This window comes from Brachypodium distachyon, chromosome 5 (genome assembly GCF_000005505.3).
Source record: "Brachypodium distachyon strain Bd21 chromosome 5, Brachypodium_distachyon_v3.0, whole genome shotgun sequence".
NCBI lineage: Eukaryota > Viridiplantae > Streptophyta > Magnoliopsida > Poales > Poaceae > Brachypodium > Brachypodium distachyon.
Genome location: NC_016135.3, coordinates 27,549,491 through 27,610,258, shown reverse-complemented (window position 1 = coordinate 27,610,258; position 60,768 = coordinate 27,549,491). Strand labels below are relative to the sequence as shown.

Sequence of the window (60,768 nt, the reverse complement as noted above, 5' to 3'; positions counted from 1 at the left end):
GGGACGGATCGGGCGTTTTGTGGGGTAGCAGGCGCAGCACGTTTCTTTGACCGAATGAATAAATCAAAGATTCAGGAGCTGTCATGCACCTTTCCTCGCTGTTTATATATAGTCTAGTTGTACGTGTAAACATGTTCTAAATAAAATTTAGTGAACTTTGACTTGGTTTTATGTACTATCAAAATGCGATATGAACATACATATTCATACATGAGGGATATAGCGAAACTTATTTGGTGCCGTAAATCTGTATTTCCATTTCTTATTTTATTTGAAACCTTCTCGGTAACTTGGTTCAGCTAATTTCGCATACACTACAGTCATCAAGACGTCTTCCAGTTCTTAAGAGTACACAATGCCACATCCTGACTTTATTTACCAAATTCACTCGTACATTTCCACGCTTTCAATCTTATAAATTTAATTAAAATTCCATAGCGGTCGTTCTTCCAAACCAGTGTATTTATCTCCCTGCCTTTCTGAACCAAAAAAAAGAGTACACGTTACACAGAAAAAAAAACTTCCTACTCCGTATTGGCCAAAACTCAATGCCGCCATTAATCCTCCTCCATGGGTACTTCAGGAACATCCCATCTGTCTTCCTCAATTGGCTTGGTGATCACAGAAACAGGCGAGCGTAATAACAAAGTTAAGGACACAACAGTGTTGTGCGCAGTAGAAAAAATTGATTGCATCAACATACGAAGCAAAAATATGCTTGCAAAAGAACAAGAGAAGAATAAAAGGTATGCACAGTAAGGATATAAATCGACATGTCGGTCGCCTTTTCACCCCTGTTGGCGCTGCTCCGAAGCTCCCTACGGATTTCTGGAGTAACCTGGAAACAGTGGCAAGCATATCTCAGTTGAATGGGCATCATTCCAAAATTCATGCAAGCATGGGGACGACGGGATGAGAAGATGTACCAAATAGTGTTTCTGGTGATCCAACAAGCGCACAAGTTTCTCCTTGTCTTTTTTCTCCAACTCGTTCTTGTATCTATCATAAAATATTTAGCAACACATGAATTAAGTGGTGAAAACCTTAGCAAGGATCATGTCTCTGAGCTATAAATCGCAAAGAAGCTGGTCAGTGGTAAAACTCTGCAACTTCAAAGTTTCCACGAGAACATTTTTCAGGTTGAATACTTTGCCCCAGTAATAGAAAAGGAATACCAACAAGAAAATCAGGTAAAGACGACCTGTTATACTAGATGCACAGTAGTTGTTTTACTGCATTAAGAGCTATGCATTTTGGATTAAACAAAATATGCCTTCAAGCTTTATCACTAACCTTTCAACAAAGGCAAGCAGGGACTGATGCCATATAACAGGCATGTTCCTCTCATCATCAAGAAACCGCATGAAATGGGCAAAAACTGCATCAAGCACACGGTACGGCAAAGCATATTTCTTATCTAGAAATAGTTTGATAAAGTAACTGCAAGAGAGATATTAGGTTACAACATGTTCAAGGTAATAAGAAGGTAATAAAAGAACACATGCACAACCCACAACTATAAACAAAAGAAGACTTTAAGGTGTCACACTTTACCTAGTGGTTCCACAGTACTCCATATCTGCTAGTTTCATTAACGCAGCGCTGCATCAAAATGTCAAATAGGGATAAGATACCAACTCCAAAATCATCTTAGAGATGAATCTTACACTATATTCAGCTAACCTTGCATGGAGTGGTGGAATGGTGACTTTCTGGATAATACTACCAATGATTACTGCTTCACGCAGAGTGCAATTCCCTTCCTGCAGTCAGAACATTTGAGCCTATAGAATGAAGAGAAGGAAGCAATATGCACTTCATGCAGATGCAAGCCCATAAATAGCACTAAAAATATGGCTTATGGTTGGATGATCAAAAGTATAGCTCCCCAAAAACAGATTATTGGGCGCCAGATCTACTCCCCAGATGCAATCATGTACAATGCAAAATAAAATGCAAGATACTGATGAAATTTACATGCGATCTACGACAGTATCTACTCTATTGAGAGTTACCTGACAGAGTGGCAGCAAAATTCCCTTGAAAAAGGCAGCAGGCTTGTAGAGGGATTTTTTTATAGACTGATAAAGTGCGAAATGAAGCCTCTTGTTCTGCTTTATGTCATTGCGAATACGGGGGAGCAGAATAGCATCATAGAATCGCACGGCATTCTTCGCATTCATGTTTGAAGAGAAGAGCCGTGTTGCTTGGTATACTGCGTTAGGAGACCAATGCTCTGGCTCAGTTAGCTGCAGCACCTCTGCCCAGCATACCAACGATGGGATGCGCTTGAATGATTGGGGAATTTTCCCACTAGTGTATCGGCTCAAGAGCTTGCCAACCCTGCATACGAAAAATTAGCATCGCATATAAATCAATGCAGAGTGGGTTCTACATGGAAAGAGTATGGAGCCAAGCACATACTCTTTATAGATCTCAACAACACTCTCGTCCAACTTGACAGGAGGCCGCCCTTCTGCACAAACAAACACAAACTCAGGTACTCCATCTCTTTTTTCCTATTGACCAATGCATTTAACTCAACATCCTAAACGCGTTTAAACCGAATGCAAAATAGCTCATCGTTGTCGCAATGGTGAGAAGAACCAGATGGTTCAGGAACGGATGCCTACCTGCTGAGACTGTGGCGTCCTTCTCTCGTATCTTCTGGAGAATGATATCACCAAGTGTTCGCTTGGAAGAGGTGTCCTTGGACATGAATGCCGCAAGCGCCTTCTCATCCTCCTCATCGATCTCCGCCTAGCAACACAACAAAATCAGGAAATCCGCATCAGCCACACACTGAGACACCCGAGAAGAGGAGCACCATTTTACTTGACACAACGCAAGGCACGTACCACGCCGCCGTCGTACTCGCTCTGCGCGTCGAAGCCGTTGAACTCGTCGACGTCCTCATCATCATCGTCGCCAGCTTCGACGGGGACGGCGAAGGAGGATGACGCGCCAGCCGGGGTGACGACGGCCGGGGCGGTGGTGGCGGCGGCAGCGGGCTCGGCGAGGCCCTCTTCCTGCTGCTGCTTGAGCGCCTCGCGGAGGATCTTGGCGCTGATGGAGGAAGGCACAGAGGCCTCCTCCTCCGCCTGGTGCCGCTTGCCGGCGCCCGAGCGGCGGCGCTTCCCGGCGTCTGCCACCGCGTCCGCGTCCGCGCCGAGCGGCAGGCGGCCGCTCTTCGGCTGTTTCTCGGAGGCAGCGGACTTGCGCTTCTTCCCGGCCATGGCTCGAGCCTTCTGCCTTCGGGCTGTAGGAGGCGAGGCGAGGGGTAGGAGGGAGACGACGGGCGGCTACGAGAGTAAAACCCTAGCCCCGTTGAGGTGGAGCTCGGACGGAGCCTGGCGGGTTTTGTTTCTTCCTGGTCCGTCTTGTTCCCCGCCTCTCCTTGTGGGCTAGGCTGCCATTGCTGGGCCATGCGATCCTGTGGGCTGAGCAGTCTTCTCCTAGCTTCCGACTTTGCAGGCCCATTTGATGAAATCTGGGCCAAATCAACCAGGCCTCGCCTCACATAGGTTGAGCTACTTCACTTTTCATCGTAATCCAGCAATCGGCAGCTTGTTCTCAAATAAAAAAACAATCGGCAGCCTGATCTAAAACAAGTTTACGGAGAAAATATTCATTTTTCTTTTTTGCGAGGAGAGAAAACAAAAATCCATGCGAGTTAGATTAAGGTGAGAAGACAACACTGGACACCAATATTTATAATTCGATTCAAATAGTACACTTTTTTAACCAGTGTTTTTTTTTCTCATCCCATCTGTAAAACTAAGCAGAGCACAAACCTGAAACTAAGCCTAACAATTTACTATCAAGGATTACACTGGATTAAGACCCTCAACTAAAATGATTACGACATTTCACCACTCTGCATCTGCCTGCTGCAATTGAAACTTGTTCAGGAGTTGTCAGGTGAATTCTCAGGCTTTCACATGAAGGAGCGTGTTGTAAAGAGAAGTAGCTTCTTCTCTCCAGATGGGTCATTTTTCCTTGGGATCAAAAGATGGCATAAGAGAATCCGAAGTTTTCTTTCATCTTTGCCTGCGGAGGAACTCCCGCATCTCTTGGTGGAACTCTACTCGTACTATCAATCTCATCTTCTTTGAGTCCTCCCAGAGCAAGAAACCGTTATCCCTTGCAAGATCGCAGCATTGCTCAAACATGTCCTGCAAAAGGAAGCAGCGCCCGAGTATATGTTTATTTTTCACGCTAAAACAAGCACAGAGGGACATGGCAATTGAAGAAACTGCACAACTTTGATGGTTAAAGGGTTCACCTTGCTCAGAAAATCTTCGTATACATGTGACAGGACCATGTCAACCCTGTTTCGATCGGTCTCCCACAACCGAATCGCATCAGATAATTAGTGGTACTCTATTTTATGTCTTTAGAACTGATGATGCCTGGTTGATGAGGGATATATTGCTGCTTGCTTACCTGATCTGTCACATTCTCTGGCACAACAGGTATTTTGTCGGCAACGCAGGGGTGGGCGTTTTGCTTAAGGAATGAAATTATCTGACAAAAAAAAGGCATCAATTTTGCGTTTTGCAAGGTATGGGCTAAACTGCAATTTTGCGTCTCCTGTATCTCTCCCGACTCATCCCCGGCCGACCTGCATCTCGCCCGCTGTGCCGCCGCCGCCGCCGCAGCAGCAGCAGCCAGCGGCAGATTAACCCGACTGCTGTCGGGCCCCGCCGTCGCTGTCTCCTGCGCGCTCGCCATCTACTCCTCGGCTGGGTTGCTCTCCTCCGAACCTAAATTCGAGACAAATTCTTCTCCGAGGCGAAATCTGCTCGAGCAATGGGGTTCCGACATGTACTCCTTTGCCCCGTTCTACAAAGCTCCGCCCGAGGTGCCGTCTCGCTTGCCGACTTGCCAGAACTTCAACAGCACGCCTCGCCAGATCCGCTCGAGACATTTTCTCGCCCAAGGTACCGCCTCTACGGTCAACGCCGTCGCCGCCGAACACTCCAGCATAGGAGGACAACAAGGTCTCAGCTTTCTCCTTCCTGGCTTCCCCTCCTATGCTGGAGTGTTCGGCAGCGACGGTGTTGACCGTAGAGGCGGTACCTTGGGCGAGAAAACGTCTCGAGCGGATCTGGCGAGGCGTGCTGTCAAATTTCTGGCAAGTCGGCAAGCGAGACGGCACCTCGAGCGGAGCTTTGTAGAACGGGGCAAAGGAGTACATGTCGAAACCCCATTGCTCGAGGAGATTTCGTCTCAGAGAAGAATTTGTCTCGGATTTAGGTTCGGAGGAGAGCAACCCAGCCGAGGAGTAGATGGCGACCGCGCAGGAGCGACGGCGGGGCCTGGCAGCAGCCGGGTTAATCTGCCGCTGGCTGCTGCTGCTGCGGCGGCGGCACAGCGGGCGAGATGCGGGTCGGCCGGGGATGAGTCGGGAGAGATACAGGAGACGCAAAATGTTTATTGAAGCTTGAATAATCAATTTTCTCAAGAATAATCAATTTTCTTGTACTGAGCATCTCAACCGATGAACATTCCAATAAAATAGATGATGAATTTTTATTGGAATCATTATTTTTCTTGTACTGAACATCTCGAACATTCGGTCATTGATGTCATTAAGGTTAGAAAAATTATGTGTACAGATTTTACTGGCGGCGACCCTAACACTCACTCTTGAGGATCTTTACACACTACACTACTTGGGATATCAAACTTGTGAAAACTCAACACTTTATTCACTATTTCAATGTTGGTACAACACTCTCTTTAGTGGCTACCCTACACACAACCCTACCATGATAGCTCACTTCTCTACTTGGTGTGGTGATACAATACTTGTGGTGGTTGTGGTACACCTATGAGGTGGGGGCACCCCTATTTATACTTGTACAAAACCATGTGGTACATCCCACTACAATTCTCTAGAATCCTCCACATGTATTCTAGTTCTAGAGAATTCTCACTTATTCGTGAAACTTACCCTAACTATGTCCTTCCATGGTAAATTGCAACACTCTTCAAGTAAACTCTCAAGGCTTCTATAATATTCATATTCTCTCTCATGACACTAGATGACTCCTTGTAAATATCTTCTCCTCTAATAATCCAAACTATTCTAGAATCTTCTCAAATATGCATAATTAATTCCCAACACTCTCCAATTATCCAGAGTGTTCCAGAATATTCTCAAGTATGCATTGCTATTTCTCAACATTATGCTATTTTATGGATTCGTATCCTAGAGTCAGAGCTCATTTGACATAAATTATTTGCAAGTGAAAGGTCGTTTGCACTTCATATTTTTCATGAAAATACACATTTATGCTACTCCCTCCGTCCTGAAATAAGTGACATGGAGGGAATATTTGGCATTCTTTCCGTGGTATGAGCATTTATGCTATTTTCTGCATGCTTCCTTGGTTGAGCAGAATAACTGACCAACACCGTTCAATCTTGTGGAATAGGTCATCTGAAGGCACGAGATGATGCAGGTCTCTAGCAGCACCTCATGAAGCAAACCAAACCTAGAGAAGTCTTTTACTGTTGCTCTTTGTAGTATGGCAGTTAATAAAATTTAGAAACTTTAGAACATTGCCAAGTTCGTAATCTGAATTAGAATGGTCAACCTCATTTTTCTCTATTTTAATTTTGTGTTATCATATTCTTTTTCAACACCTCATCTGTGCAGATTATGGTTTAACTGACCTATTGTTTGCCATCTTTGTATTAGACCTTGATCACTTCTATATTAACCTTAGTACTAATTGGGATTTCATTATTCCTTGAAACCATGTGTAGTTCATACGAGTCTTGTATATGCTTGCTTTAAATTCTACTCCATGCACGGGAATCAAGATAATTAATTTGATGATTTCAGGGAGCACCAAAAATAATTGTTTCTCCAAATCTCTAGAAGTTGTAGGTGCAGGGATTAAGTGGATGTGTTTGATGGGCACAGACAGTCTGATTTGATACAGGACCATGTAAGATGTCATTCTATCAATTGTGGTGTATATTTTTTTTCTGCATATCTGCATAGATACATGATTGTCTAATAGAGTGATTGTCCATTTAATACACCCAATGTCGTTGTTACCTTAATTTTTGTGACTAGGAATTACTTGGCGATGTATATCTAACCTTGACTCAATTGGCTTGTTCTCTGTCGTTCTGTTCTTCAGATTCGAGCTGACTTTCAATGTTTAGTGTGGTGGATGCAATTCCATGATAGGGAAGAGAGTAAGTTTATTACTGAAAAGAAACAAGTTGGAAATTACTACTGCTCTACCAAGGTTTGTGTCTGATTGGATCTTCTAGGCGCACTACCACAGTAAACTTAATGTCTTCCAGCGTAGAATGTTTACCAAGTTTTTATTCATATCAGTTCAATGCGATGATCTAATTTTTTTCATGCTTACACGTTGGTTATGACTATTGCCAGCTTTGAAGATCCTGGGCACATGGAATTTTTAGATGCTATAAAATCTAGCAACTTCAGCAAAATCAGGCTTGAATTAGTTCATCTCAACATCAAACAAACAGGTATGGATTTGTTTTGTGTTACTTCTGAAGCAACAAGGTTGTTTGGTGCTTTCTACAAACTAATTAATATTTAACAGAACACTGAATGGAAGATTTCTTTAATAGTGTTATGTGCATATAATTTCTTGGGGCTTCACATATGAATTTGTTTGTTTGTTTTTCCTCCAATTTTCAGTGCACTGCATCTTTGCCACTGAATCTAGACACAATTTTTTGCCAGCACCATCTTTGAAGCCACTAGCTGAATCAATGAGTTCAGAAAGAAATCATATCTATCCATGGATTACTATATATTCCAGTGGAAGTAAGATCCTTTTTTGCCAACCATTTAAACTTTTGGTAATACTGCATACGTGTGCCTAAGAATGTGAGCAATCGTGTCTCTACACGGGTTGAGTTTTTCAAACAAAAATTGTGTCAAAGGAGATCATTTTATTTGTTTGTGGGGTTTGTTCATACCTGTACATGGATTGTATTATCACGAACAAGTGTTATATATGAAATCATTTTTATTTTGTAAAGTAAAACTGTTTTTTATCTGTTGCGAAATATACGGTGCACACACTTGTCAAGAAGACGTGAACTATGTCACACTATGACCCAAACAATAATTATACGCGCACATTTACATCGATGAACCATCACACCTAATTAAGTGGCTCAATAAAAAAGATAATAAAAACAGCTTACCTAATGATTTATGATTTAGGACGTGAATGCACGTGCTCGCTTACTAGTATACTAGCAAGTGTGCCCGTGCGTTGCTACACATTGCTACGGGACAACAAAACCACAAGCCATTTTTTTTGTAGTAAGCCTGTCCATTGATACCCGATGTGGATGGTTAGGTTATGTATCAACGTTTATGTCTATGGATATACCCGATGGGTCGTCCCATTATTCATGTGCAGGTTATGGATATGCTCCCTCCGTTCCTTGAAATATGTCATATTAGCTTTCGTCAATACAAGGCTTTCGCCGATCCCTTCGGTGAGAATGTGCGGAATTTTGTCTACCACTACAATGTAAAATTTAGTCGTGATCCAATGGTGGAATCTCCGGAAAATTGCAAAACACCGAGCGCTGTTTGGATTTATCACAGCCGTGCGGGACAGCACAAACGTCCGACTTGCTCGCATGTTTCCTGCTGGCTCAAGAAGTTTCGCTGATCTCTTCGGTGGGATTGGGCGGAATTGTGTCTACTACAAGCTCATGAAATTTCGTCGCGATCCAACGGTGTAATATCCGACAAAATCAAAAACACCTAGTGTTGTTCGGAGCCAGGTGGAAAGAAGAGAAGAAAATATTATTTAATGTCCATCATGCCTTTTTTTTATGAAGGGGTACGGAGTGATCTGAACCGTCCTGAAATTTATTTCTTGGACAGAAATTCTGGTGGGCGAGAACATGGCCCGGGCGCCTGCTGTGGCGAAGCCCATGTTGGAACACGACACGACAGGCGCACGGTTCACTCGCGTATGACACGGGAACGAAACGGCACGGTTCGCTCGTGGGACTGACACGGGAAAGGAACACGGTAGATTAGTGCATGGTTGATTAGTGGTGATGACGTGGCAAATTGCTGAGGTGGATAGGCTGCATGTTGAGAGAATTAGGCTAGTGGGTTGCCTCTACTTAGATATAAAGGATAAAATCTGTATATGCATTTATTATACATACTCTTGATGATCAGTTATAGTTGTGGCTTTTCGGTGCAATACTTCACCTATGTACGCCAACTTTCTTGAAATTCATACATCTTACTAATCTGCATATTGCTTGCATAGGTTATAGATGTAGGATTATTAGTGTTATTTGGCAGATATGCGCAATAAACCACCGCTCTTGTGCGAGTTTAGTAAGGTGCAAGCATAGGCAGCTGTTCTGCTAAAGCATGTTACTGCATGTTTGTCAGCCCTGCAGCATATCTACCCATATTTGTTTGTGCTTCGTTCATTTTTGTATGGTCATGTTCTCACACTTCCTTTTTTTGTGTAGGTTTATAACTCACCTGGTTATGGCCTATGTATTTACATTTTGGACCTGCTATGTACTTACGAGGAATATGAAAACGTCACAACCATGAGGTTGTGCTTTCTTGTTTCAGAGAAACTACAACCAGATCAGTTACCGGTATGATCATATGTCCAAAACTTTGTGTATTCAGTTCCTATTTAGTAAAGATGTTCAGTATGTGATGTATATCAGCTTGGATAAATTGAAAGCGGACTGGCATGCTTTTCACTGCAATGCATCTACCAAAATTGTGGGAACAAAATGATTACACACTGGATATTTCTGCATCATGTAAATTGACAAATAATTAGATCTTTCTACAAAATTCAGTAGAAAATTCTGCATCCGACTTTCTGTGTGCATTTAGGTAGATATCATCTTTGTGGCTGTAACTTCTACATGAGCTTCTTTTAGATCCCTTTTCTGAAGAAAAATGCGTTTGCGCATCGGAATAATCTCAGTAGAATGCTGTTGACAACATCACCTTCTGCATACATGATCTTTCTTAATTCCACTTAACAACTGTGACATTCCGAGCATTTCATCTTCACTGGATATAACCATTAACTTCATTTGTAGGATTCATCTGGTATAACGACAGTTTGGCGACGCTATTGGCACAAGTGCTGAATGCTGATCTTCTTATCATGCTTAGTGATGTGGAGGGACACTATAGTGGTCCACCGAGTGCTCCTCAATCAAAGGTCATCCACACGTGCATTACTGAAAAATCTCATGTAGGAAGAGATGGAATGCAAACTAAAGTGGCATCTGCTGTTACTGCTGCATCAAAGGGCGTACCCGCTGTAATTGTGAGGTGACTACAACTTTTTTTTCTTGGTGTTAGAGCATGAAATTTTATATGCATACCTACTAAATATTCCCATTAGGTTAAGATACTGCAAGCTACTATATGGTCAGTCAAACTGGCAGCTACCATATTTGTGCAATTTAGGAACGCAGGGAGTACTAATTAAACTATTGTTGCTATAATTGGATATTCAAAAGTGCTCGAGTAAGACAATTGGTAATTAGTTATGGAGATTGGAGTTTTAATGCAAGGGTTTAACATTAGATAATCATCTGCAATGTTTGTGTTGATATATAGTTTGAATAACTTTCTTAATTCTTAAGTACTCCTATCAAACTACGCATCTTCAAAGTGGCTGGTGCGACGTTTGTTTGTGCTGTTGGTCAGGAAGCAGCTTAGCACATGGTGGCATCAGACGAAAATAACCAGAATACAGGGTTCATGGGCATATCTGCACCCACAAGTGCAAGATCTATATCTATCTATTTCAAAATTCTGGAATGAGTTGGTGAGAAGTATATAGTCCTCTATAAATTGTTCTGTTCTTTCGTGCAGAAGTAGCTATGACAACATTCGTCCTTACAAAGTGGATAAGGCACCAAGGATTTCAAATGGGAAGAACGTAGTGAAGGTAAAAACAATACTCATGGATGGTTCATATTTACTTTTACTTATTTGTTGAGTGACATTGTCAGTTTGAACCTTCTTTTTCTTTCTCGAGAAAGTTTATACTTCTGCTAATTCCTACTCCCTCCGATCCATAAAAAGTGTCGCCCACTTAGTACAAAATTTGTATTTCTATTGTGTTTTCATTGCAGGCTTTACTTTTACTTATTTGTTGAGTGACATTGTCAGTTCGAACCTTCTTTTTCTTTCTCGAGAAAGCTTATACTTCTGCTAATTGCTATTTTCTATTGTGTTATCATTGTAGGCTGAGCTTGTCTTCCGCCGTGGCATCGCCATCTTCTCTCCTCCGCCGTGCTTGTCCTCTTCCTCTGCCTCTGGTCAGTGCTGCTCTTCTCTCCTCCCCAACCTGGATGCATTCCAACGATACGGTTTCCTGCAATTTCTTATATGTTGTCCTGATTAATTCACCGCGTCGCAGTGTCACTAGCGTCATTTTAGATGGATGCTTTCTATTCGGGTTTCAGTGATTTCGTGGGAAAAATCGTGTCATTGCCCTGTTTGACAGAGTTCAGTAACGCTTGTTTCGGTTAGCATTCATTTGACACCATGTGCTATTCCGCATAAGATTGTACACTAGATTGAGTTATTGTAATATAATACACTTCAGAGCTCCTCGAAAAAAATCTCTCAATTCTGTGTCAGGACATGTGTTAATTTAGCACAACATTTGGGACAGTCCCAGCTCAAATGGTCCATACCCTCCTAGAGAAAATAAGAGGGGAGGAATGGATGTGCTTCTACACACCTCCATCTCCATAAGTGAGAATAAAAAGCAGATACTAAATGATCCTAAGATATCTGCACATTCAATAATCAATTCACTTATGACTGCGAATTGAATGTATGCATTTGGGAGAATGACTGTGGGTCGTCAGTATCAGAATTTAATCAATTTATATATATCCTGCTCGTAAGTATGTGCAGATATCTTAGGATCTATTAGTATCTGCTCTTAAGTGAATTGAATAATCATGTATACAGGATATAGATCCTGATTAAATCATCTGATAGAATTTTTATATTTTATCCGTTGTTGTCTACTCATTCCTTTCCATTCTAAATTACAATGTAAGCTCTGAGAAGAAAAATATATTTCTTTGATGGCCAAAGCCACTGTTATCTGAAGAGAAAATAATCCAGTTAGTTCATACTTAACTTTTGTAGCAAAGGAGAGCCTTGAAACTGTTGTTATAAAATTGAGGCATCTATAGATATTATAAAGTATCATCAGAAAAATTGAGGCATCTATAGATATCATGCATCTGTGGTTCGTTGTGGCACGATGCAGAAAATGTTGTTTCACGCTTGTACCGCGGAAAAACAAAAAACGGACGCCACAAAGTTGTTGATGTTAGAATCTACATAGAAATATTTCTGTGGCACATAGAAGTTAAAATGAAGTTAGCGTTGAATCTACGTAGAGATATGTAACGCTGGAACTGTTAGCTGCATTCCCAGTTTGATAGGATTTTTACTTGTTTGCATCCATCGTTTTTTTATGTCATGTACTTTCCCTTTCCACATTCAGATGTCATTAAAGAAATATCGTTTCTATACCCTAAATTTTCATTGCTCATCTATCAGGACCTTGGTATTATTGCTGCTGCTACTATTACTATTAACTCTGTGGTGATTACTTTTATATCAGTACTCACCCATTTTCATCAATAAAATGTGCAATTTAATTTTCAATCTGTTTACTTCTCTAGAGGATCATATGGGTATTGGTACCTCACCCATTTTGATTGGAATTGCGTGTACGGAAAAATTTCCACCATGCAAGAATACCAAGTTCGCCACCTTGAATGCCTTATAGGCACAAAGAGCCCTCAGTTCAGATACTATGTGTGCACAATGAACAAGCCATTTGTCTCACCCAGACAAAGGATGGTAAAACCTACAAACTACTAATTCTCTCATCATACATATTATTCTCTCATGACAAATATTGATCAACGTTATCAATGATGCTTTCTTTTCCTGTATGCAGTATCTTGATCATACCGAGTACCTGCTGCCGTATCTTGATCCTGCAGTGAACCATCTGCGTATAAAGCTCGCAGGAACCTCAATTGCACATCGAGTTCACCTAATGAAAGGAACAGATGGTAGAGCAACCATCACCACCAACTGGCAAAATTTTGTGCACGATGCTGGACTTCAAGAGGGAGATATAGTGGCCTTTGTATTCAGCGCTCGTCGAACCAAGCTGTGCCTCCATGTTTAACAACCCTAGCTGAAATTATGTAATGAAAACAAGATGTCTGTACAGAAATATCCTCATGGTGCTACCCTTTTGTCACTTGCTGTAACTCTCATGAAGCAAAATAAGTATTCCCTCCGACCCATATTACTTGTCTCAAATTTGTCCAAACATGAATGTATTATTTCGACAAGTAATTCCGGCCGGAGGGAGTACTTAATTCTATATGTGTTGCGTTTGTTCACTTGCTGACAAGTCACGTAACCATGTACTATGATGCAGCCGTTATTGCTACTCTCCATTAATGCACCGTTGTTGACAAGTGCACCTCAAATGCCCTGAACTATCGTACAGGAGTGACAGACAACCTCACTGGGTCACCGTTGTTGAGCTACATCCCAGTGCGCCTCCTGAGCATAATCAGACCCGTACGCAGATACCCTGAGCTATCTCCAGGAGGCGCGCAGGGCGCGCCCCATCTCCTAGTTGTGTTAATATGCACAGGTGAGTACATTATCGTGCTAGTGCAAGAGGCCACGCTCCAGGGCGTTTTCGAAGAAGATATGTAATTCTTCATCATGGTACTTTCTGAAGAGAAAAAGGAAGAGTAGCAGCAATGGCTAAGCAAGTTCGCATGACAGGCTTCAAACCTGTGTATGATGTTTACATTTTTGTTTTTCAATTAGCACATGTGTGTGTGAAGTGGACATCCTTACTGGCTGTGATATCTGCTGTATGTGAGTCTGGTCTATGCAATCAGGAACCACCGGGCACAAGTGGAGCTATTCTAAAAGCAATAAAACAAAGCACGCTATATCAGAATAAAATGACATTGATGAGTAAAGCGGCAGGTGAAAATGCTAAGGCGTATCAACCCATACGTCGGGTAGAAATCAAAAGAGAGATAATTCACAGTTCACAACATAAGTGCATCTTACATAGCTGATCCAATCACAAACAAGTTGTCCAAAGCACAGAAGCTTGAACAAACAAACCAGTGGCAATAAGATTCATAGTCAATAAGATTCATGCCCAGCACCATCCCTATCCCTTACATAGCTGATCCAATCACAAATTAGTTGTCCAAAGCATAAAAGCACAAGCAAACCACTGGCAAAACATATTATCATAGTCCATAAAATTCATGCCCAGAACCATCCCTATCCCGAAAAAGACCACTGGCCTAACACAAACACTGACCAAGCAACAGTGATCTCTACTTTAGTGTCCCCAACATCACAGACAGCTTGACTTATGTTGCAAAGTTTGGGCCTAAACTTGACATGACCTTCAGCAACAGGAACACCTTTCTGTGAGTAGGCTTGCACCACAATTTTCAGGCTTCCTTCTGACTTTTCTGGATAATAGATATGGTTTCTCTGTAATTGCACCGAAACAACACGCCTTGACAGATCAAAGTAACCATCTTTGCCCATTGGCAGCTTCCCACCATCACAATGATTGGAATCAAGAAGAACCACCTGAGTTGATGTACAATCACTAACACCAAAAACAATGCCTTCACTACAATCTAAGAGAGCCACTTCATGAAGCGGCGAGGAGCACGCAACTCGACCTCCATACTCGAAAGTGCACGGTCCTCCCTCAAGGATCCGCACACCCAAGATAGTCGCCTGAACAGAATTTGCAACTTGCTCCAAGTTCAACTCAGCTGTGCAAAGACAGTTGTCAAATCTAAGGGTACGGAGTTGAGTCCCTTCACCATGTGCATAATGGTATCTTTGGCTAATCAAGGATCTGTCTCGAGACTCTGATATGCCCTTGACTCTTAGTTGAACTTCAAACTCAAGTGGGTCCACAGCAACAATACCTCGAGATGGGCCGGTCAAGTGCAAAAAAGAATCCTGTAAACATATTGCAATGAAAAAAATCAACAATAACACAAGCAACATTAAGAAAATTATGCAAAATCAAATGACTTGTACACCTATTCTTCACAGCAAAACGGAAGGGCAGTGATCAACGAAATTTCAACTCACAATGAAGAAGGCCCAAATGTTTCATATCAGAGCCAACAAGACCAAAATTCAGGCAACTTCGATGTATATTAGGAAAAGATATGATGTTTAGCTACAACTACAAAAAAAGATAGATTGCTTAATGATATGATGTATATCAGAACAAATGCAACGCTCGTATCAGCAACAAGTTGCTTGAAGAAAATCCGTGGAAGATATCTCTTTTCAATGACCTACAGCTTCATGAGGTGAGTACCATACAAAAGAAAGCACAAGCAGCACAAATTAAAAAATAAAACCCACACAGCTATTCCTTGATCCATACTCATCCATTTGGGTTTATTTTTAGAAACACACAAAAATGCTAATGGCTATTTCCAATGTAGCTGATCACGAAGTGACAGCATGATTAGAAAGGTAGAGTCTGCATGATTAGAAATCACAAAAAGAAAAATAAACCAACAACAGGTCCTCGCAGGAATAGCAATGACACATTGTACCATCTTATACAGAAAAAACAAAATATGGCAGAGATAAAAAAAAATCTAAGAACGGCCAAAAACACAAGATTAACGGCTCATACACACAATGGAAACTGAAACTGTACATACATCTTGGGTAACTTCTTGGTAGTTGTCCCTCGTTCGACGAAAGAGAATATTCCGGTTGCGATCCACGCTATCCCTGGCATTCACCATGCCATACACACAAATCGGCCACTTCAGGTCACCCTTGATCTCCACAATCTTGAAGGAAAAGATTTGAAGGCTGCTCTCGGGGGTAGCATGGGGATAACCTATATGTACCCCGGGAGTGCAGTGTGTATAGTGCATGGGACTCAATCTGGCTGCAGCAGCAAATCAAGTAAAAAAAAGTTAGAAACTAGTATGTGCTGCTTGAACCAAATCGTTTGCTTATTTGTTTACTTACTCGTGGCTTCGAAGGAGCCGCCGTGGGTTAGATGTTCCATGCCCTTACGGTAGTCGGCAAAGATCTTCAATTCCATTGCAATTTGCTCCTTGGCTGATTTTGTCGCCTCTGTCTCCTCCTCCCTCTCCAAATACTTATACTCTTGTCGGTAGGGTATTAAGGGCAGCTTGTCGCGGATCATCTCCTCAGCAGATTCCTTCTCGATCAGTCGTTTTTGGGCAGACAACATCTCCTCCCAGTTGATTACCCCCTGATACTCCGCATCATCATACTCCGAGTCCTCATCCGGTTGGTGGTCAGCTGCAGGTTCAAGCTCGAGAAGAAATGATTTCAATTCAGACATGTTGTGCGGCAGTTGTAAAGTGCGCTCGGAGAAGTTAATCCTCAGCTTCACATCGCCTTTCGTCTCTCTGATAGTACAACAGAATGCAGCTGCCAGTTCAATTTTCTCCCTCAAAAGAGATGACACCTCCTCCATCTGGACACAGAACTGTTCGATGTGCTCCTCGACCTGCTCCTGGGAGATGGTCTTTGTTTTTACTTCCTTCGCCTCCTTGTAAGATGATCGGCCCTCGATATCTACTCTGACCACATAGTCATAGAGTATGCGCAACAGCATGAAGATGTCCGTTGACAAGGCTGGCCTCCCCCTGAGGATTAATGCGGCCTCAGATGCGTCCTTGCTCTGCAAGAAGGATGCGATCTCCTGCATCCGGAGAGAAATCATCTCGATCTCCTGCCCAGGCTCCATCTGGGGGGTGGTATAGGATTTGCCTTCTTCCGCCTCCTTGGAAGTTGGTCGGCGGGAATCGAATGGGACAAGTATTGGTTCGAGTTTGAAGAACAGAAGCGAGCTGACAGCTCGGAAATTTGTCGCCTCCGCGAGGTGTTCGATCTGTGATTCGCTGAATCCCCTCAGGAAGGATGCCATCCGCACCAAGTCGGAAGAAATTTCCAAAATCGACTGCATGGTCGTCCAGAGGATTCCTTCTTCCCCAATGACGACCTCCATCGCTGGCCTTTTGTTGCGAGCTGACATCCTCCGCCTCCGCCGCCTAGCTTAGGGTTTCGCGATGCTTCTTCGGGTTCTCTCTTTTCTTTTTTTTGTGTGTGGAGGATGCTTCAGTATTGATTTATATCGACTTCCGCTCGCTCTATTGGGCCGACTTACTTGGGTCGGACGGCCCATCTTTCTGTTGATTTGTTTCTTCCGCTTCCGACCAAACCAAGTTGTGGGATGCGGCATCCGACCGCTCCTCCGTCCCTGTTAACGGGATAGATTGCTTAACAGTACTGTAGAGGATGTTTTGTTCATAACATGCAAATATAAAGACAAGATTTGTGTAGCAAATTTTATGCGCCTATGAACAATTCCGTAATCAGGCCCTGTCCGTAATGGTCTGAACACAATAGCATAAGGAAACGTTAGTGTATGCAAGAACAATTCAAATCATGACCTGTTCGGTGAATAAGAAATCTGTCGCAAGAATGTTTCCTTAGAAGAGCTGGAGTTTCGGGCGGCAGAGATGGTGGCAGCGCCTATGGTTTGGGGCTTCCATGAGATCCAGGTGATGAGGTGAATCAGCAGACGTGCACTTCTGCTCAAGAGCGGCGGTGGCTGCAAAGCCAGTGCTGTGTGCTGCGAGCGAAATCGGACACCTAGGCTAGCACGACCCTTACAGTATACACAGCGGTACAGTCTTCCTCCAATTACAACCAGTACGTACACGGGCTCCACGTGATCGTGGTGGCTGCTTAATTAATCAGTTGACGGAGCTTAACTGATCGATGCAGATTATCATCGCTAGATCATCACAGCTCAGCCTCATCTTCCTCTTGAGTTGAGCACCTTCTACGCATGCAGATTGCAGCCTACTGTGGCAAATGTAAAACCACATGATTTATGCCTCATGCTCTCGATCCGTACGTGTCCATTCTGAACCCGGCTGATGACAATGACTGAAGAGACAAGGAAAAAACAGTCAACAACGGCTTGAACCCAGCCAGCCGATCATGAGTCGAAGACTAACCTAACAAGCATCATCCGGCCCACACAAAAATAAAAATACAAATAAAAATACTCAGGTATGGCAAAGACTAACCCAACAGTCAAAGCAGCCGCCGCATGACCGACAACTCGTGCTCCTGCCTAAATTTCTCTAAACAAGGTACAAGCGCATTGGCATCTATTACTATCTGTTAAATTGGAGTTGATGGTGATTGGCATGGACACGGTAGGTCAACTTTGTTAAAATTACAATAAATATGCCACTTCTCGTTATTTTCTCTCCTTTCCGTCTTATTCACGATTCCTCCTCCTCCACAACCTTACGACCGACGCCACCGCGCCCGCGTGAGCCCATGCCCGAGCCTCCCCCTCCACCCCCAGCCCAATTTCTCCTTCTCCGTCTTACAACCGATGCCAACCGACGCCACAGCACTCCGAGCAAAGCCGTCACGTCGCCGCCCGCTTCACCTGTTCTCCCACCACCTTCACCGCCGCCAGCCGCCGGACTCGTGGGAGACGGCCGACCTTGACGGCGCCATGAGCTGCTTGCTCCATTCTGCCCGCCGCGTCAACTCCTCACTAGACCTCGCAACCCGGTGCAGCCGCATGACCGCATCTCCCAGCGCCCTAAGCGTCCTGACCTTCCCAGACTTCGCCAATCACCTGCGCACCCCCTTGCAGCTGATTCCAGCCACCGGGTTCCGTAGCAATGCACGGTCACACCTGCTAGTGTTGATAATTTTTCATGGCGCGGCAGACCACCTAGTATAGTACAAAGAGAAAAACGAGACCTTCTTGAGATGGAACATAGCGCAGCTTTGCATAAGCCAAAAGAAAACAAGGACCGAACTTCCCTCTTGTTGAAGGAAAAAAAAAGAGGGGAGAGAAGAGCAGAGCGACAACACAAAATCAGCAATTCACAGCATGAGCAACGATGAAGAAGCAGAACAAAACGATGAAATCAACTTACTTCAAACCCTGGCAGGATAGATCCTCACAGCATGTTGCAAATACGGTCTCCCCCCGCACCACCCCTCCCACAACCACTTCCCTCTACCTAGTGATTCTTCAGATTGTTGTTTCAGAAAAACCTACAAACATTCACAAGTAAACAGAGAAAACTCATGAATTGCATTATCAGTTATCACATGAGATGAGACAAAAGAAGGTTAACTTAATAACATACAATGCATGGCCTGCAATATACTCCATATTGTTTCAAAATAAACACAAACACCAGAAATACCAGGTAAGAACTCAAAAACAACTGATACACCAGTACACTTACTAAATGGCAATGAAATATGTTGTGTTTCAGTAGCCTTCAAACTCGTAATTTTAGTCCCAAATGTTCAAATTATCATAATTGTAGTAATATCCAGTATTACCTAGACAATAAAATAAAGTAAGACCCGGTGAAAGAGATTCAATATAACATGAAAGAGATGTCATGGACACAAGAACAGTCACAGGTTGTAGTGTGGGGCCCAAAATTTAATGGTTTAACTATTGTCGTTACCATTGTACAGTGCATCATTGTCTCTAACACTGACAAGAGATGATGTAAATTACTCCCGACTAAATCAATAAAACCAAATTTGGCCTACTTTGACAATGTCAGGCATGAATCTCTTTATGAAAATTTCCAAACTCAGCCAGGCTACATGCCTACATCTATCATGACATAAATAGAAAGAAAATGTAATCTATACAAATTGTCGACAAGGGAATAATATACCTGAAATTTCGCTTGTTTGGGCCCAACACAAAATTCTGTCCTACCATGGTTCCATAAGGAAAATCAGTCAACTGGACCTGTCCAGAACCTGATCTAGGGATTCGCCTGCACATTTTCATGCCATGGACATGCTTGGAATCCATTAGGTTGCAGAAACTTCCTTTTAAAAGGTTGTGGACTCTGGAGGACCTAAAAGGTATTCACATATTTTTTCAGCAGGAGACCCCGGATCACATAGCACTATAAAATTCAAGACTGTTATGTTTTCTCAAAGAACATGCCTTAACCTGAATTTACAACGACGATGTAGGTAGAGCATAAGAAAAATCAGCTACTCCCTCCGGCCGGAATTACTTGTCGAAATATTACATGTATCTAGATGCTTTTTACGCTTGGATACATCCGTATTTGGGCAAATTTGAAACAAGTAATACCGGTCGGAGGGAGTAGAATATTTTTATGGCCATACTAGAAATTTAATTATGCTATTTTATTGATGAAAGTTAAAATCAGGATTAAGTTAACTGTGACCTGACCCCTCTATCTACACATACTCCTTTTTAATGTTCCGGAATAACTCATTTCTAGGAAGCAAAAGTATCACCCACACCCAGGCATTGACATAATATCAAGCAAGACAACAAAATCTTTAAAAAAAAAGCAAGACAGAAAAGTTCCCAAAGGTCTTTGTCATTATTCATGTGTAGTAATATCTTCATCATCAAGTGAAAACCTACTAACATCTACTCCCTCCGTTCCATAATTCTTGTCTCAAATTTGCTCAAAAATGGATGTATCTATTCCTAAAAAGTGTCTAGACACATGTAAGATTTCGACAAGAATTATGGAACGGAGGGAGTAGTAAAGTAACGAGGAACAATGCTTATTACCTTTTCTCGAAAAAGAACTTACATATAGTACAATCTGGTAACTATCAGAGACCGCATCCATACAACAGTAGTTGAATCACAGATTTCTAATTTATTATTAGGTGGGATAATTTTATTTTCTTAGTAATATTTAAGAAACAAAATTAACGAAATAGAGCTACAGTCATTAAAAGCTGGGCCACCTAAATTTCCTGAATTAATAGCTGCATCTATCTGTCCATAAGTTCAAATTTGAAAGTTAATAAGTACATAAATATCATCAAAAGGTTGATCTCAAGTATAGTACCTGCAACGTTAAGATTATTATTAAGTTAGATACTCCACCACAGTTCTACAACGGGTTAAGATTATTATTTTTTGGACGAGATGGTACCTGCAATCCTAAAAGTTCGGTAGAACCATGAACATATGACTGCATTTCTATCCTGGAGACCACACCACTTGTCACAGATATTGTATCTGTTCCAATTTGGTAACCGAGACAGCAGTATCCACATCCTGAAGTGCTGGACTGCTGGTAACGATGAAAACCTAATTGGCAAAACTCCTCCTTAGAATTCATCATCACTGACAGTTAACAGCACTGAGATGCATAGAATAATTTAAGTTACGCCACATAAAATATGGGGAAAGAATCCTTCTACACACCCAAGAAATACAACTATAGGTCACATCTAATCTATTTCAAGAACAAGCAAACACAAAACAAAGCAAAAAAATCCGATGTATCTGTTTAACAATGACATTTCAAAGTTTGAAGATTTAAGCCTGCAATATTCCAAGAGCTGATGTTAGGCAGAAAAAAAAAGCAAACATAGAAGTTTTCTTTAACAAAACAAATGGTCCAAATCACGTGATGGTGGCAGCGGAGGCGGTGGTGACGGTTATGTTCAAGTGCGTCTATGGCTAAGAAGGGAAGGCACAGCTCGTGCCCATAAATTTTTCACACAAAAGCAATGTAGAAAAAGAACAACAACAATATATTACGACCATACTGTTGTTAAGAATGCAGAAGACAAGAATAACATTAAAATTGGGGACTATTCCTTGCCCTCAATGCCCGTATGGCTTAATTTGGTGTTCAAAAGTTCAGTGTTGAAAAGCTCAGAAATATTCAGTGTTGTAGACTTCAGAAAAATTCACACTTATGAAGTAAAGGTATTCGTATGGGAAACAACCCGATTTATCTACCAAAATGACCCAATAAAGAACCCTAACCCTTGACGGCTATTATGCTATAGCATGAGAAAGCAGGGTATAGGTGGAGGGTTCATACCTGAACGATCTTGTGCACAACAATCAGGATGGAAGCCCCTCCAATCAAACTTCCGCTCTGATAAACTGACGTAATGAACAACCAATCAATGAAACCAACACACACACATGAAGATAGATAAAATCACTTGATCGACATATAATTACAGCATTACCCAAAAGATCTAGCAATTGCGATAGTCATGGAATACATACTACTCATAGCATCTGCACAGCCTTCGATTTCTTGGTCGCTTTGGCTGGTAACACGAAGGTCGATCTAGTCAGTAAATATAGATAACACTGTTTAGGAATTTGAATATGATACAGGGAGAGAAGCAGTAGCATAGTTATATGACAGGTCAATGGAGTAATTACTGGAAATTGAAGACATATACCGCCATGCTAAACAGTTTGCAGCTTCTAGAAACTATTTTGTTGTCTGGCATGGTAATTTATATAAAAGGTTGCTTGCTTAGCACATACATATGGGCCAGTTCTTTCGGCTTCATGGACCGGCTTCTCCGAGAAGCTGTCCTTCCCCAGCTTCCTGGAGAAGCCGCCACCTAAATTTGATTAGGCCACCAAATTAGTTTGCCCTAAACTACTTTGGAAACCTAGCTAAATCTGAGATGCGGCTTCTCCAGGAAGCTAGGTGAGGGCAGCTTCTAGGAGAAGCCGGTCGTAGAAGCTGAAAAGAACGCAGCCATAGCATTCATTTGAAGCTAAATGCGATGCCCCCAGGAAGATAAAAGCAAGACATAATTCACTAATCAAGACATCTACAGACTGATTTGTAATGCACAGAAACATCTACAGACTGCTCAAGACAATTGTGTTTATTAATTCAAGCATATTGAGAATCGAGCATAGCTTGGGTGGCAGCCAGCGAGGTATGCTAGCAGCCCACCAGAGTTCGATCCTCGAAGGTCGCACTTTGGTGTCTCACTTTGTAAAATTATATATCTATATACTGTCGGACTGCAATCGCGCAGCTCTTACAGTTTAACTTCAAAAAAAAAAATTCAAGCATATTGCAAATTTGCTTGTGAAGTAAATAATATGGAGGCATGATAGCTCATGTAGAATTCTGTATTAAGCTTACAGCCTTCCTGTAGCACTCATTCTCATCCCTCGACTTTTCAATCTACTTTCTCAAGGACTTGATCTCATTCGTATTCAAATCCAACTCTAGTTTGAGTCTCAGAATCTTTTCAGCATAGAGCTCTTTTTTCTTGCAAGTGAGCTGCCGCCTCAGCATCTCATTCTCAGCTTTGAGACACTGACCTGTGTACATACAAAATATTACAGATAAACCACAAGTTGTGTTTTTAAGCAAGTAAGATCTAGTGATGATCATTTTTATACCATGAACTTTTTTGTTCTGGGTCTCAGTTTCCAGTTGTCTGTGGTTTGCTGGGTGTCATGGATGCTTTCCTCTAACTTCCATGCAGCCCACCTTCAAGCTCAACATAGGTATCCCTAGGAATCTCCTCTTCTGCACTTGAACATTCCATTTCGACACCAATTCAAAATGCAATCAATCACATATACAAAGAATTAGCATGCATTCTACTCACAATGAAACTGCAACAGAAGACATGAATACTATATTCTGTAACTGCCAATCGCAGGGATAATCAGTATTCTTATACCTTGACATTTTTCATCTTGGATCTCAGTTCCAGTAGTCTGCGGTTTAGTGCATGTCACAGTTACCTTTCTCTTCCTTCCCTGCAGACCACTTTCAAGTTAAAAATGGATATCCTCAGAAATCTACTGCTCTGCAATTAAACATTCTATTTGCGTACACTCAAACTGCAACCGATCGCAAAGATACAGAAGCATGCATTCTACACAGGATGAAAATGCCAATTGCAACAAGGGCTAAGCAACTATTTTCTACCTTGAACTTTTTTGTCCTGGATCTCAGTCCGATTTTCTGCGGTTTATTGCGCGTCATGATCACTTCCCTCTTCCTTCGAAGCAGCCCATCTTGACCATAGCCATCATCAAAAACCTCCTCTGCATTTGAACATTCCATTTGCGCCACCACGCAAATTTAGTCAATTAATCTCACATATATCCGTTTCGAAAAGGAAAAAAAAACAATATCGCAGATAAAGAAGCACCCATCAATCCTCACTCACAATGAAACCGCACGATAACAAGAACAGGTGCAGATGGCAGCACTATCTACGGGCCATCAAGCGAAAGAGATGATTAATACAATTTGTAAAGTATAAAAGGCTGTATAAAAGTATATTGCGACATTAAATGTTTAAGCAACTATCTACTGGCTGGAAGGCAAATTGCCATTTCTTGTAGCTTATATTGTCTAAAAATAAGGAATTTTATTCTGTGTCCTGGTTCCCTATGTACGGTTCCTGGCTGTGATGCTTGATTTACCTGTCTATATATCCCAGTAGCTGCCAAAGATTGGTTCACTTGGGTTGGAAAAGTTAAGATGAAATATCCACAGGGAACACATAAATTTTACCAACTTTCTTATACTACACTAAAAATACACATCACAACCAACAAAATCATCATTGCTCCCTTTTAATGGAAAGCCACGGTGCTCGTTGTAGTACTTTCTTTGTACTATTAAGATGCCCCGTCCGGAGGTACCTCTTCGTGGAATTTCCTATGAAGAACCTGCTCAAACCTAGTATCCAGCGCGTACAATCCAGACAGCCCGCCCGAACCGGATGAGCCCCGCGCCGCCCAAGACGCCGCTCAATCCCCAGGAACCGCCGGCCGTCCTCCCCTCCTTAGCCATCCTCCTCCTCCGCCAAGAAACTGGCGAGTCCAGCGGCTTGGTCGATCGAGCCTGCTGCATCGGTCGTGAAAGAGGCGGTCGTGCAGATGGAGGCGGTCGTGCAGAGGGAGGTGAGCGAATCACTTTGTTTGTTCTAGGTTTTCCGGCTGGTACCTCCGCGGCAGCGCCAGGTCGGGTTTCGGCGAGGAGGATGTCGCTGGAGAGTAGGCGACGGGCGGAGGGGAGAGAAAATGTTTCTAAGAGGCGTTTCAGTCCCGCATCCACCGTCCACTGAATTCAGATGGCCATTATAAAATCAGCCGGTGTTTCCATTGAATCAAAGACTTGGGCGAGGGACTTGGGGAATCAGACTTTTTCCTGGCAAAAAACAGAGGCCATTCAGAAACATATCAAGGTATCATGAATTTGAATTCCTCTATTGTAGATGAAATAGATCAAATCATAAGAACGACACACGGGATAAATATTTGTGCAAGCATGTGAAATAGTTCAAATCGTAAAATACCACTGTACATCATGCGCGTAGCATATATGTTGTTACGAAACTCGGCACCGACCTTTACCATGCGAGGACTATTCACGCATCACGATCGGATCAAATGAAATGAATTCTTGGTTGCCAAACGAGTTGTTAGATCTCCGGCCTCTTTATAGATCGGCGGACCATATCATGTTTTTGGGGTCTCAAGTTCTGTTTCGGCCTCGAAACTCTTTGCGAAAGTTGTTGGGTTTGTTGAGACGATGGTACGAGTTGGTGCAATCACGCCAGACATTGTTAAAGATTTTGGAGTTTTGGTCGTCCATAGAACGAGACGTGCCACCGGCGGCGTCATCCAACTCCCAGGACACTGACAGAGTAGAATATTTTGTGATTCAACAAACATTTGCGAATCTACTCGTACCAGACGTAGTCCTCTCCACTGTTAGGTGAACGGGAATCATATGACTCGTAAATTAGTAGAGTTAGCGTTGGCTCTGACATCTGGAACCATGCTGTCGGAATAGGCCATATCGTAGTGCTTCCTTGGTCGTCGTCTCTCAGTCAACTTTGCGTTCTAGCCCTTTAATTTATCAAGAGTCAACCCACAGTCCACGTTACGGATGGATTTTGCCCTACCTCCCCTCCTCCTCCTCCCGTGGCCGTCGGCGCCCTCCTATCTCCCCCACACCCTCCTCCGGCCTTCCTCTCCGCCCGCCGCGCCACGTTTGCTTCCCTCTGTTGCTGCCAAATCTCCTCCTCCGCTTGTTGTGCTGGCCCTTCTTCCCCTACTGCCGCCCGCCGACCGACACCACGGTTCCGAGTCTCACCTCTGTTCCGGCACCGATGGCGGCCGCCCGCGATGGGCAACTTCTGAATCCCCCCGCGACCATCCAGCCCCACCGAGAGCCTCGTAGAGCCCGTTCTCGCAGGAATCGAGGCTTGCGGCGCTCCCCCCAGACCCCACGGGGGCGGCACGCACGGGCGCGAGCGGCGGCAGCACACGCGGGCAGGAGCAGCAGCGGCATGCGCGGTCAGGGGCAGATCAGGAGAGAGCGGCACGCACGGGAGGCAGCGCGTGCTAGCGGCAGTAGCTTCGGGCAAGCAGCAGCGGCGCGCGCGGACGGCGGCGGCTCGGCGTGAGCGGCGAGCCGACGACTCCTCTCTCGAAAGGGGACGTGCAGAGGAAGATCGGCACAAGAAAAGGGCAGGGCAAGAAAAGCGTCACTGACAAATGGACCATTTCGTCAGTGTGATAGAAAAAAAAAGAGATTTTTCCTAAAAAATCTCTTTTCTAGGGGAACCTGCTAGATGTTTAGTTTAGTTTTAGTTCTTCAGTCTGTAGTCTGTACTCATGGTCGTCGTTTATTGGAGCGTTACGTTTTGTGTGAGTTACCGATGCGGAACTTTCTTCATTGGATAGTGCAGAATACAATTTCTTCAGTTGAGTTAACCTAATGAAAAAGATCCGCTCAAATTAAAAGTGAGAGTACGGAACACAACACAAGACATCACATTAACAATGAAATGGCTTTTGTTTGGGGTTTTTTCTAAACTTGTTTCAGGTTGATATGCATTAGTACACAATTAATAAAAAAAAGTGATCTTGACATCAGTATGCAAGTATCATGGACGAGCAAAATATGTTTGGGCTAAAATGCATATGGTTTCTTTCAATTGTGTTTTGTTCATGTGTTCCAAATGATAGGTCTATAAAAACTTTTGATCATAGTGGGGAATAGAACATCTTCTAGGCAGACAACACACATGCCATGCTTGACTTTATATGAGTAATGACACCTTGGTTCAAACACATTATTGTTCCGTGCATTTTGATTGAACAACAAATTATGTTGTTGGCTTTTTTATAAACGTGAATTTTCATGTGCAAATGTTTAATAGACCGTGACAACGCACGGACATTGTACTAGTAATACAAATTCGTGGACTCAAAGAGTTACATTGCGAGTTTTTTTTGTTGCATCAAGTTAAATTGCGAAAACGAATTGAATTCAGACCTCGCCAACAAACTTTAAGGGCTATGGATTGCACGTACTCCGTCTATCTAATTAATATATATACGCAGGGGATCGATTTTCCTTTGCGAGAAAATAAGGGGATTTTCTATATTTAAGTAGAGGAGAAGGTCACTACTTGATTTTTCTCCACATCATCACATCATTAATTTGTTCACACCTATTTAGTGGAAAACTCATATTTTGTTGCACTTGCATGCATTTTACTTTTCATCAAGCTATTTTCCACTAAGCAAAGAATCTATAACCTATCATACAATTTCATTATACAAATTTTGATTGGATACTCTTTTGTTGCTACTTTTCACTCATGTATTTTCTTAACAATGTTAACTAAAAATTTCCGCTTACTGAAATGACCGGGCCGCATTTTCTTGGAAGGTGAGATCAGGCCAAGATTTTCCTAGCTTGGTCAAATTCAAGTACTCGTAGCAAATTGGGGCGATTCTTGTGGGCAGAAACGCTTCGTGTAACGGTCTGGCAATAAATAAGGGGATCGATTTTATTTTTTCTATCTTCTAGGCAAAGAGCAAATCGAGCCGGCAATTGAAACGCTTTACTACCTATGGCAATAAATAAAGGTTGCGGGGATTATGCCAAGGAAAACGCATCCAGCTAGCAAGCCTGTTACTAGTTGTGAACCAGGTCAGGTTCGTGGCGATTTTTGCGGCTGGTCAGTTAATTAGGGAAGGGCCGGTCACGAGACCCACCCCTTGTCTTCTTTAAATAGTCACATCATACTATCCTTGCGCCCACATCATCCTTCGTTCCCTTCACCGATGCAAAAAGTTTCTCGTTCGTTCTCCATCCTGATTTCTTTACGCTCCATCTGGGTACGTCCTTCGTTCTCCATCCTTATATTTCTTTACACTCCATTGATGCAACGAGATCTTCCCCTTCATCGATGCGCTCCATCGACGCAACGAGTTCTTTCCCTTCATCGACGCAAGTTCTTTCCCTCCTTATTGCAATTTCTCTCCCTTCATCCATGCAAAAAGTTCTCTAAGTAATATTTTGTTCATCATGTTTACTGTAAATAATTTGGATCGGAGAGAGTAGTAATTTTATCCTGTAGAATAGATGTTGTGTTCTTTTCTTTTGAGAGGAAGAACGTTTTTTTTTTAGGGGAATGTCGTAATCATCTTGCTCCTGTTGTATTTCACAGGATGAGAGCCAGTTCCGTCCTAGCCCGCTCGCAAGTTGGATGGGCTCCAAGCGAACTTGTGGCGTGGGCCTGGCACATTCAACCTTGTCACTTTTGTCTTGCTTCCCAATCCACGACACAGAGCGACGGCTGGCTTCGTGATTTGCAACATAGAGCCAAACCCCGTCCTGGCGGCGGCGGCGAGCAAGGAACTGCGGCGGCGGCGGCGGCGGACGTAAATCGAGACAGGTTCGTTGACACCATCTGCCTGCCGCATTGGTTTTTGTAGGGTTTGCGTTGGTCTTCGTTAGGGTTTGCGTTGGTTTTTGACATGGTTTGCGGTGGAGTTCGTTAAAGGGTTTGCGGTGGTCTTCGTCGACTCCGATTTGTGTTGTTGTTCTAGGATTTGCGGCGGTCTTCGACTCCAATTTGTGTTGTTATTCTCGGGTTTGCGTTGAGGGGTTTTCCTATCTGCTTCTGTGATTTGGGTTAGATGTAGGGTTTAAATGTTTGCTTCGGAATCCGCGTATTGGACTTAGTGCTGATGCATCAATCCGTAACGAATCGCAGGTGCGTATGGCGCATGTTCCTGAGAATGTTTTCCGGAAGGCTAAGGACAAGGCCGTTCTCACGTCCATCGCCAACAAGCCCCCCCAGCGACACTACAACGTAAGTTATCTGCATGCCACTTACTTCGATTATGATGCTGATGCAGTAACATGTCTGTAGTTTGGTATTTTTCCTGAAATGATAGTGTTCAAAACATTTACATGGCGCTTACATGAAGCTGTTACGTATAATAGGACATGATGAGATCTGTTCTGATGTATTGTGTCAATTACATTTCGAATGCCACTTACTTCGATTATGATGCTGATGCAGTAACATGTCTGTGTAGTTTGTTATTTTTCCTGAAATGATGGTGTTCAAAACATTTACATACATGAAGCTGTTACGTATAATAGGACATGATGAGATCTGTTCCGATGTATCGTGTCCAATACATTTTGAATGCCACTTAGTTTGCGATCTGTTCTGATGTATTGTGTCCAATACATTTTGAATGCCACTTAGTTTGATTCTGATGCTGATGCAGTAACATGTCTGTGTAGTTTGGTATTTTTCCTGAAATGGTAGTGTTCAAAACATTTACATGGCACTTACGTGAAGCTGTTACGCATTCTAGGACTTGACAAAGTTCAGGCTATCTACCGATGCCAAGCCTGCTGGATTACTGAGGCTTTATAAGACAATTTATGCAAATCATGTTGGTATATCATCTGCCATCATCGCAAAAGCTCTCTGGTTTGCAACTGTAGAGAAACCTGACAGCAGAGGTGTGCCGGTATCAATACCCCATCAAGACTTGCAGGTTTGTTTGTTTGTTGTTTGCATGTGAACAATCAGCAGTATCACTGATTGTTTTTAGGGCCCATTGTTTCATCTATACTGAGATTTTTTTTTACATTTAACAGCACCAAACTTTTCACATCATTGAACTGGTGGGCCCACCTGGAGATTTGGGTCCAATATTGCAAATCCCAGTGAGGCAAGAGGATAGCTATTGCATGGGCTTCCGGGTTCTGCACCCTGGTGAAGATGATGTTTCAAAGGCTTGGTTTGCTTGCATGGATGCTGAGTTTCCTAGACATTTGTTTCCAACGGTTCGGCCATGTGCCTTCTCCATGGCCTACAACAACATGTAAGAACTTGTTTTCTTAACTTTTTCAAATTTCTAGTCTAGTGGTTATAATACTGCATTTTCAGTCATTAATCTAGTGTGTATGTAGTCGCCTGAAACTAATGCTCCTGTAGCCTGTACTTGAAAGTGACACTCTCTCCAACTCAGGTTTAATATTGAATTGATGGGAAAAGCACTGTGCACTTAGAAATTCTTAGCCTTTGTTAATGTGTTTGGTTTCACAAACAACTCTCTCCATACCATGATGCATTGCGTTATTGCTGGTGTATTCAGTTTTAGTGAGTTGTTGTTGATTTATTTTTCAGTTAGGGTTCAATGCTCAAACTATCATGCACATTTACTGAACACTAAACTATGGATCAGTTTTCGTCATGCTTTCTGCACATTTCCCTTCGTTTCACTGAAGTCAGTGTTTTAACTAAAGTTTGGTTGTTTATTTGGATGTCTCGCAATGTATGTGACAACTGCATCTCTTTTTTGTATGTGCAGTTGTGCCATAGTGATAAAAAAGGGCATCTTGGGACAGATTCATGAGTACTTCTCTACTTTTGAAATTAATGAAAGAGCGACGGCTGATGGTGTGATATTAAAGGATACGGTCTTCTTCATGTTTGGGGAAGGCCAGAGATTCTGGTGTGCCCAGTCTCTTTGCGTCCACCATATGAACAGTATATCTCCTGGGCAGCCGAGTCCTCTAATGTCGACTCTGATCCATGAATGGCATGATATATCCAAGGCTATTCTCAAACTGTGGTTAGCTGTTCTAGAAGAAGAGGAAGGGCTGTTGGTAAAGAATCTCTTGAAGAAGAAGGAAAGCGATCAACTTCTTGTCAGAATGCATAGATTGGAGGCATTGAAGACAAAAGGTGGTAGATTGATCTCCATGGAAGAAGCCATAGTTCTGTTAAATCATTTCATGGTAAAATTTAGTCCTCTCATCAGCTTCAAGCGTGATGGTGTGTTTGATCTTGGGTCTTTGGCTGGGAAATCTTTACATCTGATCAAGAACTGCAACGTAGATGTTTTGAAGGTCCTTATGAGGAAAGATGGTTACTGGAGAATCTTCCGTAAGTTAATTCTTTTTTGTTTCACTTGTATTTTAGAAGTTAGCGGTTTCAAAGTTTGTATATAAAGCTAATTTGATAGAAATACAGTTTGATATGCTGCCATGCTGATGTATCTTTTTTTTTCAGGTTTGCTTGAGTTACTGGGATCCTCTTAAGCATGCAAGAGCCGGAAGACCTGACCAAGTGCGGATGCTGAGAACATTGCTTATGGATGATCCATCTTTTTCTGTTTGCTTTGTGATGATGAACTTGTAACGCACTATGTCAGATGTTTTGTGCTGTTATTTCGTGATAGCTTTGAGGCAGTTTTGTGTGCTGTTTCTGTCGTGATATATTTTCGTGCTGCATTTCACCTTGAAGTATTAGTGCTCTGGATGATATATCTGCGTTACCTTTTTTTAGCTATTTTGTGTGCTGTCGTGATATATTTTTCATGCTGTTTCTGCCCATAAATCTTCCATTACAAATATACAGCAGGCCATACTCTTCACGGTATTCAATTCTTGGTCGATCTCTCTATTTTTATGTTCAATCTTTTGTTAATTGCACCAGAATTGTAATTACAGGGATGTGAATCATAATTTTGTAGATGCACTCCTTATGGATGTCATCGTGTAATTTCATATACTAGCATATCTCGTAGGCAATTATTTTGCACTCTAGAAATATAACAGCAAGCATCATGCATCTGCCATGGCCCCCGTCTCTGTACAGGAACAATTTCTCACATACCAATTGTTCTTGTTCACTTGGAATGGAGTGTACATGAAGCCAGAAACACCACTGAATTTCTTATACAAACAGCAATTCATTTCATATAGAAACACTATTGAATTGCATATAGAAACACCACTGAATTTCATAAAGAAACACTACTGAATTTCATATAGAAACTTGCTGCAAAATATTTCATGACAAAACACTGACGACAGTAATAACACCAACAACTGCAGCTTCAAAAACCAAAACACTGACTGCTTGCACAACCTTGAGAGCGAACATCTTTAGTTTGCAAAGCTCCTTCTTCAACCTGCTCGCATCCCTAGAAATCTCTTGCACCTTGCTATTTTCTTCGATTTCTTCCGGCAGTGGCATCCTGGAAGCCAAAACTCCCTGCACGCTGAAGTCACTGGACGAGGTACCTATACACAGTAGAACAGAACAGCAGGACAGGCGGGAAGGAATCCATCAAAACTAACTGAACAAAAGAATCGAATACAGGAATCTTGCTTCCTCCGACGCCAGGCCGCCGCCTCCACCTGCCTCCGCACCAGCAGCCGCAGCTGCTGCCGTCGCCGCTGCCCTTGTGTCAGAGTCCAATTTCGAGGTCAGGTCCAGCGGGATCTGACACCCGAAAATACAGCGCGCAATCCCGGCCCCGCGTCCCGCGCTGAGATGTCGCATAAACGGACCCACAACATGTATTTTGCTTGGCCCAGCCCGTATTCACATAGTATTCCTGTATTTTGCAACGGTCATATGGCCCAACTGACAGCGCGCTCATGGGCCAGATGCCCGCGCGCCTCGTCTTTAAACTCAAGTGCCAGACGACCGTTTTGTCAGATGCGGACTAACACTCATGGGCCAGTCAGACGCTACTTTGTTCTGGCACATGTCTTGCTCGTAAGGCACAGGAACAGGGGAAATGGGCTACGCGTCTTCTTGTGGATCCGGACTAGACGTTATCGCGATGCACATTTTCAGCTGTGGAACTGGACCCATATACCCAACGTGTGTTTGGCACAAGTGTTATTAAAAATATGGGCTTTCTGGAAAAAAAAAAGGACATAAATGAGAAGGATCTGGGCTGAAAACAAACGATGGCCTAATGGATTCCACCCCATTTCTTCGTTTTATTTTTCATTTTTCATATCCCCCCCGGCCCAGTTTTGCCGGTGTGTTCTATACAGTATAGGACACTGGACGGAAATCGTTTTTCTCTGGGCCCTTTATGTCGGCCCACCAGTACCTCCCATAGACCACACACCTCTTTCACGGCTGCATTGTCCTTCCCCATTTGCCCCATCCTGAATAAACTTCCCTCCAAGCAGGTCCATTGTACCATCGCTTGTCTCCTCACGCACGCCCCTACGCACTGGTGTTAGCTTCCGCGCCCTGTTCTCCAAGGGAGTCTCGTCAAACAAAGGAGCTCCTTCAAGGTACCGGCTGGCGTCGGCGGAATCCTCGGTTGCTAGCCTCCCATTCACCAATGGGACCACCCGCTCCGCAATGTCCGTCACCTGCGTCAGCAGATGATTAGTTCCCCCCGGTCATGGGAAAAATACTGTCTCCATGTTTATGTTGGATCACGTACCATCCTCAAGACAGCCCTCCTGTCACCCACAGGAGGAAAAGCACTACCCGGACCAGTTCCATCAGACCATGTTGCTGCTAGCGGACGTTCTATGTCCTGCCGTGCTGCAACGCCGTGCAGCACAAGCGCCTACGACAGTAAAAATACATCCCATTAGCAGGTACATTTATAAACACACCCAAATGCGAACAAACTCAAAAAAAGAAGGTTATTGTTTTACCCTATCTACATCCACTTTGTAAATCCGCGTGTACTCAGCTATGGACATCTTAAGGCGCTGGTCGCAGTACTCGGGTGTGCGCGGCCCTTGAAGGCCAGCCGCAACTACCGCAACTCGATGCATGGCATCTAGGAAAGCGATCTGAAAATTTGCATTCAAAAATACCTACATGAGACAGGATGCTCATCGTTCTTGGATCGCAAAAAATACTACACAGGATGGGGATCCCAACAGTAATGAATGGACAAGCAGCTGATTTGGCACCCAAATACACTAGTTACCTGCACGACAAGCAGGCACCCCTCGACTTGCACGCTTCCCGGATCCATGGGTAGGCATCGCTGCACCTTGCGCGCCCCTACGACCAGAATCTCATACACGTACAGCCCCATGTCGTACTCGCCAATAAGATCAGGATCCCGGCATAGGTGCAGTACTTCGTCCGAAACGCTTGGAGCAGCCCTCGTTGGTGCAAGGAAAGTGGCGCACGCCAGCATCGTGTAGGCAACCTTCAGTCGCCGGCGCCTTTCACCAACAAGGTCGTCCTCACTCGCGTTATGCACAATCTCACGTAGGGACGACACCGGGATGTAATTTGTCCTAGCGCCACGGAGAGCAAGCACGTTCTTCGCAACAGCTAGGAGATGCTGCTTGCTGGCAGATTTACCTACCGGAACTCTCCTCGCACCATTTCGATGGAAACCAAGAATGTTACTACAGAGGTCGGGGGTTAAGTGAAGAACACCCCTATCGAATAGATCCATACTCATGGTGTCTAGATCTATGGAGTTCATCACCATCATCGCGCACAACCTGTCCACATTGCCCTCCAGCCTAATCATCTCTAGGGTCTCTAGCCTAAGATCAGTAATTATATCCTTCATCTTAGGGGTCCATGTTTTCGTGGCCGCCTGCAAATCTTTCCACCCGAAAGTGGTCTTTGGGACGGGGTGCCTAACCTGAACAAACTCTGCATCCATAGCCGACGCTTGGGAAACACCGGCGCCAGGCGTTGCGCCGGAATTTCTCGCAGCAGACGGCCCCTCCGGACGGCTATGTTGGCTCCGGACATGCCCTCCTCCAGCCAGTTGACGCCATCCTCCCTCGCCCTCTTCATGCTTGCAGAACATATTCAAATCTGCAAGAACACATGTCCCAACCAGTCACCAGATGTAGAAGGAACCGAATCGTACGAGCATGCGGACTGGCCGGGGGTAGCACCTACCTTTTTTCCGCGCGCCGAAGTGCTACTTCGCAGGAGCAAGCCTGGAGGAGATGTACAGTAATAGCTCGAGCTATTTTTCTACAAGCACCTCTAGCAGGGCAACCCCCGTGCACCACCCTCCTTTTATATTCCCCCCGTGGCGGAGGACGTCGCACAACAGAGGGTACACACGCTCGCACCCCGCACCGCGGGCCCCGCACGCAGCAACGGGAAGGGGGTGGAAATGCTGAGACTTCTTGGAAATACCTTTTTTTTAATCCATACCGAATAAAATGAACAGTAATCCGCTACAAGCCAAAAGCACTGAACCCATTACTTCTCGAACGTTCTCTTTAATTCACCCGCGAACATTAGGGATAAGTCTTTGTGACTTAGACTTGTGCTTCCGGTCTAAACCAAGTTTGTGGTGCAATGAACCTTTAGATATAGTTGCACTCTAATATTTCAACCTGGATAAGTCATCTGGTCATGTTTTTTTTACCAAGCCGGCAAGTCATCTGGTCGTGTTTACAAGAGGTTTTATGCTGTTTCTATTGGGATCCTGCAAACATCATCACCCATCATTATACATACTTAACTGCAATGAAATAATAATCAACAATGACAAAAGGCTGGAAACTGAAACTTGTGCATACATCTTGGGTGAGTTCTTGACAGCGATCCCTCGTCCGAGAGAAGAGAAGGTTGCGGTTGCGATCCACGTTGTCCCGGGCATTGACCACGCCGTACACACGGAGCGGCCATTCCAGGTCGCATTTGATCTCGTCGATCTTGAAAGTGAAGATCTGCAGGTTGTCCCGGTGGTAGCGCGAGGGTAACCGATGTGTACCCCGAGCGTGCAGTGCGTGTAGTGCATGGGACTCAATCTGGCTGCAGCCAGCAGCAAATCAAGTGAATGTTGTTAGAAAATCAACATGATCATTTACTTGTCGTTAAGGAAAGATATCAAGGAATTAATCAGGTGCTCGAAACATATGCTAGTATAACGAGTAGAAAGGAAATTGTTTGCTTACTCGTGGCATCGAAGGAGGCGTCGAGGCTTAAAAGTTGTTCCGTGCCCTCACGGTAGCCGGCGAAGATCTTCTCCTCCATTGCAATCTGCTCCTTGGCTGATCTTGTGGACTCCAGCTCCTCCTCCCTCTCCAAGTAGTTGTACTCTTGTTGGTAAGGAATCAATGGCAGCGTGTCGCGGATCAGCTGCTCCTCATATTCCTGGGAAATCCGACGTCTCTGGGCAGCCAACAGCTCCTCCCAGCTAATTTGTCCCTGATACTCCTCGTCATCATCATCCTCCGATTGGGAGTCCGATGCATGATACTCCTCCTCCTCGTCATCATCAGGCCCGGCGAGCTTGTTGTTGGGGAGAAGGAGGAGTGCTGATTTGAGGTCGGACATGTTGGAACGCAGGCGTGAGATCGTGTGCTCGGAGATCCCTGGCGCCGGCGGCACGATCTCTGTGAGTGCGGCTGCTGCTATTGCTAATGGTGGTGGTTTGGTTTTGTTCCTCAACAGCGACACCGTCTTCTCCATCTGGACACAGAGCTCCTCAATCTGCTGCTGCTGCTGCTGGAGAGTCCTACTTGTCGCCATATCTCTCTTAATTTGTTCTTGGTGGGGGATCGACCTGCTAGAGACGAGAGTCGAATCGATTTGTTGTTTGCCTGCTGGAGACGAGATTGTTGTTGGTTCCGTTTCAGGGGCATATATGTAGGTACAATTAAGTCGATCGGTAATCGAATCCGTAGCCGTTTCTTGTTAGTAGTAGTTTTTCCTAGGGGTGATGGAATCCGTAGCGGTTTCTACCTGCGATCTCCACCTGCGATCCGTAACGGTTGCCTCGCCAGCCGTCGCTGCCATCTCCACCTGCGATCCGCCGCCGTCGGCCCTGGGGGGGTGCAGGCGGTGCAGCCGCACCAGGCCCCAAATTCCAGAGGGCCCCCTATCCTAGGCAGAGGTAATAGGCCTGGCCCAAGAAAACATTAGAGATCGATCTCATCCTCCCGGTGTTTTCTGGTTGCCCCGGGATCGATCAGCCCTATTGCGTCGCCAGATCGCTTCCAGATCGCCAGATTAGCAAAAGAAAGATCGCCCCTACTCAGCCTCAGTCATGCCCCTGCGCTTCGCTGCCCAACCGGTTCGATTTTCCCCAACTCCCGATGTGCTATCCGCAAGATTAAAAAAACTCCTGCTGTGTTGGCTGCTGTCTTAAGTCCTGCTGCATCTCCTAATCGCCGGCCCTGCAGGCTTAAGCTGCATCGTGGTACTGGTCACTAGATAGCGGGAGCATGAGACATGTGAGCCATCTTTGATCCTTAATTGTTTATGCTAGTTTTCGATTTTTGAATTTATGTAGTCCCGTTGAATTTCGGAATCATGAAACCATTCCATAAAGTTGGAATTGTTGAATCTATTTAAGGTCTACAACTTCTCAAGAGATGGGGTTAAATGGTTTGACAATTTTATGAATTGAGAGGAAAATGTTAGATAAGATTGATACTCATATCATCATAATGTTAGAAGAAAGTTTTAAGTTAATACGTACTCCCTCCGTTTCACAAAGAATGGCACGCACGCATTTTAAGATTTTGCTTTGACCGACAATTAGACTAATGATTTGAGGCTTATGTGTTACAAAAATTATATCATTGGATTCGTATTTCAAAAACCTTTCCAACGATATAAATTTGTAACATATAATCTACATACAATTGGTCTAATCACTGGTCAAAGTTCGACCTCGAAAAGCATGGGCGCCATTCTTTGTGAAATGGAGGGACTATAATTTTTGATATAAATGTAACTTTTGATTCATTGTTAGTATTTGTTCGTGAAATTTCATATATACATACATTAACCGTTATTATCGTATTTATATTAAGGGCCTCAGGTTATACTTTCGCACCGGGCCCTGAAATCTCAGGACCGCCAGCCCCCGCCGTCCGCCGTCGTGAACCAAGGAGGAGGACCAACGGCTGATCTAAAACAAGTTTACGGAGAAAATATTCATTTTTCTTTTTTGCGAGGAGAGAAAACAAAAATCCATGCCAACACATGAGTTAGATTAAGGTGAGAAGACAACACTGGACGCCAATATTTATAATTCAATTAACCAATAGAAATAGTACACTTGTTTATAACCAGTTTTTTTCTTCTCATCCCTTCTGTAAAACTAAGCAGAGCACAAACCTGAAACTAAGCCTAACAATTTACTAAGGATTACACTGGATTAAGACCCTCAACTTAAAATGATTATGATGTTTCGCCACTCTGCATCTGCCTGCTGCAGTTGAAACTTGTTCAGGAGTTGTCAGGTGAATTCTCAGGCTTTCACATGAAGGAGCGTGTTGTAAAGAGAAGTAGCTTCTTCTCTCCAGATGGGTCATTTTTCCTTGGGATCAAAAGATGGCAGAAAAGAATCCGAGGCTTTCTTTCATCTTTGCCTGCGGAGGAACTCCCGCATCTCTTGGTGGAACTCTACTCGTACTATCAATCTCATCTTCTTTGAGTCCTCCCAGAGCAAGAAACCGTTATCCCTTGCAAGATCACAGCATTGCTCAAACATGTCCTGCAAAAGGAAGCGGCCCGAGTATATGTTTATTTTTCACGCTAAAACAAGCACAGAGGGACATGGCAATTGAAGAAACGGCACAACTTTGATGGTTAAAGGGTTCACCTTGCTCGGAAAATCTTCGTATACATGTGACAGGACCATGTCAACCCTGTTTCGATCGGTCTCCCACAACCTAATCTGCATCAGATAATTAGTGGTACTCTATTTTATGTCTCTGGAACTGATGATGCCTGGTTGATGAGGGATATACTGCTGCTTGCTTACCTGATCTGTCACATTCTCTGGCACAACAGGTATTTTGTCGGCAACGCGGGGGTGGGCGTTTTGCTTAAGGAATGAAATTATCTGACAAAAAAAAAGGCATAAGTATGCTTCTCTATGCAAGGAATCGTGTAGAAATGTATAATTAAGATGATACCTGTTCAGCAGTGATCCCATTGTCAAAAGCACCATAAAGACTTTCTTTTGTAATAGCTCCCACGATGAGGTTTGGAAGTTGATACTCCACCCTAAGAAAACATATTTCTTGAAGCATTGGACAAAGATTGAAAATTGACAGCACGTGAAGTAAAAGATAAAAGACGTATAGTAAACAACCACATAATAGTATCAACCGCTAAGAAGGTACACATGTAAGACCTTTAACACCAGCATTCCTATTTCTATGCGTGAAACCTCAAATCAATAGTGTGGGTGCAAAGGAGATCCTACTTGGTAACTGCAGAGCTCTCCCTCCAGAACATGGCATAGTGTGAATACTGACAAAATAAAACTAGCACTAGGCAACTGGCAAGTGGCAACAATCCTTTCAGATGTGGAGGGTTAAAATAACTAGATTTACAAGCATGCTACAGCTCCATAATTCTGAAGAGTTCTGCATCTTGAACATCCATAGATAGTTAGGTTAATAAATTAAAAGGCAATCATGTTCTTATCACCCTAATCACCACTGACACGCTATATTGTTGCTGTGTTTTGTATCCATAGATAGTTAGGTTAGGAAGGATGGCATTGCTTAGCCTATTCAGTCATGGGAAAGGTATCTAACAAAGATCAACAACAAGTTCCTGAGTGAAAAAACATGTCACCAGGGACCAGTAGTATCAGAATCATCCAAATAACTAAAGGTTTGTAACAAAATGCAACTCAACATAGGCCGCGTTCTTTTCGGCTTCTAGGACCGGCTTCTCCAAGAAGCTGCCCTCCCCCAGCTTCCTGGAGAAGCCGCCCCCCAAATTTGGTTAGGCTTCCAAACTAGTTTAGGAAAAAAAAAGGGCAAGTATAGAGCCTCTTAAGTGCACAACCATAAAAAAATAGTCGCCCTACAAGAGCAAGGAGGAAGGTGCAATAGGAATTTCCAACCAGTAGCCAAAATGTAAAAGATGACAGAGAGCTGAGCTAGGTTCATTCATCTGATATCTCACATACCTTGAAAAAAGGCGTAGAATTTCACAGTGCAATCTGGAAGCAGAGTATGCATATAACCTAAAGTTTGTCTCCACAACCACAATACCCTGCCAATATAATATCATACAGTATCAGCTATTAGGTGGAAAGTTGATCATCTTCATCAAATGTTGCTTAGGCGATAACTAGGTGGATGTTATGAAGGACATCTGAAGAGCTAAAACTGCATAGCAAAGCAGAAGATGTCATGAAACCTCTTTGCTGGCAGAAGAATCTGACAAGCTCGATGAGAGGTTTGTGGCCAATTTTGTAGGTATGAACCAGCTATCTTTCCGTCCCTGTTATTGAACTCTTTGAAATTGATATTCATCAAGTTGATCAGGGAAAAAAAACTAAATCAAATTTTTACCTGCTGCACTTTGACTAACCCCAGCTCCGCCAGATCTCTAATAGCAATTCTTTGGACATCAGTCAGAGTATTGAAGCTATAAGCCTGAAGCACGAACAAAAGAGTCAGGAACTGGTGGTTAAGTTTTATAACGTACCAGGCAGCAAAATCTGAACACAAATATGCAGAATCAATTTAATCTGATCACTGTAGTCCTGCAGCCCTTTAACTTCTTCTAAGCAGTGGAATTATGTTACTTTCTTAAACATTCTAACCAGGCAAAAAAAAGGCCAGTGTTCCTTGGTCCCTGTCCTGTTAGAGGAGTAGACCAGAACAAATACAACAATACTTTAGTATCTTTGAGATGCTCCGCTTCATATATATCAAACCCCAAATCAATCATCTTTCGCACTTCATGCGTGCATATTGATATAACCTACTATTATTGAAGAAGATGTTCATGTGAAAATAGGATTTTAATTATCATACGAGACAAAGATTGGATAAGTTTTGATTTTTGAATGGTTCTTAACGTGATATAGTAGAAGAATGTTTTACTTTACCGCTCCCAGTGTATGAAAACTAAGTTCCAAGAGAAATGAGATCAACTCCGTAGGGTCTACTCCACGTTCCTGTTCCATAATACTATAAATAGTCAGCACAGAAGAAAAAAATCATGTCCAATCAGAAGTGCACGACACGAGTACCTCTGCTGATGAAATGTATTCTCGCATTATGTACCAAAGTTGCGCATTTGTCTCCATCAGCTGGTTAAATATTAAAGAGTGAGAAACGAAGATGGAAATCTATCAGATGACTGGATAAAATGACACAGCCAAGAACCCACCAGAAACTGGAAGCCATTCTCACTTAACTTTGGAGCATCGCCATCCCTGTAAAACGTATTAAATTAGGAAAGCATTAGGTTGGAACTACAGAAATAAACTCTAGAAGTTCACCATGGGAACTAAGACATCAAACATGATTTACAAATATCTAAATTAAAAAAATCTCAAACTGCTAAACTGAATGAATTGTTAGGGACACCAATTAATCCCTTTTTAGTACCAGACAAAATAAACCCGACAACAAACTACACCAAGACAATTTGTAAATCATGTTTACTACTAGTTTCATTACGATATTACTATATAGACGTTGCTACTAGATATAATATCTAATCGTACAAGCAATTGAAAGAAAGGGGTTCTACTTTTATATACAACTCACTGTTAAAGCAAGGGGTAATTAGATTGAACCTTGAACTCAGAAGACCTCGCTGAAATGTTTTCATCATAGACGAGCTGAAACTTGTCCCTCTCTCAACTTGAGATGAATTTATTAATTGCAGCAAAAAGCACTGTTTTGGCATAAAACAGAACAATGGCTATAAGCCTTTACTAGGGGCAGTAAGCACGAAGTCATCCAACTGTTCGAACAGTGCGGTCCCATAAGCAGAAATATAACAACAACGATGCAACAAAAAACATAAATCAGAAACATAATTGAGTTAAGCTTTGTCGTTCTAACCTCCCATTGCTCAAGGGCGTAGTTTTCTAGTTCTGTTAGTGTGGGCAATCTGCCAGTGACACTTGATGATATCGGTTCCCTTGGTAAACTTCCACTGCGCCAAATAAAATAAAATAAATAAAACTGGGATCTGACCAAATTATGTAATAACTTCATATGCACAACTGGAGGAACTTAAGGAACAAAAGACAGAGCAGTAAACCTTGAGCAGTACCACTAGCTTCAGATATATCATGCTAGAATTTTTATGAATAGAAGAAATAACCATGTCATGTAGAAAAAGACAATTATGTTTTCATCCCGAAAGCATCAGGTTTAATTTTATATTTCTTTTGTACCATTCATTGGAAGTTTGAGAACTATTTTCCAAAGGAGAACATCACACGAATCCTTTCAGATTTTTCACTGGGATGTCTGCAGTGCGTGTGGCAATATTCTAAAATACTCTAAAATAAATAATGCACATGATGAGACCATCAGAACAGTTTGAAAAAAGCTGCAATTAGCTCAAATAGAAGAAATGGTTTTACATGTTGTTTTCAAGAAAAGTAGTTTAGAAAAACTTACCCGTCAACCAAATACTTCTGCATGTTCCCCTGGAACTTATCATTCATCTTGTAGCTCACCTCTTTTCTTCTGTATACACAGAGAAACCAAGTGAACTTGAAATTACATACTTCATTCTTCCTATAATGTCAAGGGAAAAGGACTGTCCACGGAAAAAATACGGGGCAAGAGTGCAAGATAGTGTTTACTACTCCCTCCGATCCTAAATTCTTGTTGTGGTTTTAGCACAAATTTGAACTAAAACCACGACAAGAATTTAGGATCGGAGGGAGTAACTCTTAATGATTTTTTTAGAACTCTTAATGAGTTTTTGTTCTGATTGACGAGGCAAATGAAGAATTGATATTCTAAAAAGTTTCAGCAACTTGTTGTCCATATTAGATTAAATCTCCCCAGTGTGCCAAAAACATAACAATTGACACATGCTATTGAACCACCAACTCACTAGGATAAAATATAACATCACCATTCTGGCTAAGATTCAAGGTCTGCTCGAGATTTTCAGCTGTAATTACCCAGCGCCATATGGAGGTGGATGAGGTCTTACCTATCACGTACTTCGACAAAGACCCTAAGTTGGAGCAGCCTATCGATGGCAACCTTGTGTTTGGAGGCATACTCATCCAGCACCCACTCCTCCATAGCCGCAGCGGGCATCGGTGCTGACACGTACAACATCTGAAGCGCGTACTTCTTTGCTAGCGGTGGGAACGACCTGCCGGAGTGAAAGTGTGATCACGATGACAGCAACAGTACTTTAAAAATGCATTGCATAACTGATGGATTGGATACCTGAGCACAGCCTCACAGATGAAGGCGGAATCATAGAGCATGTCGAGTTTGGCAGCAGGCAGCGCGGCCACCATGTCCATGAAGTTCCGCGCGACCACCATCACCTGCGGCATCTTTGCAGCACCTGTAGGGAGCATGCCAGTTATATAGAAAAATCTAGGTTATTTTGTACCTGGATCGAAAAATCATGGAAGCATTCAACAGATACCACCGTAACATTTAATCACCTCAAATTAGTGATTTCGATAAAAACTTCATGCATCACAGATAAGCTAGTGCCTAAAGTAACACGGTACTAGATAAATTCTCAGAGATGGGATTAGTAATGCTCTATTCGAATCCTGTTCTTAAGCTTAGCAATTGGCAAGGAAGGAACAGCAACAGCAGCAGCACTATCCTGTGTTCTGACAGTTGACAAAGGTAGCCAGACAGCTAGCATGAGGGCGATTCACGGGGAGTGCGGAGGAGGGCGCTGCGCGGAGAGTCGAGGCGAGGGCGCGTGCGTACCTTGTTGCTGCAGGAGGCGCAGCGGGAGAGGTGGGGGAGGAGGCCGATGCGGCGGCCGAGGAGGGAGGAGGGCACGGCGCGGGCGGCGAGGTTAGTTGGAGTCGGGCGCGGAGAAGGCGCCGATCTCCGGCGGGAGCCGACCGGCGGCCGGCGCGCGCGGCGACGGGGATCACGGCGGGAGGCGGCTCGTGAGCTGCAGCGCTAGGGGACGGAACGGCCGGACGCGAGAGAGATAGGTGTTCTGGGCCTTCTTGCACTGGATTGATATTAGATGGACTCGTTGACAGATGATGGGCTGGAGTAGTAAATATGGGCTAGCCCTCAGGCCCAGCCAAACTCATCCTTACCTTTGTTTTTTTTCTCTCTCGTAGAAACAATACTCCCGTCCCGTGAGCGTGAGACCCTGTGAAAGAAACACACAGGCACAAAGTCTCACGGTCTGAATTTGGATTTGGACCTCACTAATGTAATGTCAGAATTTCCATCACTTTCAGTTAATTAAGGAATCAAAGAGGGTTATGGACCTCTCGAAGCAAATTAGAGATGCAACGTATGTCTCATGTCTCTGTCGACCGATCAGCGTCTGTCAAACTGCTCCCTTCTCCTGGAAATCAACGGGGTAGATTTCTGAGAGAGACTGTAGCTATTTTACTGGCACACCAAACCTGTCGATACACTCTTAATGAATTTTTTAAAGAACTCTTATTGATATAATGTATTGTTGTTGTGCCTTGTGGGTGAGTATATCCTTGTGTACATGTATAGCTTTACACACAAGCTTTTGCAGGTGGAGAATGAAAAATCTCGAACGGCAGCCAACCAACCCCGTTTGATTTACTGCACCACTTTACACATCGTTAACGAAGTTGCAGCAGCACGTAGATGGCGTGTTAGATCTACAAATCCTGACTCTCAACTCATCTGATGTATATGTGTTCCTCTCCGGTGAAAGAGCTTCGCAAGGAATGGTTGGCACGTGTGGATGAGTCGTCAAAGGCAAAAATTTCAGTACCAACCAAGGATTGTGTTGTCACTTGCAAAGAACAAAAAGGAGAAATAGAAGGAGAAAGGTGAAGACCAACTTCCATCAAACTAATAAACCATCACAAAAACCATTTAAAAAAATTCAAATATCTCTGATCATCCTTGGGACACATGCTTTTTTTCTCAAAAAAGGACAAACACCAAATTTAAATACATTAATAAAAACACCCAACATTTGCGTAACTGAGACAGACCATGCTATATGGTTAGACTGATTATTTTTTGCGCTTTCTGATGATAACGGAACATACCAAGGTTTGATAGAATTCCAAGAACAGAGAATTCATTGAATGTGGTACCACGAATAATCTTTGTCCAGATAAAACACATCGACGAGACATACCTGCACATGTTCCGTACACATTAGATTTTTTTTCGCTGGTGACCTACTGTTCACTAGGAAATATATGTACTAACATGGTTAGAATCATTTTGAGGAAGTTTTAATGTACTCGTACAATACTACTACTGGTATTTAGTCCGTATTTAGTCCGTATAGTAACATTTCTACAAAATACTGCTACTACTCCTGTCTCGGTCAAAGGAAATTCCAACACCACATATCCATTTCTTGTGCGTGACATGTCAAACCGCCGTCTGTCATCCCCACTCCTTTCCCTCTCTCGGTCTCTCTCCACACGTCTCCGCTCCACCGCTTCTCCTCCTGCCGCTGTTTCCCCAAAATCCCACGCCACCACCACGGCACCACCACCGCCCGCCGTCAACCCAACCAAAGCAGTAGTCTTCCTCCCCCGCTCCCCCATTCCCATCATCCCTTCTCACCCACACAACCCAAAACGCGAGCGAAGGCGGACAGCGGCGGCCGTTTCTTGATTTCTCCTTGCTCTGCGGCGGGCGGACGGTCATGGCGGGGCGTGCGGCGGTGCGGGGCTGCGTGCAGACGGCGCTCAAGGCGGCCAACTCCGTCGTGGGGCTGGCCGGGATGGCCGTCATCCTCTACGCGCTCTGGGTGCTGCGGGCTTGGTCCAAGCAGGCCGCCGACCTCCACCTCCCCGCCCCCTGGTACGATTTACCACCCCTCTCTAGTCTCTAACACTTCCCCTTCCTCGGCAGATCTCGCCTAGCCAAGCGCCCCCCTCTCGCATGAATTGTCTCGCAGTTACTTAATCCGTTGCTCCTTCCCGTTCGCTAGATTTGGGGGCTGCTTCTGCTTTCTCTTCTCCCCCATCTGCTTCTCCTGGCTTCTGCCGCTAATCAGTAATCACCCGTCCATTGCTCGGCGGCTAGATGTCCCGACCGATTTTATCGCACCGGAATCTATCCAATGCACTGTTTCATCGGAGCACAGCGTTCTATCTGGAGAAGGGTTCCGTGCAATCGAGAACGAGAGAGAGGTCAGGAGAAAATAAAATAAAGTTAAGTAGAGAGACCGAACCAAAGGCAATAGCGAGTCTCCTTTTTTCCTTTTCTGATTGGTGACGGGTAGGATACTCAGCTACCACTATTGCGGCAAAATAAATTTGGGTGCAGTGTCATCACAGAGGAAAAAAGCAGTGGATATGCTAGTGCCATTCCATTCGGCGGTGGTCAGCTTTCCGGTGGTGCTTTGGAATTGGCGAGTCTACAGATTTTAGGTGGCGGCTGCTGATGCTGGATCATGATGTGATGCAATGGATGGATGGCCCGAATGAAAAGGATGTGTGCAGTTGCTTGGTGGGGCTGGGCTGGAGCACTCATCAAGGGATAAAGAAAGAATAGTGATTATATGCTGAACAATCGCTTTCGTCAACTTGAACACGCCTATAGTATGCTAGTGGGTTTTGTACACAAGCACCCACCATATAGTGAATTGGTTCTTGCTCTCGCTGTTGAGAGCTCTGGCAAAGGCGGTGTGTGCAGAGTTATTTAGCCAAAACTTTCGGTGTTTAATCCTACGAAAAGAATTCATGTTTCTACCATGCTAAAAGAGTCATCTATGAATTTTTAAGTACCCTGCATCTATCTAATATGGGTTGTGACGGTTGTCTGTTTTGATTAAAGAAAGTCACTTGTCTTGCAGGTTTATCTATACTCTTCTCAGCCTGGGAATTTTTATGTGCTTGCTGACTTGCTCTGGTCATATTGCTGCCGAAACTGCAAACTTTCCCTGCCTGTCCTGTGTATCCTTGAAATTGCCTGACATATCGAGTTGCATTAGCATGTTTCTAGGCTGGTAATGTGGACAATTTTGCCTTAACTTGACATGTAGCACATGATCTTCGTGTTTTTGCTTGTTATACTGGAAGGTGCAATCACAGCTGATGTATTTCTGAATAGCAACTGGGAGGAGGTAAGGAGCACTTCAGTTACTATATTTTATTATTTCCCATATATCTGCTATTTGGTTCATGATGGTTTGATAATTTTTAAACCTTCAGGATTTCCCAAATGATCCATCTGGGAAGTTTGATGAATTCAAGAATTTCCTGAGATCAAATTTTGAGATATGTGAATGGGTAGGCCTCTTGGTGGTGGCTGCTCAGGTGAGTGGTTCTCTGAACTCATACGCTTGTGACCAAACAACTGTGTAAATACACACATGTACATCAGCAGGAGATCATTCTGCATGCTTGAAACTAGATACAGCAATACTTTGGCAGTGTGGTAATTCTACAATGCATAAACATTCCGCTTAGGTGGAGCTGGGGGAACAAAACCGGAGATCTCTATATAGTAGATACTAGCTCAAATGGAATGCTGACTGCTTTGAGAAACAACCAAATATGACTTGAGATAGCATCACAATCTTCTTTTACCTTTCACTTTACTCGATTTGACTGACTTCCAGTATGCTGCTGTACTTTTGAGAGAGAATAATAAATTAATAACATCTGAGCATAACTGATTTCCTCTAGAAATATAAATATTTGATTGCTTGCAGGCACTATCAATCATTCTTGCAATGGTACTTAGGGCCCTTGGTCCTGAACGTGAGATTGACTACGACAGCGACGATGATGCAGTACCTGCAAGGTTGCCTCTCCTAAGAAACCAGGCCCAGCATGGTGCAAATTATGTTGAACCCAACTTATCTCGAAGTAGTGATTCATGGAGTGTGCGGATCTTAGATAAGGTGAGATCTTTCCCACCAAGTATTTCTTTCTTCCCTATATCGCTTCACTGTCAATCTGTACATGTTAGTAAAACCTTGTGATCATTTCCTTCCAGGCTAACAAATAAGACTTCTGATCTTACATGGCGAACCATTCCGAAGGAGCACCAACATGTTGTGCCCTGATCCCTGAGGGTTACAGCCAACCTGAGGATGTTTTCTTAAGTAGTGAGGACTCATGACGGTGTGGTACTGAACGGCTAATTTTTAGTTGCCTTTCGACATGCGCAAATATTTGAGTAGCATGTAACTAACCTTACAGCACCTTGATGTATGGGAAGAATGTTGTACAATGCTCCACAAAATAGATGATGGGTTGATAGCCCAAAATAAATAAATTCCTGACTGTTTGTCCCTCCCTATTTCTGTTTATGTTGTTAAGGACCTGGCGATCTCTCCTGATTCATGTCCGAATTAAATTGTTCCGTATGAAAATTGTGGGCCTGATTCAGTGTGCAACATTTTCCACTGTCGTCTGTATTAGCATTATGTTGGTTGGATCGGATCTGATGGTACGTCTTAAGCATTCTGTTTCTGTTACCTGAATCTGATGGTACGCCTGTGCAATTTATAGCCCAGTGGTTGTTCTCACCTGCCATGTTTGGTCCATAAAAATCCATGCACAATGTTATTAATCAGTGTACTGTAAAAATCTGTAGCAATAGTCCTGTATTGTACGGTGAACTCTGTACATATGTACTAGACGCCACGCTTTATACCAGTACTGTACTGTCAAAGCTGTATGCTACGCTTTACCAGTACTGTACTGTCAACTCTGTACCTGTGTACTGATGAAAAACTTCTTTACAAAATAATATCCCGGTAAGTTTTTCTTGCCTTTAGCAGTAATTTGGTAGGCGAACCTGTTAGACAATATTCTCGATTGCATCATCAGAATTCAGAAAGACTAGATTTAAGCTATAATTTGATTGGCAATGATCAGACGCATGAAAGAAAAACAAGCTGAAATGCACATGTATTCAGTTGAAACTGCAAATCATATTGGCATTACAATGAACACATAAATAGTACATGTACTACTAACAAGTGTTTCTCATCAGAGCTAGCATACTGTAGAACACAATATTTTGTTTTCCTACACTTCCCCATGCAAATTATAAATCTGTACAAGCATTTACAAACCCTGAGAGCACAACTCTACACCTCAGTCAGAGCTCACAAGGTCTCTTTGTCAAACTTGACGACTAACTGCTCCATGGTCAGCCACATCCTAGGACGAGGAACATCCTCTGCATGAATCAATAAGCCATGCGTCAACACACTCCAAGAAAACAATTGTGAGCAAGCCATTTATCAATAGCTCAAGTTATTTTACATGAGAATCATAGGCATCGAAGATGTTATCCAGCGTAATGAGAGGCAGCTTCTCGATATACGTGAACAAGCGCCTGATGTTCTCCCTAGTCACTGTCGCCATGTCAACCGCGTCTCCGTGATCAGTGAGCACCCATAGATCTCCAGAATTTACTCTTTTGAGGTTGTCACGGCAGAAGGGGCACGATTGAGATCTTGAACGCCTACATCAAGGATAAAACATGTTTCAGTGATTACGACAACAATATCTTCACAGCACACAATTCAGTGAACACACAATTGTTCATGTAGCAGAGTTAGCTCATCTACTAATTGTGGTGAATGTATAGATTGATACGTAGTTTGGCGTATTCCTTCTGAGTTCCATATAATCATTCGGTTAAGTTAAACATGTAATGCAAGACACTCCGCATGTGACAGCAGAGTTTCAGAAACCAATAGTAATCATTTTGGCAGAAGCTAAATGGAACTTATTCCTCAGCTCAAATTCTTGTAAAGGCAACTACGCATAGGTGGTGAACTAACCTTCCGACGCTCAATAACATTAAGTGATACTAGTAAGAATGAACATGCCTAGTAAAAAATCAAGCACAAAACAGGCAAGCAGATGCAGAGGCTGCTGCATATTTGCAGGGCCTCGCTGTATTCATCAGGTACAGGCTATAAATGAGGTTCCACTAAATTACTACTCGCTCCGTCCCATATTAAGTGTCATAATATTACACGTATCTAGACGCTTTTTAGCTATAGATACATTCATGTTTGGAAAAATTTGAGACACTTAATATGGGACGGAGGGAGGGAAAAATTTGAGACACTTAATATGAGACGGAGGGAGTACTTATTATGATCCATAGCCATTCGAAAGGTTCCACTGATGATTGGTGAGCACTTAATAGTTAATACACACCAAAATGAAGTCTCTACGAAGCTAGCATTTAAACCAAACAGGTCTTGCTCCAGTCGAACACAGCAGAAAACAAAACAAAACAAAACAATACGACAGGATCCGGTTCTCACCATTGACGGTAGCACTTGATGCACATAGCATGGCTGCAGTTGGGCAGCACAACCTTGCTGTTCAGCTCCATGCAGATCCCACACTCTTCGTCTCTCTCGGAATCAATCTCCGAGACCTGCCTCTTGCTCTGATCCTCATCCCTCCTCCTGTATCTCTCCGTGCAGACCGCCTTCTGCCTCCGGTCGTCGACGTCGCTGATCCCGTTGTGCAGTTGCATGAGGGAGGGAAATATGACAGCTGCAGACCAACAATGCCCATCAGCATCTCAATGTCCAAGCACCAAACGCTCGCGAACGAATGAAATCAAGCACCATACTGTTCAGCTCTGTAAAAAAGAGTATTGAGATTCACCATAAAACTCCCTGATGCTAGCCTTCCTCTCGTGAGTGGACATGGTGGTGGTTCCATCGACATAAACCTGCACAAACAGAGCAAACCTCAATTCAGCAAGCACAATCAACAGAGGACGCCATAAAATAAAAATCCTGAAAGAAAAAAGAAACCACACACACACAGACCGACTGACACACCGACCTTGTAAATCAGAACCCTAAGCAGGCCGAGCGCGCCGGCGAGGCTGCAGTCGGTCCACTGCACGAGGAAGAGGAAGAAGTGCGCGGCGGGGCTGTAGGACATCCGCATCTGCAGGCACGCCCCGTCGTAATCCCTCGAGAAATCCGACGCCCTGTGCCGATCGATAATAACAACAACAACAAGGTAAACGGCGCGCACCGGGAATTCAATTTCCTTCCAAAATTCCCCCGGCGAAAAATCAAGGAAGGAGAGGTTTTTGTTTCGCTTTGGGGGAGAGGACTCACAGGGTGTTGGCGTGCTGGATGTCGGCCTCCAGCACCTTGAGCGAGTCCCTGAACGACCTCCGCATGGAGCAGCAAGCCACCATCTCCCTCCGTGCCCCCGCCGCCGGTTCCGCCGCCGAGAAAGCGCGCTTCAGCACGCCGCCGCCGACATCAAGACCGAGCAGACCCTAACTAAACCCCCCGCAGCGGCCGCGCGCGAGAACTCGACCTACCTTCCGCCGCGGCTGCCTCGACCCTCTCCTCCTCTTACTCCACTCCTGTACTCCACCCCAACGCACCGAAAGCTCGGTTCCACTTCCTCTCCCCCACCTCTCGTCGTCTCCTTCTTCTCCTTTTCGGCCCCTAGCTGCTGCTTCTGTTTCGGTTCGGTTCGTTGCGTGGGTCAGAAGGGACACGCGTCCCGCGGCCGAGAGAGAGAGAGAGGGGAGTCCAAGTGACAGGCGGGCCCGGGCGCACGTCCAGGAACTCGAGTCACGCACACCTTCTTGCCCGAGTTTGTCCAATGACATGTGGGGTTCCGTTCTGGTGGGGACGGTGCGTCGGTGCCTTGGTGGGCGTGGGCTCAGGGAAGAGGAATGGATCACTGGACTTGGGGCCCGCGGTTTGGGCGCTCGAGGCGGGGCCGGCTGTGTACGTGAGCCTGGTCTATAGACCGATGAGTCAGGTGAGGAGTGAGGGGACGGAGCGGTAGACCGTGTGCACAAGGATCAGGCGGCTGGTAGACTTGATGGAACATAACGGGAAGGCAGTACCGCTAACGCGATCTACCCTTATCTTGTTATCCACTCGTTCCTCACACGCCACCTAGTTTTAGAGACGGTTAATTAACAGGAAAGATAGCCAACTTTGTTTATTTTTCTTCTCTCTTCTTGTGTCAGTCATTTTTTATTCTGTTCTCTTTTTTTTTTGACAGTCACTCACACTTTCACGTAAAACCCAATCAGTTTTTCTTTTTCTCATTTTTTTCTGTAATAATTTTGTTTCTTTTGTACATAAAATTGTAGAGAATCATTTATTTATTTTTATTAATGTGACTCGTTGGTACATATTACAATACATAAGATACATACACTAGACAATGATACATAAACAATTTTGTTCAGTAAAAAGACTACGAGATGCATTGTCGTGCATGGCAATAAAAACCAACCGTCGTTTATCTAAAATTCAAAAAATAGGGTACATGTTAAATGTACACAGACACATCAAAAGTGAGTACCTCATTATCCATGTAACTAAAGTACCTTGTACCTCGTTAGTTTAATTACATCAATTGGCCTTTGTCAATCTAAAATATAGACAGTACCTTGTACCTCCTCCGCAATGAAAGTTAGTACATCATGTTATCATCTCAATACTAAGTACCTCGTCAATGCTTACTACCTCCTCTGTAAATACATTATGGTACATTATGTACCAGAAAAAAACATAATACTAGCATTCGTTAAATCTTAGTACTTTGTCATGTACCAATGGTACACATTAATCTTATCACGTACATTAGCACATAGAATGTACATCGTCAATGTTAAGTACCTTATCAAATTTACACGTGACGGAATAATTACTCAATTTCAAGTACCTCATCAATTTTATGTACCTCATCAATTTAAGTACCATATATACAATACTCATATACACTACGAGAACAATCAAAACTTAGTACCTCGTCATGTACCCACGGTACATATTAATCTTATTGCGTACATTATCACGTCAAATAAGATACCTGCCTAAAGCATCAAGAAACAATTACAACACACGATAAGTACCTCCTCCATTACACTGACGCTAACCCAGTGGTACATCATAACCCAGTGGTACATCAAAGAAAAAGAAGAAATACACCTTCGGACTCAAAACAAGAGATCATGACAGGAAGAAAAAAAACTCAATATGTCCAGGAAAAGAAACTTTGATCTACTCCAGGTGCAAATCAATAGAAAATTAAAATACCTGAAATCAAGCTACAAATCAATAGAAATCAAGCCACAAATCAATAGAAATCAATCTACGGAAGCTACAAATTAAAGTACCTCTAACCAATCGGTGATAGGACCCTGTTCCGTGGGAGGCAGCGGGTGTTAGGAGCGTGCAGTGACGGCGGCCGAGGCCAGGCCTAAGGCGGAGGTGGCCGAAGCATGCAGTACTCACGCGGAGCCCAAGCTGTGGGGGAGGGGCGGCTGCGGTGGTGGAGCCTGAGCACGCTGGGAGCAAGCGAGGGAGGAGGCGCATGGCCGCCGCGGCTCCCGAGCAGGAGAAGGCGAGGGCACGAGGGGGGCGGATGTACGGAGGAGAGAGGCCATGAGGCGGGCGGCCAGGCTAGACGGCGCGGCAAGAGAGGCGAGGTCTGGTCGGCCATGGCGCTCGGGCAGAAGCCCGTGCTCTGCTGGACGAAGAAAGAAGAAAGAAGAAGGGAGGAGAGAATAGAGAGAGACGAGAGAGGATGGGAGAGAAAAACGTGGGTGTGGCAGAGAGATGACAGAGGGATTAGGAACTGAGAGTGGACATGTGGTTGGCGCATACGGTAGGTGTAGGTCGCGTTATGCGTACCAAGAGGTTTGGCGATGGAACATGATTAATTCGGCTAAATACGGAGTGGACTCGAAAGGTCACGAAGCATAGTTTTTTTAATTAAAGTACAACACGCGTGTACACTCACCCCTATAAAGTCACACACACACAACTTACCCTTATGAGCACCTCCAAAATACCGAGCCGATTGTTGACGGGTATGCCAACTATCACTGAAAGAATAACGCCAATTAAATCCTGAAATAATCCAAAGAAATGCGACACTCATGTCAAGTCTAGGACTTGATCCTGAATGGGCTGGTTCTACCATAAGGAATGAATCCATCTGAGTTAGACTCAGTTCAGGGTCATCAAGAATTGTTAAGTGTCAAACAGAATTGGGATAGAGGTTTACAGCGTCTGCCGTTGTTGATAAGTGAGCTGGATCAGTGGATGTTTATTACACCGTCCGTGGATCAGAACAGGACCGGTTAGCTTAGCTCGGTGTGCCTCTACCTTCGGACGCCAGTCCCTCTCCTGGGCACAACTTTTGGTTTGTCAAAGTGTCTTTAGTATTACTGTATATATCAGTTAGCTATGTAAGCTCTAGTTTCACTTGCGAAAACGAACTAGTCAGAATAACCGGGTTGTTACTAAAAACCTGGGTACAATAGTCCGCTTTCACTTGAGAAAACAAGTCAGAAAAAACCAAAATCACAAGTCGCTTTTCATCAGGTGCATGACACCTTATTTGAAGCAGCTGCATCAGTTGCAGATGCAGTGGCATACCAACAGGAAACCATTCCATAAGCAGTTGGAGGCTTTAGTTCAAGAAACTGGAACAAGTTGCCGAAAAGGGTGTGAATACAATATGACTGTAGTCGCGTGAATTCAGGGGATCATTGTCCATACTCCTATATAGGCTTGGTAACGGGGACAAACCTGCACCAGACCCAAATCGATCCATGCGACCCAGATGCCGTACTGCCGTTGGATTCATTCAGATACAATCAAGCATGTCACGGTGCTCTAAGCAGAGATAAATTAATGATACATTCAGATACAGCTGATAGCAAATGAGCTAACAAAAATTTCAGAACCATATGATCAAAATTCTCATACATCTATAGCAAATGATTTAAAAGAAACTTGATATATTCAGATACAATTGTATTTGTTCTGAACCTAATAAAAGTGATTTGATTTAACAGAACTAGATACATCAAGATAGCAAATGATTTAACAGAAACAAGATAAATTTGCCTAACTGTGCGTGCTCCAGCTCAACATAAGAATTCCACTGTACGTCAAGGAGAATTACATGGCAAACATCAACCATGTTAAGACAGATTACCTGCTTTGAACGACATAAAAGGAAAAAAGGTTCTCATAAGAAGAGTGTCAAATGAGTGTCCAGAGACTTCAATAGGCAATCCCATTCAATGATAAATAAAGTGGACATAATATAAGAAAATATAGAATCTTCATCGTTTATCCTTAAGGCAAACAAGCTATGCTCAAATACTTCCAAAGCAAACGGAGCTGTCTCAATGTTTGCTGACAACGACTGTCCTAGAAGATCGATGCAATGCTCAGGTTCAGCATGCGACAACAGAAAAAAAATGTGCAGACTTTGTCGCCTCAAAAGTTGTTGTCATGAGTACCGATGCCAAAGACTTCAAAATGGATCCACGGATTTTGCAAAAAGCCTCAGCAGAAAGAAAACAAATTTGATCATCTTACTGGAGCCACCCAGTGCAGCACTACAAGTTCACATGTTATAAAACTCACGTCAAACATATAACCAGTGAAAATGTCCGTGCGGTGTCACGGTCCAAACACAAGATGGTCGTCACTTGTATACACTATTTAACGATTCTAATCTTTCCGGCCCAAAGCATATAAATCTAACACACTAAAAATCTGAAGGATGTGAGTACATGTATATAAATACACAAGGTGGCCTCATACAACAGATGCAAAAAATACTTATTGATTGGGAAATCGAATCAGGTTGGGCTGACTCAGATTGGCCAAATCTCTTCCTGCTATTCCTCCTCTTATGGTTTTATTATATTCTAATTGTAATCCCCCTTTCTTTTTTGTCTTCCCTGACCATGAACTAATTGCAAGAACTAAATAAAACATTTGGAAGAAAGATCTGAACCATGAACGGAAAGTAACAAGATCTGTCATAGAAAAATGCAAGAACAAATATCTGGAAAGAACAAACAACCAAAACAGAATCTCAGAAAAAAGGAAAAAAAATCTCCATCGCCCTATGTCCTAATAGAGGCTGAATTCATTGATTTGTTGAATCAAGGAATGAATCTCAATGAGGAGCTCACGAGAGGTGAAGCAAGAGGCAGTGGATCGTTCTGTCCTTACTGACCCCACATCTCCTTGTCTCTGTCTGGATCTCGCCGGACTGCACCTCGTTAGTTGCAGTGCTTCGCCTCTAGAGACAGGGCAACTGGGGCACGCCGTGGTCGGGGAAGAGGGAATGGGGCATGGTCATGGAAGAGGGGCGACGCTCCGATTCTGCCGATCTCGCCACGGTGCACGCAGCCAACGCAAAGAACGCCAAGGCCATGTGTGGCTGCAGCGAGCTCGCGAGGGCCGCCGCCGCTTCATGCGGCGCCTCTTCTGCTGTTGCTGCCTCGACGGCCATGGTTGACTTTTGCGTGCGTGAGCGACTTCAAAGACACGTCGCCTCGTCGCCTCTCTCTCATCTCCACGGCTCGTCCACCTCATCTTCCCCGATGGACTGGCTCATCGACTCTATCTCAGACCGTTTATTATCCATGGCGGCGTCGGATGATCCAGTCTCCATGACGGCGTGCACAACGGAGGAGCGCGGCGGCGACGGGCCGTCCATATATCTTTGCCAGCGGAGACGGCGCTCGCAGAGGAGGAGGGCGGCTGCAGCGTGCAGAACGAGACGCGAGGCTTGCGGCGGAGGGATGAGAAGCAGCGGTTGGAGGAGGCGGCGAGCACTGGTCAGGAAGACAAGAGAGAGATTTTTTTTTACACGAAGGGAGGAGGGTTCGCATCGGGACGTACAGGAGGGGGCGCGGTGGCATACTCATGTAAATTTAATGAAGTTGACGTGCGGCGCCCGCGGCAATCACCACCAACTCCAATTTAACATATAGTAATATACTACATATTGCACGGACCATCAGCACTAGGCAACCCCTACTAAACTGAATTTACTTTACAGTTTCAACCATTGGTTAATCAAAATGAACTAGAACATTTTTGCTATTAAGCCCATACAAGCCCTCAATCCAGGCATGCACTTTCAATACAAATTTGAAGAACAAAGAAGTCACTGAATATGTGCAAAAACGAGAAAGCACATAACAAGGCAGATACAAAGTTATAAGTACATACCATAGAAAGCGTACGTGAGACTCTATAGCATCAAGGGATAAAGTCACCATTGAATACCTTCAGATAAGGCCCAAATATTTCAACCAAAAAAAGAAGTTTAAGAAGACATGTCGTATCCTGCATCAAAGTAAAAGAAAAAATATATATAATCAATTAATTTGAACAAGGCATCAAAGCAGCAACAGTAGTAGCAACAACAGCAGCAACTGAACCACTGCTGGAAGTTTAACTACAGGTTATAACATGTAACAAGACCATTATAGAAACCGCGGAGTAAAACAGCTTCAAAACTAAAGAAATGACATAATGCATGCATAACCAGTGAAAGGAAAGAAAGTTAAAGAAAAAAGAAATATGTATATAGCTCTACTCAGAGCGATTATTGACTCCTACCAAATTGAGAAGTAATTGGCAGTAACAATTGTATAGTACAATGTCAATCAATGGAGTCAAAAATGCACACATAATATATGTCAATCAATTGGAACTAAGCTATCAGGGAGCAGCAACTATGACTTCCAAAGGATCCAAACCATACCACACCGGTCCAGACCAAATTTCCACTCGTACCAATCCAGTCCAATCCGTTTTCTTTTTGCATCCATTTGGGCCCAGACCAATCAAGACCACGTCAAGATCCGCACCAAAAAAACATTTGAACCCGCCCCATTCCCAGGCCTACCTTCGGATGCCAGTCCCTCTCATGATTTAGACACTTCCTCACCCAACACCTTGGGGAAATATGAATTACTGTCCATCAATGAAACTCAAATTAGTATTCAAATCATAGGATTCTAGGAAAACAAAGAATCTTTGGAAGGAAAAACTCACTCTGGAAACTCTTTGGAATAACCATTTGCTCTCATCATCATCTTTAGTCCAGTAATTAAATCAAGCCTCAACAAAAAACAACTCCGTAGCATATCAGGTAAGCTGAATTGACCTGCATTTCGAAAAGAAACCACTGACGAATAACCTTCTGCCTTCCTTACAGCTAAGGTGGCTTCAGCTTTTTCTTTGGAGGCCAAAAAGGATAATCCCAATGCTGCTCCAACTGATAGAGACGGAACTGCAAAATACCATGTGATAAGATCTGCCAGTGTTGAATTAAGCGTCTCATCACTGCACAAGGCTTGTAAGGCACAGTGCTGTACATGTTAACAAAAAACAGCTCTTGTGCCACCTAAAACCTTTGACATTCTGCAACAATAAAAAATAATGTGTCCTTCAAAATGTTGCCTTGCTCAGAGGTAATCTCAGTGTTAGGGAAGCCCAAAAAATACTTGAAAATTGATTTGAAGATACTTTGCCTAATCTGTATATCTGCACTGTTTAAGGAAGGAAAAATTATTTCATACTAGTGCAAAGATGAATAACGTGAATATTGTGAACATTAACAAACATTGGCAGTTGGATTTGTGAACAACAACAAACATTGGCAGTTGGATTTGTGAATACTGTGAACATTAACAAATATAACATGTGAACAGATGCAAAGATGGCTAACTTGAATCAAGTGGTTAAAAGATAACTTACATCTTGCTATACTCCCCATCAAAGTCTGTGTATTTAACATTTACAAACAGATGTCTTGGCAGTTGGATTTGTCCAAAAGCATACCATATCTTCAGAATTGAATCATCTTGAGGCTAAAGGACCCGAAATCCTAAGCAATATCTATCGAAGTGACTCACAGGGATTTGCACCACCGGACCATTTTCATCATCACTGAAGATTTCTACGATGTAGAATGTAGATCGAGCCTACAATGAAAATTAGAATCAGAAAAAGTTGTAATCATATTTCCCTTATATTATAATGGATTGAGTACAAAAAAAGAACTAACAAAAACATGAGTCTAAATAAGCAATTGAACTTGTTACCAAAGAGAGACCAACCACAGCAATACTGGAAAGCGTAACAGCCACAGGTCCAGCATTGGTACGATCAGCAACAGCATCAGCACGTGCTCCACTATAGCAGAATAACTAGCATAACGAAAGAAACAGTTGGAATTGTGACAGCAACATGTCCTTGATTTCTCTGATTATCACCACTGTAAATAAAAGATCCTGGTATACTCAATGGTGGAGTGGCTTTGTACAACAAATAAATTTCTCAAAACAAGGCCAAATTTGAGCAGGGGTTACATCTGTTAAAATGTCAATTCTTCTAATTTATTGACAGCACAAGTAACAGTATTGGGCGATAAGCCACAACATTTGAGTTTACAAATTTATTTGTTACTTCGTAGCAACGCACGGACTCTTAACGAAGTATATGTTTAATTTTTTGTTCCGTTGCAAGGTTAAGAGATCCCGAAACAGGTTCAACAAAACCCTACCAATTAAGCAAAGTGACTATGGAAACTAGAATAAACAAAAGAGAAAATTTGGGATGAAGTAGCGCAGAAAACATAAGCATACCCATGAGAACCCATTTTTATGGATGAGAGAGTACACATATTCAATGTTGGATTATTGCCAAGTGGCATCCATCGAACTACTACACATGTAATATCTATACTCTAGAATGCTCCACACAAAAGTCCTTGTTCTAGATCTTCCATAATTATAATTTTCCATGAAGATATTGTGCATTACATGGTTCCCAAGTTTTCTAAAATACTCCGTATTTTTTATCTTTGCCATGGTGGACCTTTCTTTAGGAGCTTACATGACAAATATCACAATTTTCATGCCACCTCTCAAGACTTTTAGAATATTTTAATCTTTTCATGACAAACATTAGACAACTACTCCCTCTGATCCTAAATTCTTGACTCAAATTTTCCCAAATATGGATGTATCTATTCTTAAAAAGGGTCTAGATACATGTAATATTTCGACAACAATTTAGGATCGAAGGGAGTATTTCTCAACAGACCATCATAAAAAACAACTAATAGAAGACTGAGAAAAACAGATTTCTCACTTTAACGCTCATCCATGCCATCAGGAAAAAACTTATCCGTCATGAAATTTATGAAAAATCAAATTATACTTCTCAACCAAATATATAAGGAAGACACTAAATGATGAAAAAAAAACTTACTCCGCAAATTCTTTGCGCTAACCATTAACTATCATCACAATCTTCAATCACATAATGAAATTATGCCACAACAATAAACAACTTTTTAAATATACTGTATTCATAACTTTATACTGATTTTTTGAATTGCTTCTATTGTTATGTAGTTTAAGCGGCATACATTTCAGACAATGGGTCGATGGAGCCAGTCTTGTAATCCTTATAAAACTCTCCATTCTTTTACCAAATTAAAACACTTCGCATACTAGTGTTTTTCTAAAAAAAAAACACTAGTGTTTTGGGTTTTTGAGAGTTTTGGGTGAACACCCAAACCCCTCAAATACCGTGTGGGTAAAAAATACACTAGTGACAAAAAAATACACTAACACTAAACAAGGCCTAAGTGTGGTAATTTATCTAGTATTAGGGATTTCAGGGTTAAAATTAAATGTTTTTTACTTAAGATTTTTTATGTGTCCCGTGAGATATATTTTTCTTGAAAGAATCCCGTGAGATACATTTGGGTGTGAAATATGGAACTGTTTCGTGATGTAGCCCAAGGTTACCTGATATATACCTGAATGGGCCAAATTCTGGACGGCCCATTGTAAAATTAGCCCAACTCTGATGTTTGTTACTCCCTCCGTCCCGGTATCTAGGGCCGATCTCCCCGAAAACGCAGTTTGGAAATCTAAGGCCGATTTTGCTGGGCAGCCCGATCGGGAGTA

The 60,768-nt window shown here is 43.2% G+C and overlaps 7 protein-coding genes and 3 long non-coding RNA genes across 19 annotated transcripts; 4 read left to right on the top strand and 6 right to left on the bottom strand.

Moving 5' to 3' along the window:
* Positions 1-342: 342 nt before the first annotated feature.
* Positions 343-3,345, bottom strand: LOC100828159 (bystin). The gene is made up of 10 exons (XM_003580789.4): positions 2,859-3,345; positions 2,634-2,760; positions 2,425-2,476; positions 2,016-2,343; positions 1,684-1,763; positions 1,555-1,602; positions 1,294-1,440; positions 927-999; positions 766-838; positions 343-637 (listed from the first exon to the last, which is right to left on the bottom strand). The coding sequence occupies exons 1-10, from the start codon at positions 3,234-3,236 to the stop codon at positions 558-560; spliced, it is 1,386 nt and encodes a 461-aa protein (XP_003580837.1). The 5' UTR covers positions 3,237-3,345; the 3' UTR covers positions 343-557.
* Positions 3,346-6,459: 3,114 nt separating this feature from the next.
* On the top strand, positions 6,460-7,755 carry LOC104585466. The gene is made up of 4 exons (XR_733282.3): positions 6,460-6,962; positions 7,161-7,271; positions 7,421-7,521; positions 7,697-7,755. It is a non-coding gene; the product is annotated as an uncharacterized LOC104585466 (long non-coding RNA).
* Positions 7,756-12,796: 5,041 nt separating this feature from the next.
* Positions 12,797-13,402, top strand: LOC112269439. Its single transcript, XR_002961285.1, has 2 exons — positions 12,797-12,925; positions 13,026-13,402. It is a non-coding gene; the product is annotated as an uncharacterized LOC112269439 (long non-coding RNA).
* Positions 13,403-14,125: 723 nt separating this feature from the next.
* On the bottom strand, positions 14,126-17,326 carry LOC100843613. Its single transcript, XM_010242319.3, has 3 exons — positions 16,148-17,326; positions 15,829-16,064; positions 14,126-15,103 (listed from the first exon to the last, which is right to left on the bottom strand). Exons 1-3 carry the CDS (start codon positions 17,184-17,186, stop codon positions 14,399-14,401), a joined length of 1,980 nt encoding a protein of 659 aa, XP_010240621.2. The 5' UTR covers positions 17,187-17,326; the 3' UTR covers positions 14,126-14,398.
* Positions 17,327-17,531: 205 nt separating this feature from the next.
* LOC106865491 lies at positions 17,532-25,075 on the bottom strand. Of its 9 annotated transcripts, none has more exons than XR_002960772.1 (11): positions 24,973-25,075; positions 23,944-24,062; positions 23,693-23,771; positions 23,406-23,535; positions 23,143-23,324; positions 22,214-22,317; positions 22,060-22,124; positions 21,157-21,314; positions 19,894-20,082; positions 19,126-19,246; positions 18,314-18,917 (listed from the first exon to the last, which is right to left on the bottom strand). It is a non-coding gene; the product is annotated as an uncharacterized LOC106865491 (long non-coding RNA). The 9 variants fall into 9 exon arrangements; XR_001404713.2 differs by adding an exon at positions 19,444-19,543 and having other exon boundaries at positions 23,944-25,071; XR_002960769.1 differs by having other exon boundaries at positions 24,188-25,071.
* A 3,012-nt stretch (positions 25,076-28,087) lies between these two features.
* LOC106865571 lies at positions 28,088-31,626 on the top strand. The gene is made up of 7 exons (XM_014895797.2): positions 28,088-28,166; positions 28,499-28,726; positions 29,048-29,146; positions 29,664-29,849; positions 29,953-30,179; positions 30,669-31,246; positions 31,373-31,626. Exons 3-7 carry the CDS (start codon positions 29,054-29,056, stop codon positions 31,399-31,401), a joined length of 1,113 nt encoding a protein of 370 aa, XP_014751283.1. The 5' UTR covers positions 28,088-28,166; positions 28,499-28,726; positions 29,048-29,053; the 3' UTR covers positions 31,402-31,626.
* Positions 31,627-33,097: 1,471 nt separating this feature from the next.
* LOC112269511 lies at positions 33,098-35,087 on the bottom strand. The gene is made up of 4 exons (XM_024456364.1): positions 35,006-35,087; positions 34,740-34,918; positions 33,561-33,689; positions 33,098-33,486 (listed from the first exon to the last, which is right to left on the bottom strand). Exons 2-4 carry the CDS (start codon positions 34,908-34,910, stop codon positions 33,196-33,198), a joined length of 591 nt encoding a protein of 196 aa, XP_024312132.1. The 5' UTR covers positions 34,911-34,918; positions 35,006-35,087; the 3' UTR covers positions 33,098-33,195.
* A 2,985-nt stretch (positions 35,088-38,072) lies between these two features.
* Positions 38,073-44,012, bottom strand: LOC100827851 (general transcription and DNA repair factor IIH subunit TFB2). 2 transcript variants are annotated; one of them, XM_003580788.4, is made up of 16 exons: positions 43,768-44,010; positions 43,261-43,384; positions 43,016-43,183; positions 42,469-42,537; positions 41,902-41,995; positions 41,631-41,731; positions 41,219-41,264; positions 41,079-41,138; positions 40,935-41,003; positions 40,393-40,476; positions 40,238-40,321; positions 40,005-40,090; positions 38,995-39,085; positions 38,841-38,921; positions 38,679-38,753; positions 38,073-38,570 (listed from the first exon to the last, which is right to left on the bottom strand). In XM_003580788.4, exons 2-16 carry the CDS (start codon positions 43,371-43,373, stop codon positions 38,436-38,438), a joined length of 1,356 nt encoding a protein of 451 aa, XP_003580836.1. In that variant the 5' UTR covers positions 43,374-43,384; positions 43,768-44,010; the 3' UTR covers positions 38,073-38,435. The 2 variants fall into 2 exon arrangements, with proteins under 2 accessions (XP_003580836.1, XP_014750931.1); XM_014895445.2 differs by having other exon boundaries at positions 38,428-38,570; positions 38,679-38,748; positions 43,768-44,012.
* A 1,392-nt stretch (positions 44,013-45,404) lies between these two features.
* Positions 45,405-48,285, top strand: LOC100827549 (tetraspanin-19). The gene is made up of 6 exons (XM_014895459.2): positions 45,405-45,834; positions 46,832-46,931; positions 47,021-47,101; positions 47,190-47,294; positions 47,693-47,884; positions 47,980-48,285. Exons 1-6 carry the CDS (start codon positions 45,677-45,679, stop codon positions 47,989-47,991), a joined length of 648 nt encoding a protein of 215 aa, XP_014750945.1. The 5' UTR covers positions 45,405-45,676; the 3' UTR covers positions 47,992-48,285.
* Positions 48,286-48,876: 591 nt separating this feature from the next.
* On the bottom strand, positions 48,877-51,470 carry LOC100827242 (E3 ubiquitin-protein ligase AIRP2). The gene is made up of 6 exons (XM_003580786.4): positions 51,098-51,470; positions 50,814-50,964; positions 50,631-50,697; positions 50,279-50,516; positions 49,260-49,461; positions 48,877-49,173 (listed from the first exon to the last, which is right to left on the bottom strand). The coding sequence occupies exons 1-6, from the start codon at positions 51,178-51,180 to the stop codon at positions 49,144-49,146; spliced, it is 771 nt and encodes a 256-aa protein (XP_003580834.2). The 5' UTR covers positions 51,181-51,470; the 3' UTR covers positions 48,877-49,143.
* Positions 51,471-60,768: the final 9,298 nt, after the last annotated feature.

Bases quoted from the DNA above. Each gene is read 5' to 3' on its own strand.
- LOC100828159 (XM_003580789.4), bottom strand. From the start codon at position 3,236: ATGGCCGGGAAGAAGCGCAAGTCCGCTGCCTCCGAGAAACAGCCGAAG. The intron at 1,764-2,015 runs GTAACTCTCAAT...TTCTGACTGCAG, and splicing joins TTTTGCTGCCACTCTGTCAG to GAAGGGAATTGCACTCTGCG. The intron at 638-765 runs ATATCCTTACTG...CTTTGTTATTAC, and splicing joins GGCGACCGACATGTCGATTT to GCTCGCCTGTTTCTGTGATC.
- LOC100843613 (XM_010242319.3), bottom strand. From the start codon at position 17,186: ATGTCAGCTCGCAACAAAAGGCCAGCGATGGAGGTCGTCATTGGGGAA. The intron at 16,065-16,147 runs GTAAGTAAACAA...TTGCTGCTGCAG, and splicing joins CGGCTCCTTCGAAGCCACGA to CCAGATTGAGTCCCATGCAC. The intron at 15,104-15,828 runs GTATGTACAGTT...ATATGTTTACAG, and splicing joins ACCAAGAAGTTACCCAAGAT to GATTCTTTTTTGCACTTGAC.
- LOC106865571 (XM_014895797.2), top strand. From the start codon at position 29,054: ATGGCGCATGTTCCTGAGAATGTTTTCCGGAAGGCTAAGGACAAGGCC. The intron at 29,147-29,663 runs GTAAGTTATCTG...TACGCATTCTAG, and splicing joins CCCCCCAGCGACACTACAAC to GACTTGACAAAGTTCAGGCT. The intron at 29,850-29,952 runs GTTTGTTTGTTT...TACATTTAACAG, and splicing joins TACCCCATCAAGACTTGCAG to CACCAAACTTTTCACATCAT.
- LOC112269511 (XM_024456364.1), bottom strand. From the start codon at position 34,910: ATGTTCTGCAAGCATGAAGAGGGCGAGGGAGGATGGCGTCAACTGGCT. The intron at 33,690-34,739 runs GTTAGGCACCCC...TTACTGTCGTAG, and splicing joins TGGATGCAGAGTTTGTTCAG to GCGCTTGTGCTGCACGGCGT. The intron at 33,487-33,560 runs GTACGTGATCCA...CTGCTGACGCAG, and splicing joins GGAGGGCTGTCTTGAGGATG to GTGACGGACATTGCGGAGCG.
- LOC100827851 (XM_003580788.4), bottom strand. From the start codon at position 43,373: ATGCCGCAGGTGATGGTGGTCGCGCGGAACTTCATGGACATGGTGGCC. The intron at 42,538-43,015 runs GTAAGACCTCAT...CTGTGTATACAG, and splicing joins TTTGTCGAAGTACGTGATAG to AAGAAAAGAGGTGAGCTACA. The intron at 38,754-38,840 runs GTAAGCAAGCAG...TATCTGATGCAG, and splicing joins CAGAGAATGTGACAGATCAG to ATTAGGTTGTGGGAGACCGA.
- LOC100827549 (XM_014895459.2), top strand. From the start codon at position 45,677: ATGGCGGGGCGTGCGGCGGTGCGGGGCTGCGTGCAGACGGCGCTCAAG. The intron at 46,932-47,020 runs GTATCCTTGAAA...CTTGACATGTAG, and splicing joins ACTTTCCCTGCCTGTCCTGT to CACATGATCTTCGTGTTTTT. The intron at 47,295-47,692 runs GTGAGTGGTTCT...GATTGCTTGCAG, and splicing joins TCTTGGTGGTGGCTGCTCAG to GCACTATCAATCATTCTTGC.
- LOC100827242 (XM_003580786.4), bottom strand. From the start codon at position 51,180: ATGGTGGCTTGCTGCTCCATGCGGAGGTCGTTCAGGGACTCGCTCAAG. The intron at 50,698-50,813 runs GTCGGTGTGTCA...CTGTTTGTGCAG, and splicing joins TTAGGGTTCTGATTTACAAG to GTTTATGTCGATGGAACCAC. The intron at 50,517-50,630 runs GTGAATCTCAAT...GTTGGTCTGCAG, and splicing joins TAGCATCAGGGAGTTTTATG to CTGTCATATTTCCCTCCCTC.